Source organism: Indicator indicator, chromosome 12, assembly GCF_027791375.1.
Source record: "Indicator indicator isolate 239-I01 chromosome 12, UM_Iind_1.1, whole genome shotgun sequence".
Lineage (NCBI taxonomy): Eukaryota > Metazoa > Chordata > Aves > Piciformes > Indicatoridae > Indicator > Indicator indicator.
Window position 1 is genome coordinate 16,027,859 of NC_072021.1, and position 72,089 is coordinate 16,099,947.

Sequence of the window (72,089 nt, forward strand, 5' to 3'; positions counted from 1 at the left end):
CACATGATTTGCATGCAACAAAATAGCTCATTACTTCATGCAAAACAAGCTGAGTCTGTCTGTAACTCTGGTGGGTCCCCAACCAACCTGACCTTGGAGATGCAGCCACTGCAGCTTTTCCTTATCAAAGATACCTGGAGAGCTTTCGCCTCTCACACATTTCACTCTGTTGTAAACCCCCAAATAGCTGAAACAGAAGGGGCTCAGATCAACTAGGCTGAAGCAAAGCAGACTTGCCTTGGCCTCACTTTCTACCTGACCTCATCTGAGGTCATCTCCTCTCCCCATCATCTGCCCAATATCAGAAGGTTCTGCATGCAGGACACAAATGAGGCTGATTTGTTCTTCCCTTCAACAACACACGTTCTGGTATGAAAGAAGTGAGAACTTGTCCCTGAGGCGAGGTGCAAATAGAGCCTTGCAGCACAGGGTCCCAGCATCCAAGCCCCTGGTGTTCCCTGCTTCATAGCTATGTGTTGAAACCCCATTTATGCTGCATTACCTAAAGTACACAAAGCACTTCTACTTATAAAAGAGCTTAAAGAATACTCACTGCTCAAGCATAAAGTTCCCCGTTCCTTTCCCCAGAGAAATCATTAAGAATCTGGTAAATTTGTACCAGCCTCAGACTTACCCATGGATATCACTAATGTTAGAGGTTGGGACTGAGTCTGTTTGTTGCAAGCAAAGAAGTTGAGGGGAAGAAGCAGCATAAATAATTGGTAAGTGGATGTCTTTAAGGAAATAAATACATGATTAAAAGTAATTCCATGGTCGAGAAGAAAGCATTTCCAGGAACTTTAGAGGAGACAGTATGTACATGACAAACCAGAGAAAGAAGGGAGAAAAAATGAAAATGTAAAATACCTATCTATATGTGAATGCACTTTATTAACTCCTCCTATGCAGGAAGGGTGCTTCTGTCTCCCAGTGAATTTTGGGGTTCGTTGTAATAGTTCACAAAACCACATCTGTCACCTCAAGGTGTGATGGAGATGAATTACATTCCTTAAGGCGCTTGATACTATTGACTCCCACTGGCAGCCCTCTGCAACTGCCTGCAAAGCTGGCTCAGAATCAGTAGCCCTACGCTGTGGATGGAAATAATCCATGCCAACTATTACTAGAATGCAGGACTATTATTTCTAATGGATTTTGAGGTGCATCCAGAGTGAGGGAGACCTGACTAATTTCTTGTATTACTCCACTGGCAGAAAGAAGTGGGGAAAAGGGGTTAGGCTGAAACTGCCAAGTAGCAAAAGAAGATCATAAACATGCTGTGCCAAAGCTGGACCCAGTGGATCATGCACTATGGGACATGTGGGGAAACCATTTGTGTCCCTTTCCTCACCACTTCACAATGCCAAAAACCTCAGCTAATGGAAGTTATCATTCCACCTTTGACTTCAGTGGCATTGTGCCATTTTGCAGCAGCTGAGGATGTGACACAACAATTTTTATTCTCTATGTTGACAAAGTTATGCAAAAATTCAGTAAAATGGATTTGAAAATTAACTGACTTTGAACTATGTCCTACTTTGGGAATCTATTTTAAAATTCTATATAAAAAATTGAGGGCTACCATCCTGCCAGAATAATGTCATTGATGGCACTGGTATTTGCATGAGCCTATAAAACAGGCTTTTTTTAATCTTTTCTTGTCCTGACCTTGCATTTAAGGTATTACAAGGGTGGGTGATAAACAAGCAAATAAATTCTTATGACCAGCAGGCAAGGAATCATCACTGCCACATTGCTTCTGAGCTTGAGTATTATCTCAGGCAATCAAAACTTTAAAGGGGAAAAAGTCAGCTGCAGCAAAACCGCCGGCTGTGCACGCGGCATGTGTCCTTGCCTCCATATGGCTGCAGCATGCTGAGAGGGGAAATGCCTGCAGCCACTGACACCAGCCCACAAGGGGCCAATTCTCCCAGCACAGCACTGAATTAGCAGGAAAGAAATGTGTCCTGCATAGTTCAGTACTACTGCCTTCACAAATGGAAAATCCTCACCTGGAGAGATGGGTTAATCCTTAGGATTCCTGTGGGAGACCCCACCTTAGCACAACCAGGAGTGGATGACCTATGATTCCTATCCTTCCAAGGTCCCACAGTCAATCCTTCTTCTAAAGCTGAGATGCTCTTGCTGTAATGCTCTTGGAGATGCTCTGCCCTCACTGAGGCAGACACCATTATAAACAACATGCTGAACCCAAAAAACCACACTGAACCTTGCCATTATATCACATTCAGGAGCTGAGTGACAATGACTACTATATGCCATTACTTTAACCCACAAGTGAACACAGTCCTCCAAACACTCACGATTTTGAATCCTTCTGCTCAAAACAAAGCTAACAATAAATATAGCAAACATCCTGGGACAGTGACAGGCTGAAAATCAGGCACCAGACAAACAACACGAACTGTTCTTCTCCTGCTGTCCCAACAGTCTGGTCTGTTCCTGGAGCCACACAGCACCAGGAGAATTCTTGTGGTAGTGACAAAGTTACTGAAGGTCAGGAGAGATTTAGTGCAATAGGCAAGATAACATATAAAAGTCCAAGAAAAACAAACCCTGAGAGTCCAATCTTCCCACTACCTATGTGAAAAGCATTTCTGTTGCAAAGACTTCTGCACCATCCTCATACGACTGCAAAGCAATCCTAAGAAAATAGTACAATCCTATACACAAAATCATCACCATCATCAGTTGTGTTTTGACACATTGGGAACAGCAGTGGCCTTTTCCTAACCTAGGACAGGACTTTCTTTCTATACAGTGAAACTGAAGCCAATGAGTATGCGTATAAATGATTATGTGCACACACTTATAGACACACACAGGCTACCTACTTACACAGAAGGAAACCTCTAATACTTTATCTTACCAAACATTCCCAGTGCCTTTTATTACAACACTGCAAATATCCTAATGTTTTATGTCCTCAGATCCTAAAGGGAACTATTAAAGAGACGACGTGTGAGCCAGCAACCATTTGTGGATGAAGAATGCTAACGGCTGGCACTGCCGTGATGGGGTGGGGGAGGTGGGGGCAGTGGGTCCTGAACGACCTCCAGACAAACCAGAAGGTAGTTCAAAACGCTGCTGCAGGGATGTTAATCCCGTCTCTGCCTGCAGTTAAAGCTCTTTGTGCCATTTTGCAATACTGCAAATGTTCCCTCTCCTTTAAGCAGCAATTTTTTCACTTGATTTACTCATACTGCATTTAATGTTAGTGCAAATGCTCCTTCTCCAAAATCTCTCAGGCGCAGCCACAATACTTGCCAGATGTCTGAGGGAGCCACGGAATTAATACAGTGAATACACAGATAAAATCCTTTACTTTTAAAATAGTGTTTAATTTCTTCAGAACTTCACCACCCCAACTCCTCCTGCCCCCACCCCTCTCCCCCTGCCAAGAAACAGCTGTCAACTACATGATATCTCAGCTGGACAAAACCCATAAACCTGGGATAAAACTCTGGGCACATGAATTTTCTTTGCAAAACCACAATACCAAAGGGCAGCAAGATGCAGAACCTGGTGGTCCAAGGGGGCTACCCAATCCATGAGGTTTCATTTCAGAGTTACATACAACCATCTCCACTTCAGAGGCTGAATCCTCAGCCAGCAGATGCTTATTTAACTCATGGCAAGATCTTGGCAGGCAGTCTGACACTTTAAGAAAACTGCAGTTCATAGCACAGATCTACTTAATCACTCCAGCCAGGACAGAATGACCCAGTATCATCTTATCATCTTCTCATCTGATTTATTAAATGATGGCATCAAATAGGATAAAGTAACTGGCTGCTACAGTGTTGATGACATGATGTTCCTGCAGAACTCAAACACATGGTTTTGGGGAGAAGTAGAAGGGGAGCTAATGAAGCTGCAGGGGGTCATATATTCCTCAAGGACCCCATCCTGTCAAGTTAGCATCTAAAGAAACAGCACTTGGAACACATTTTTTCCCACAAGACAAAGTTTGGACTTGGAAACTTCCTCCAGGAAAGCCTGGAGACAAAAATAAATAAGTAAATGGGGAGATGCAGTCACTATTTCCAGTCATTCCTTCCTTTTAATTCTCCTTAGCTACTGTCCTCTCTCTACAGAGAGGCCATCAGTCCCATTGCCTCAGTACACCATTGCCCCACTGACAGTTAATAAACAGAGTTTTCACCTTACTGTAGTCCCTCCATGGTCACCTTCAGGCCTGCTCCTTCTTCACAGTCTTTGAGATCCTGCTGTCATAGGATGCACAGGTCCAATCCCCAAATACCCATTAAACCAGCAGATTCCAGCCAAGGATGGGCTGCAAGGAACTGGAAATGGGTCTGTAAATGCTTCAATGGGAAAAAAAAAAAAAAAAGAACAAAACAAGCAAACAAAAAAAGGCTTTTCACTTATCACCAAGTATTTGACAACATCTCTGAGGAACACTGGTGACTCATCAATTGTCAGACAAAGCTCAGGACTAATTTCTTGTCGTTTCTCTTTTAAGAAGTAAGTGAAGCTTTGCAGGCAGTACAGTTGATTTCACTGTTGCAAAACAAGCCTGTTTGTATGTTTTTCTCTAAAACCTCTATGGTCCAAATCACCTAACATCACCAGTACACTGACTTCAGGCTGCCCAGTCCCTGCTGCTTCCAAAGTAGGAAAAAGAAAATGGAAAATATCAGGATATATTTGCACCAGAGTTTTATGACCTTCTCAATCTTGCAGACAGCTTAACAACTAAAGTGTCTGAGCCACAAATATATCCCTGTGCTGGATCAAGGGTGGCCTTTCAGAAAAAGGCAGCAGTAAACCTCAAGATTGATCTGACATAACTTAGATCTAAGAAATAAACATGGGAACCTATGTTCTAGTTGTAGGGAAAGAGAGAGACATCTGCAGAAAGATGTTCATCTTGTCTATCTAATGATATTAGGGAAGAATGAATCAAGCTGGATGTTCATCCGCTCCTCTTCAATCTCTCTCAAGAGAATTTAGATGAGGCTCCTGTTTCAGCATCATTGAAGGTAGGTCTGACTAGCCCAAGACTAAGAGACCTGCCAGTAATTAAGGTGCTTGGAGAAGCTCCTTACCATTAAGACCCTCTTTAAAACCTAATTCCTCACAGTATATACTGCAGGGTGCCAATGCATGGATCCTTTCCTGTCCAAGAGCATGAGGAGCTCAAGCTTGGCCAGGCTGCCTCACCCCATCACACCAATCCACTGCCCACCAATGCCAGGGAAAAAAGTCCCATTAATTTCAACAGATGTTGGTTGCATCAGCCCTTTGGTCTGCAATAGCCACAAAGATCAGGAATGCACATCATTTTGCAGAGCATTCCCTCACGTGCTTAAAACCAAACCAAACTATCCCAACCCTTTGAAAAATTAATAGAATTACCCTTCTTGTTGGATTTTCCAGAAAGAATCAATGTGCTGTTTCTAAGTAGACTCATGAATGCGAGGAAAGGAAAAACAGAGGGGAAAAATGGCATTCATCCTAATCAAACTAACACCCTAAAACCAGGAATGACCTTTCTGTGTTCTTGTTGCTGAATCTTCAGTTTTGTCTTGTGGAAAACCATGTGACAAAGTCCCTGCACAAGATGCCAGCCATTTCCAGGCAAACTGTACAGACTGCAGTATCATTAATTTAATCTTCCACTACTTGATACTTCTCCTGACTGAAAAATCAATGCTAATAAGGAGCTTTGGGAAAAGACTCTGTTGATGCCTCATCCTGTATGGACTAATTTTAACCTGCTATCAAATGACTAAGTGGCTTTAAAGAACCCATAAACCCAACAAAGAGATTTTTAAATGTGTCTTTCCCAAACGGTGCTCTCTGCTGATGAAGACATCTAAATGCATGAGGATGGGTTTATGTGCTACCTCAGCCTCTCTGTCAGGAATGCTGGGGACAGAGGCCAAAGTCTTGTACTTCAGCTGCATCAGCCTCCACGCTTGCATGCAGGAGAGCACCAGACAATGAATCTGAGGAAGAGCAATTTCAAGTAGTCAGAGACACTAATAGGATCTGAATCAGCTGTAGCTGAAGGGAAAGAGCATGGTGCTATTTGCTCATTCAGATAAATTGCCTGCTAGAGAAATAACCAGAGCCTAAAGAACTTGTATGATCTTAAGCAATGGGTAAGATGGGATAAATTCAACTCCCTGAATAGCCTCTTGAGCATCCCCTTCAGCGCTGACCTGAGATGTCTGCCTTTACCTTCAAGGTCTTTGAAGCAGCAGCCCAGGAGATCGTTCCTCACCTCAGGGAGCCATGAAACTTAACTGTTTTGAGTCACAGCTTTCTCCCATATTTTGGTAAAATTCCCATTAAAATTTGCTACATAGCCACATTGCCCTACTTTAAATTATGCCATAATGCCTAACAACAGTGAGGTGAATTGGGATATTATCTTTTCTGAAAAACTTCCATTTATGACCTAGCCATTTCTTCCAGTTCACTTGGCTCTTCCATGTTGGAGCCCAGTGTGTAACCACTAATCATGGTCTTCTGGCCCCAAGAGTGGGAACTCTTCTATTTCTTTCTACAGCTCTGAGCATTATGAGGGTTTGAAAAGGTCCTGAGATACCTTGATTTGTACTTAAATATAAATAAATACACCAGTATTGTTGCCAGACTTTTACAAAGATGCTTTGCTTTCTGAAGCGCCACCTATCAACACTGAGAAGTGCCTATGAATTTTTCTAGCAAGTGCAGGGTCTCATTCACAGTGAATGGATTATTTACTGAATATTTACTAAACCTTCAAAGTCAGGATGAATTTTTTTTCCCTTCTATTCAGCAGTTTTGACCATGGAGGGAGATACAGGAAAAGATAGATTTAAGATTAAATATTCACTCAGTCTGAGAAGAAGCTGTCTCCCTCTTGCAAGAGAGCCCTTCAACTGCCAGTTTCACAAATCCCTCCTGAACACAATAATACATTTATAATGATGCCTGCTATTAATACAAATGAGAAGGGTAAAAAAAAATTCACCAGTCTGTGGAATACAGCAGAGTATCTACCCGGGCTAAACGTGACTGTCTTATCACTGTGATAACGCTGAGAAGGAAACCAAACTCCACTATGTCAAACCAGCTTAACACTGAGATCCATCCTGATAATATCACAACAGATAGTTTATCTGCAGGATCTCATCCATCACTAACTCCAAACAGGGAGTCTGTGATGAGGTTATCATTCCCTCCCACCCCCAGAACATTGATTTGTGCCTTGCTTTCATCCAAGTAACAGCATGCCTGACGGAGAGACCAGTCCAGGCACCACAAGGCTAATCCCAGTGGGACCAAGGTGTCTCAGAAAAGCTCTGTGCTCTAAAGAGCTGCAAGATACCTTTTTTTCTCTTGCTGTGAACCACAAGCACTTCCTACCCTCACCTCTTTAACAAGGTTGCTCTCAGATATCTGTTATGTAGTGCCATGACCTGTGGCTCACAGGAAAACCAGACATGGTCATGGGCCTTCTTGGTACCAGTGTCAGCACAAGCATGACGTTTGTCTATTGAGTTACCAGAAAAGCAACTTTTGCATGCATGCATCCAGATAATCCCACATTCCCAGGCACACTGGGCATGTCCAGCACACTGTGCATCTCCTCAAAGCTGACCTTCATGTCTGACCCTTCATCTCTATGCCAAACACAGCTAAGTCAACCCACAGGGCAACATCTGCCTCTGTGTGGCACGACTTACCTGCCTCAGACACAAGCTCTCCAGTACATTGTGCCCAGGTTCTCTGGAGTCCCATGTCCCCAGACATCTCTGTGGCTGGGTGATCCTCTTACCTGCTCCCTGAGGGGCAATACTTGTAGCTCTGACCTTGGGATTCTCCCTCAGTGCATAAAAAGGATGAGGAGGGGGCTGATCCACCACAGTGAACCCCTGCACCCGAGATGGCTCTCAGCCAGCAGCACAGCACAGCTCCTGTCAGAAGTGGCCAGATCTGCACAGCGTGCTTTGGGATTGCCATCAACACAGCTATCAGGGTAGAAAATTATTCCAAAATGTGGTGTCAAAGCCTTTGGTTGTACTTTTTTGCTTCTGCTACAGTAAGTTATGTGAAAGAGAATAATTATATATAGGAAAAACTGTTTCCAGTCATTTCCCCAAACTCTTACCATTCTTTATTTGGTCATTCTGCAGATCACTGCTCTCACCCATCCTTAGATCATCATGCAGCAGGAAAATTGGATGAAGCTGAATGATAACAAAACCTTGGCAAGACTCCAACCATGATTAGACATTTGGATGAGTAATGAGCAAGACCAGAGCAGTAAATATTTAAAGTTATTTTTGAGATGAAGCCTCAGGAAAGATGTAAAGTCTCATGATTTGAGGCATTAGCTAACCTCTAATTACAGAGGGAAGGAGATGAATGGAATTTTTTCTGAGATAACTTCTTGTTGCAGTTGTTTCTTAGAACACCCTTGGTCTGCCCTACTCTGGCCATTGTCACAATCTTTTGTTTGTTTGTTTATTATTTTTTCCCTCCCCAGGAGCTGCAATTAATAGTTTGTCCATTACAAATACCTGAGTTTTGTTTATCTAATACAGACATTATATGTATACACATATATACTAGCATTAGACAAATTAGATGATGGAAACTATTAAAGTGCTTTTCTAATGTGTGAGAAAAGAGCTTCCCACCACAGAAGACCAAAACTCAAATAATTCAACAGATAAACTGTATAAAGAAAATAAGCAAAGACCAGAGTTGTTATTGATAAACAATATGATCTATTCAATTCCATGAAAACTCTATTCATTATATGCAGCCTGCCTTAATTCTCTTTATGTCATGTTGGATCTATTCACTAGGTTTCCTGAGAAAGAGAGAAAGATTTTCACCATCCATTTTGTAACGGCCAAAGCAATAGCTCTCCAACCTTTGACTGGGCTCTTTAATATAAATCTCTCATGATACACACAGCCACATGCACCCAGGTCACTGTCCCTTCTGCTTTCAGTCTGCTGATCTGAGAATGTATGGAGTGGTTTGTTGAGGAAGGGACTGGGATGTGCAAGGAGAGACAAAAGATGTTTCTTACAGCTGGGAAGGCTGATGGTGGTTCTCGGATCCAAACCCCTCAAAATGAAAACATTTCACCTCCTGCCCAAACATGTTCTCTGGTGCTGCAGCAGGTCACCAAAGGAATTTAATGGTCAGCCTCAAACTTTTTTCCCCAACACCTGGTGTTTTTTTGGATGTCAGGCCCATTACTTCCCTGAAGAAGGTATAACATTAGAAATGTCACAGGAAAGTGGCACACAGGCCAGAGCCAAAATAGATGTGCTGTGGCAGCTGGCACTGGGTCCAGAAAAACATGGCAGTATGTTTTACCACCTACACACTTCAGGCTGTGCCAGATTTACCCCACAGCCACCAAGGGTGAGTCTGTTCTGTCTGCAAGGAGGAGGTACAGAAATTCCCCAGCCATTCAGGTCAGCCAGTGCTGAGCAGGTGAGCTACAGCAGAGATACCCAGTCAACATGCCTGTCTGGGCTCCTTTTGGGGCCCTGCTAAGCCATGGCTGAACTGCAGGAGAACAAGAGTAGATGGGCTTTTCTGGGATCTGCCCAGCCCACAGAGTCAGGTAAAGCATGGAAAGCACAAGCACTCCAAGCCAGACCAGCCTATACCACGACCAACAAAAGGATGCAAAGGCAGCACCAGCAAATACCAACAACACTGCCACAAAATGTAAGTTTCTCCAAAGCAGTGGAGAGCCCTTTCTCCTGGCCTGAATCCAGAGCCCATGCTTGAAACCTGTGGTTCAGCAAGCACTGGTGCTGTTTGCCTCCTGATGAATGGGCATTTCTGGCAACAGGCTATTGGTTAGAAGAGGACTGCTGACTGGTTGAATTACTCCTGAAGAACAGGAAGATTCTGCCACTGGATGCAATTCAGTTAAGCATCCCTATAAATTTATGCAATGCGAGTTTGCTTTCCCTATTTACAGCCCCTTCTGAGCCTGCACAAAAATCAGCATTTAAAGGGTGCCCCAAATCTCACATGGATGTCATTGACGTTCCCACAGACACTTGTTTTATCAAAGCCTCAGGCTGCACCTGAGGCAGCACTCAATGTGCCTGCTACCCACTGCCACTCTTCCAGCACATCCCCCAAAGCCAGCCCTCGCTCAGCTCAGGCAGCCCTCCTCTATCTCAGTGCCTTTCTGAGGAGGAAGCAGCACAGACTGACCAAATTCCAATCCCCTTACACAGCCCCTTCAGAGCTGCTCCCACCGCAGCTCGGCGCAGCCCTCAGCTGCTCACTCAGACCCAAAAATTTGGGGAGGATGCAGAGAGCCAAACTCTTCCTTGACAAGAGAAGCTGAGTGTGGGAATATTCCTAACCTCAAGGCAAATCAAACCTCTACACTGGATGTAGTCTCAAGTTGTGTCTGTTGTTATTGACATTATTTGGAAAAAAAAAAAAAAGAAAGAAAGAAAGACAAAACAACCAAAAACCCAGTTCTAGGAAAGAATGGAGCCAAAGTCCCAGCCAGGGTGGGGGGAAATGGAGGATGAAGAAATCACTGCAGTGCACAATATCAGCTCCTCCCTTACCTGCAATGGGAGTTTTATTGTAAACTTAGAGCCTTTACAGTAGTGATGCAGTAGGCCATTTAAAAGATATATAATATACACACGGACACACAGAGAGCACTCCTCTTGGCAATAGCTGCAAATGCTGTTCTAGGTTCAGACCACATAAATTTCCCATGGTCTGATCTCTGACTCCCCCAGACTCCATAAGAAATCTATCCCTGCTGCAGATGTGGTGGGCTTGATCTCCCATCAGATCTGTCTTTTAAGGGTTTCCAGATCCAAGCCTCAGATGAGCCATCTCTGCACTGGGGAGCTGCTTGGGGCTGCAGAGAGGAGGGCTGAGACCCAAAGAGTAAATACAAGTCCAAAGCGTGGGAAGAGGCTGCAAGTTTGCTGAGCACAAGACAGCTACTCAGCTGGATGATGGCAGCCAACACTGCCTCTGCAAACAGCATCACCCCCAAAGCCTCACTGATGAGACAGTGGTGCTAGAGATGTAGGAGTACAGATACTGAAGATGACAATGCCTTCAAAACAACTGATTGAAACTGCTTTGCTCTACCAGCTCTGCTTCCTGAGCAAGAGCTTCTCATGCTGTGAAGGACTAGACAGCATCTTCCATAACCAATTCCCTGCCCTGGAAAAAAATAATTAAAACATTTAATTAGCTCTTGATTAACAGCATATTTGAAAACTCTTTAGAGACTTGCAGATCAGCTGAGGCACAACTTCAGGGTCTGGGGTCGTTCATTTCTTAAACGAGGGCCCTCCCTCTTGGAGAGCAGGCACACAATTATGCCACGGTGTCAACTGCTCCTTATCTGCAAAGCCAGAGCATGAAGCAAGTTGTGTTAATGTGTCGAAATGAGGGGAAAAATAAAGAGAGCAATGGATCACTAAGTCTTTGAAGGGAAAACTAATACTGTAGTAATTTATAGAAGAAAGAGTTTGTGGGTGGGACAGTCGCTCTCAAAGAACAGCAGCATTCAGCCAGTAAATAGGGCTCCTTTGAGAAGAGCATCACTGCCATCTTCAGGACAGCTGGTTCCTCTTTCCTGACGTGCGGCAGCTTTCCCCAGAGCATTTTCTGATTTATGCAACACCAAAGAAAGCATGTTCTGCAAATCCAGCCAAAGATTTAGTTATATTAGTGACACTTTGAGGATGATAGTTTGGTCCAACGTCTCCTGGCTTCTGAATTCTGACACTTTAAACTGCCTCTGAAGGAACGTTTCATAATTTCCACAGCAAACTTCAGTTTAAGATGGAAAAGACCTGTTGGTCAGTCTGGCCCACCTCAGTGCAGCAACACTTCCTAACAGGCACCTCTTGCCCTTTATTCAGTTTAACTTAAAGGTCTCCAAGGAGCCACCCTCTTCCATTTCTCTTGCAATATGTTTAGGTTAGTGTCATAGATGGGTTAGGAAACGCCTCATGACAGCAGCCAACTTTCCTTCCCATGGCATTAAATAACTGTTCTTTTAGCCAGAACACAGTCATTCCACTGGCAAACAGAGAGCAGCTCTAGCCCGGGTTCCAAAGTGGCATTCCACTCTCAGGCACTACAAGACCCTTCAAAGATGCACAGCACTGAAAGCAAGTATGTCACCTTGAAAACACTAAGGATGTTAAAGATGATTGCTTAAAACTTAGAAAAACATGGAGTTCAGACTTCCACACTACTTAAGATCGCGTTCTTCAGCAAATGCATTTCCATACTGCTTTGAATTACACTGAAGCCAACCAGAGGTCACATAGCTGGTTATGGGGACATCAGCTTTACACTGCAACATCTCCCTCTAGCCTGCAATCAGAAGCATGTTTCCTATGCCTCTTCACATGATGGGTATGTTTCCAGCAACACAAAATGAGCTGGATATGTGCATACACTCCCTTCCCAAGCCTGGACACCAGCCCTTCATTTGGCCAATGTTTGAGTATCACTTTGACACAATGGGCACATGTAAAATCACACAGTGTGGGAAGATGGGGAGCCAGGATAAAAAAAGCAGCTTGATTACTTCTTGACTGCATCCAAGACAAAGACAGGCTACAGATCAGGTCAGATACTTGCTCTTGCCAGGCCAGATTTGACTTGGGGTTGACTTAGACTGCCATGCTCACAGAGGCCATCTCTTCTCTGCCTCCATCAGATCATGGCTACCAGCAAGAAACAAAGCCACAAAAGAGATCTAGATGTCACCTGCAACAGGAACTCTCCATGCTTCTGCAGATGGGGACATCAAAATATGCCCTACATGATGAAGTAGGGGAGAACGTGCAGAGCGACACTTCTCAAACTTTGAGATTGTGGCAGTTCAGGCTGGGTGCCTCCTGTTACTGCCACATAAGCTACACCTCTGGTGTTCCGAGTGTCCAACCCAATCAGGTGCACACAGGAAACGGCGTATTTCTACCCCAAAATCCTGTGCCCTATGAATCCATCTGCAGAGTCATTCTCCTCCTCTTTCGTCCCTCTCTGCTCCCATGGGAGATGCTTCCCTATCAGGTAACAGTGGGGGAGTATCTCAAGGCCTCTTAGGCCTGTCCAGGCCTAACGCCAGGAGGAGAAAGGAGAGGGGGACGTGGCAGTCTCAGACCTGGCCAGCCTGAGACTGGCCTAGCAGTGGGGGGTGGGGGGGGCGGGGGGGAAGAAAGAGCTCTGGGGGTTTGGGTAGACCCTCAGGTGGGAGAAGGGAAGAATTGGGAAGCCTTTGGGTGTTGTGTAAGGGACTCTGTATGCTTTGGGTTATTCTTGTCACTATGCTTTGTAGTTCTTGTAGTTTCACCAATTGCTTTTCCATTTAAACTTTCCATCACTCTCCAATCCGTTTGAGTGTCATTCTTTTGTCCCTCTGAGGGCAAGAGAGGATCTGTCTGGCCTCAAACCAGCACAGAGATCAAAAGAGGTTTGCCATCAATAAGAAGGAATCCTATGGCAGGAGCTAGGAGAAAGCACAGCTCTCCAATGTCTCACTTCGTCGTCATGGTCACCAGGTGTTTGTAACTCCTCACGTTCTACGTAAGACCTCCGACCTTTGCAGCAACATACTGGCTTCTGGACAAGGCTCACACAGACAACATAGGTCCCCAGGGCAGGAGCCTGCAGAGGGTAGCAAACTTCTGTAGCTCACAGCAGACTGCTACAAGGTAGAGGACAAATACATCTTCTGAATTTCTCCAAGTCCTGTGGCACAAACTGAGGTCCCTGGAACTATCCTAGGCCCTGTCCTCAATCATTTCTAATCATAGCAGCACATGGAAGGTAACAGACAGCACCAATACATTTCCATGTTTATATTAATGTTTTTCAAAAGCAAAATGAAGGGTTTTACATGAAGCTGTATTTATCAAACAGACATGACTGAGCAGGGCAGACAAGCAAATGCTGCAAGTAACTGTGGCCCTAGGAGCTCCAAGACCATTTGTGCACAAGCGCAAACTCAGTAAGCATGTTCATGACATAGCAAGTCCATATAACTTGCTACCAGCCTACCATGCACTCAAGCATCTGCTGGTGAAATAATTACACTTGGAAAGCTTTATTCTACCACTTGCCCAAGTCTTGTAACACCTTCACAGTGGCTGCCTTCACATCTGCCCCATGTAAGTCCAAAAACACTCACTTCACACTACTACAGCTGTGACAGAATGTATTAGTTTGGCTTAAATGAACAAGGTGGGAATTACAAAATATAGTTATTTTTATTTTCCCAAAAACCCCACCCCAAAACTATGTACAAAACTGATAAAATTATTTACAGGTTCTATACAGTCGTGAATTCTTCCAGGATGCTTAATGGCAATTTTGACACCATTTAGAGAGTTCGGAGGCTGGACAAGGCTATGACACAAATAGCTTCACCCACTTATAAACCAAAGGCCAACCAATAACCCTTAGGAAGATATAAGCAGGCTGGGTTTACTCACGAGAATCAGAGTAGAAATTTGGACATGGCCCCTAGCTCGCTCCCTCTGTTTACAGCCTCCAGAAACTGTCGATCTGTAATCCAATTCGAGGCTCAGGCTTTCCGCAATGGGTCCCAGGGAGAAGCCAAACAGCAGACAAGTCCCAGGCAGGCAGGGTCATGGCTTTGCTGGCAGGCTCCGGAGCAGGATCGGTCCCTGGGCTCTGGACCAGACACTCAAAGCAAGGCAGGTCACAAGGCTTGAAGCGAGGCGAGGCTCAGCAGATTTGAGCAAGGCTTGAGCACGGATTCAGCAAGCAACAGCAAAGCAGATTGGGGCGAGGCCTAATACGCTCCCCAGCCACTCGCATATATACAAAACGCCAGAGGTCGCTTGGTCCAATGGGGCACTGAAGCTAACGTGTAGCCGCCCAATGGAAAAGCCTTCTGCCAGGCTATGACCATGAAAGGCAGCGGCCAGGACCTCGTATCTGGGGAAGCTTTCGTGCTCTGACCCCAGATAGGCATCATGTTTACCAGACAGGCGAGGGCCTGGCCCCTTTGTTCCTTTTCCCGCATTGCCCTGTTAAATTGTGGCGGGAAGGAGGGGAGAGAAAAGGACATCTTAAGGTCCGTCTGGGTTTGTACTGGGCCATGTGTCATGGCCTTACCACCCCACAGAAAAGGACCAGAACGTTGCTAAGATTCAAGAGAGAGGATTAGATTATGCCTGGCTAAATTTGCTCATCAGGTACAGCCCTTCTTGTGTTTTTACCAACAGAAGCAGGAAGTCTTTTCAGGCACCTTTATGTCATCATGGTAATGAAATATAAAGATAAGACTGACCTGAAAGGATCATTAGCACAGAAGCAAGGAGAAACCAAAGCACTGTCCCAGATCCAGGACACTACGTTGGATGCAACCATCCAAAAGGCAACTCCTTATAAAATTCATATGCAAATTCAACTTTATACCAGGACTGCTTTAGCTCTTGCTTCACTGCTGCCAGATGGACAGCTGCTAATTTTGATCAGCCAGCAGAAATTACACCAGACTTGGGAAAAAGAGTGAAAAAACTTTACTGAGGCCACTAAAAAGGGGGGGGGGGGGGAAGAAGAAAAAAAAAAAAAGAGGAATCATCAAGGATGCCTCCTGCCTCAAGGAGGACTTGTTAGTACACGTGTCTGCAGGACATCAGTAAACATTGCTGCAACTTTCAGACAGACGCTTTTGAAATAACTACAACTAGCTATAAACTAACAATGACTGCATAAAGCTACTTCTTGTTAATTATTTACATTTATTTCACATGTGTATTTTCAAGGACAGAAAAATCAACACTATTGTTTAAGAAGCCCAAAAAAGGATGTACATCCTTCTAGTGAAGCAACAGCCTGAAGAGCCACCACAACCCCACTGCAGAAGACATGCTGGCATTGGCTTTATGAGCCAGGAGAGAACAGCCAGAGGACAGTGCATCCAGAATGAGATGTTTGCCTGGGAACGCTTCAAATCCGTTTTCAACAACCTATTTCAGGATTTCCCCCTCTAGATACACTCCAGCCATAATAAAACTCCCAGGAAATAGGCAGCATTCCTGGCAAAGCAAAATCCTGATGTGGTTTATAAGCAGAAAGACAGGAAAAGATACTTTAGGAGAAGCATTTGTATACTTTTATGTGAAATTTTAGGAACCAAATCAGGATCATGTAAGCAGACTGGTATTAAAGAACCACAGAAAACAATCCAGGGCTTGTGGGGTTGCAGACACCATGAACCCTGAGATCAGAGGGAAGCTATAAAGCCACCTTTTTGTTGATGGCAACACAAACCACTGTGGACCCATTTCCCCGAGTCACCTGTGCCCAGCATGTTGGGCCCCTAGGAAAGCATCACAGGGACGCAGCCTTCCAACCACAACAGCTACACCAGCTCCCAGCAGAGGGAGGACAAATTTGAGCAGAGCATTTATGTACACCATCAAATGTCACCCAGCCCAGTGGCACACCAAGACTGTAGGCTATCACGTGTGGTGCCATCCAAAGTGAGTTTTACTCCAAAAGTTATATACAATTTTAGTGGCAAATATTCAGTGCTGAGCTTGCCAGCTGCTCTTCTGTCCAATACCACAGACAGAAGAATTAAAATGAGGGAGAAGATGAGTGGTTTTGCAAAGGAACAAGCACCAAAGCTTAAGCAGTGAACACACAGGCAGTTCCCATTCAAAAATGCAAACAGCCAATGCCTCATGCACTGCAAGGCTTGTTTTCTTCTCTTGGAAAGCTCATGAGTAGTGAAGCTTTTAGAGTTGTGGGCCAGATAACTCGAAGGCATGCCAGCTCTCATCTCCTTTCCCAGCTGCGTACACAAGAGAAACTGCAGGACATAAATGCCAGAGCAAAAAAAGGAAAGCTCCAATTATTCTCAGACCACAAGAACGATGTTTAAAAGCAAAGATACTGGCAGGGCAGCAGAAAGGAAGATCTGTCCAAAACAGTCAACTGAAAAAATTCTGTGTTGTTTCAGTCAGTAGCCACTGAAGCAGACAAAGAAATCTGCTCTATGGCTAGTTCTTCTGTAATAACATGCAGGCTGGATTTGCCGTTTGAAGTTGGGCTGAGATGAAACTGGTTTTCTAATAGGGGTAATGAATTCACAAGGACATCTAACCCTTTCAGATGCATGCAGAGTAGCTGGGTTTGTAGATTTGTAACACAGTTCTGGGAAAGACTGGCTTGGTTTCTTTTTTTAATGAAAAACCCACACAATCACTACAAATCAAGTTTTGTCATTTCTCAGCTGGATTCAGCAGTGCTGTTGCCAAAAGGACTAGAGGGCAGTATCATCTCAAAGCAAAAATTTATTATTCCTGTAGCCACCATAGGACATGATTTGCTTTTCCTGCAGCATGGACGTCCACTGAGCAGAAAAGAAAGTGTATTATCCTACCTAAGGATATACAGCTACCAGTCACACACACTTGTACCTCCTTTGAGCTCTTCCTCAAGTGTCATGAGTCCCTGCCCATGGCAGCGGGGGTGGTCCTTGAGGTCCTTTCCAACCCTAACAATTCTATGATTCTATGATTTCAGATTTTGCAGACCTCTTTCCAAAGACAAACAACACCAAAAAAAAAAAAAAAAAAAAAAAGGACTAAAAAGGAGAATCTTTCCTGACGGTACAGGAGTGTCCACAAGAAATTCAACAGTCACACTGGTATGCTACATTTGGAGCTAGCACACCATGTAAAGTTTCAAAATAATATTTGTCAAATGAAGCTGAGGGTATTCTCACCTGCCTGCAGGTTTCAAGACTCCTCCCCTGAATGCTGATGACTCATTTTAGGCATAATCACAACAGCACCACACACAAGAGCTACACCAAATGTTTGCCCATGGATGCAAAATGTGCCATTTCCCAGACATGTTCTGTATTGGTTTAAGCTAACTGGCCCCACTAGGAGGAAAGAGGCTACTCTCTACCCCTCCAGTGACACAGAGCAAGCTGGATCATACATTCTATACCATACTAAAGTCATGCTCGCTGTATTACAGGAAAGGGGTTGCTCAGGGTTCATGGGACTTGTAGTATATTCTATAGTTTGTAAAGTTTCCTATCTATGGTTCAATGCCCAGACAGAGAGGAGTGGGGGAGGAAAGGAGAAAACTTCTCTGTTGCTACTGGATTGCCAGGACTCAGCCGCCAGCTGAGTTAAAACCAGGACATGTTCTTTCTAGTAATTTTCATTTCTTGTTTCCCCCTTCAATCCATCCCCTCCCAAATAAAGCTTGATTTTTTTAAACCACCCTATCAAAGCTTAACACATTTTAGGAAATTTTAGTCAAACAAAAAACATTTAGTAAACCAAGATTATTCAGATTTTATACACATTTCCAAATATATAGCTCCAGAGGAGTATACACTGGTACAGAGAGAGAAAGAAGTTAATCTCCCCACCGCTGGTATGGAAAAAGCCAAAGTGGCAGCCTCATCTGCAATGTCATTTCTGATGGCTGTACTGAGATACTGACCCAAGAAATTCAAGGTTCCTCAGCAACGCCCACCAGAATCTATACGGAATGGATAAAGCTCTTCCTCCCAAACTCTGTAGAAGTAGTGTTTCTGGGGACAGGTAAGCAGCACAGAGCACAGAACAAGAACCCTGAAACACGCTAGGCTTAAATCTGTGGATTAGACTGGTGGTTACTGGTAATGAAACAGCAGAGTTTTCACTATATAAAATTTATAAATTTATTTTTTTGTAAAAATCCAAAGAGCACGAAGACATCTCACTCAAAATACTGGTAAATCAAACCACACTTAGAAAAATGAAAGCTGATTTTATTATCTTATCCACAGCCAATCATTTGACATGAACATGCATACGTAATTTTGCTACGCACACACCACAGCTGAACGTTAGTTATTCAAGGTTAAACATACAACATACATCCTTACAAAAATGAGTCAAAATGCAAACGTAACTTTTAAACAAAACAGTTTTTACTCATTTAAAAAAACCTTTGTGTTGGGTACCATTTTGTACAAACACAGTTAATTTAAACAAATCTGCTTTTAGTTTCCTCATGGTTGCACATGAAAATAAGCTGCAATAGAAAATGAAGTCATCAAGGAATTTTTAAATAGCAGAAATAGGCAGTCTCGCCATGCAGAAGAAGCAATATTAAATATTAGTTTTTAAAAAAAAAAAAAGGAAAAAAAACAACCCACAAGTTTAAAAATATTTAGTTCAAGTCACAAATCTTTCCCCAGTACAGAGAAATCCAAATGCAACGCATAATTAGCTGCCACTTAGGATGGCTATTCTGAAAAGGAGAAATACTTTCCAGAACTGATAATTTTCATTGATTTGGCACAGAAAAGAAGTCTGAGCTTACTTAAGAACAAGAAAGTGATTTTAAAAAAAAGGGTAAACAGGAAGAGAGAAAATAAAAAGCAAGAATGGACAAGATAGTAGTTGCAATCACTAAAAAAAAAAAATAAATCTGTGCATCTCAGTCATTGCAGAATACTGTCTACAGCAGGTGCGGATTCCAGGTAATTGTTATTGCAACATGGATTTAATTTGCTTGGAGGTAGTCTCATCATTCAAATGCTTTGTTGTGTACCTAAGGACAGAAATAAAAACCAAGTTGAGAATGTTATTTCTTTGTTTATGGCTCAACCCAGCTGCATCAGAGTAAACCACTCACCCACTGATCATCATCCAAGTCCACAGTTACCAAGTACACAAATCAGCCACTCTGATCAGAAAATGCTATTACCAATCAGAACTGTAACCCAGCAGCCCCAGTTGGATGTTGATTTTTTGTGCTGATCAGCCATTTCATAGTAAACTCATGTTATCACTTGTGATAGGTAGTTTTCACCAAGACTAACTCCGAGGTCTCCGTCCATAAGAAACACCTTCAAATACAATACAGCTTCAGAAACTTATCTTCAAAAATTCCACTGACAGCCTTCTAAGATCCTTCAATGAGAATGGATTCAATAGCTTTCCAGTATAATTTTGATCAGTTCAGTAACTCTGCTGCCAAAACCACATGGTAAATACATGTGTTTATTCCTGCCCCTTCCCTCTTCAAAATTCTCTAGGACATTAGCATATTTTTAAAGTACTACCAAAAATGTAGTCATCTCTTCTTTTGAAAGAAAAAATACTGCACATCCACTCTGCTGGTTTCTTTGTATGATTAATTTCCCTGATCTTCATTCCCCAACTGTAATGTAAAAGCAAGCAAAATCTTATCCAGTAATTAAAATTTAACATGTTAAATTAGCACTTTCTCTGTTATCCACAGCTGCAGTGATATTTTAATTGTTCACTTGAAGAACATACAATGACCTTTTGTTTTGGAAATTAATATAGATTTTAGCACTTGCCATAAACAATAGGCCTAAGGTTTTCTAAAACCCTGAAAAGTTATTGCACTTGGTATTTTGTCCGTGTCAAAAAGCTGAGCATTGTGACAATATCTATATCCTACCAATTCCAAATGTGATTTAAAAGAGAATTAAATAACCTACCCAAATGAGCAATCAAACATACAAACCCAAGACTGTTAAAAGATGTATGCATGAAAAGGGTTGGTGCAGTGAAACATCAACATGGCAGCACAGACTGAATTTACACTTCTAACCACAAAACACCACAGTGAGAAACTGAACTATGCTTTCCCTGCCCTTTAATAGTGTCACCCACGATGGGGAAAATGGAGTAGCAGTAAACATCAGTGTTCATTTGCAGCTGCAATCACAAAAAAGTTCATCAGAAAATAAATTTTAATGTAGCATTTTGCCTCTGGAAGCTTGTTTTTTACTGATCACCATCTCAAGACTGATGATGTACAGGAAGTTCAGGGTATCAGTAACAAAATGATTTAGGCATGGAAATACTTAGATGAAGCCTCAAAGTCTTTAGCCAATAATCTGAAGGAGTAAGTGGTTTCACTTGCAGATTAATACCACATGATTTCACTTCTTACCACATCGTAACACAAGAAAAAAGAGGGCAAATGAAATGGAAGCTGTTTCACAACAGATAAGAACAGTACAACTGCCCACTCTCAGGCAGGATATACTAAAGCTTCGTGTGTGTGAAACAACACCCTGTTACAGTTAACTTACCAAAGTAATGCAACATTTTTTCAAGAACAAGAAGGAAGCCTTGTTCTTGGCATTTCTTGCCACTTCTCTGATGCTAGACACTCACATGACGAACACATTGCTGACTACAGATACAGCTTTATGACCCAAATCAGCAGGTTTTGGATTTCTATACAGAATTATTATTCTTTAGCTCTCCAATTAACCTCTTATATATTCTACAGCAAAAACATTGATACTCTTGCCTTAAGTACCTCCCTGTAAGTACTTTGTGAAGAAGGACAATTTCTAGTTAAACACAAAAGCCCCCATCTGCCTTACATGTCTAAAGCTATATGGAAAATACACAAATCACATGAAATATACGTTTGTATTCTAATAACAATAAATAAAATCATTAAGCCATGGTCAAACCACACACAGCTAAGGATGCAAACTAATTCTCTGTTTCTTTGGCAAGCTGGCACAAGTCAGCATCCATGCTGCAGCCTCTCATTTCAGTCAATAGATGTGATTGCACTACACATCTAGTAAGATTTTAGGATATGTTACACTTTGTCACCAGTTTTAGCTTCAGGTACAACATCTGCTCTGTCATGCTTACCTGTACAGACTCATTCTTCAACTACACAGAGATCAGTACGCAAAAACTTAGAATGAACAACTGCAAGCTTACAACTTGGCTTCAAAACACAGAGACTTGTTCATCCATCTCTGTCTCTAAACACATTGGAAAAGAAGCCTGCAATAACCACATTCACCTTTTACCTGTAACACTGCTTTGCATAAGGAAAAGTCCTGGACAATTTATGAAAATTCATGTTAAAGTATTTCAAATACAAGAACAAGAGTACCTGAGAGCATTTAGAAGGCCTTCTACACTGTTAGGAGGCTGGTCTTTAAGAACTTTGATGCATCCTTTCATCTAGGAGTTAAAAAAATATAGAGATTTTTTTCACAATAATATGAAAGTGGTTCATGATAAACCACAAAAGTGGTTTATATTCAGCTTGTCGAAGAAATAAGCATGTAAAAACTGTGGCACTGCAGAGATGATTTCTTGGTATTAGAAAGGAATTAAGCTTTCAGTATTATGTTTTCCCATGACAGAATGGCTTAGCTGCTTAAAAAAAATCAGCCTATCTTTACACAATCCAACTTTGATGTGAAGCTCTGCTTTCATAAACTTAAAAAATAGGAACTGTAAACAAAAAAATCTTTATCATAAATCTTTTAAGAATTGTTACATATTCAGTGAATTAATGACAATCTCTGTAGCTCTATCTATGGGAAAATACTGCATTTGAAGTAACCATGGACCAGCATACGCTAACAGCATATATTCCAGTTTTCCTATCCAACAACAGCAGAAAGCTAAAGAATGGTGGATGATGAACGTAGCTTTTTATACCAGACAGTGAGGAACAAGCTGGATGCTGTTGTTATTCTAGTCATTTACTGTGTCCAGTTCTGGGCCCCTCAGTTTAGGAAAGATGTTGAATTGCTGGAGCATGTCCAGAGAAGGGCAACGAGGCTGAGGCTGGGGAGAGGCCTTGAGCACAAGCCCTATGAGGAGAGGCTGAGGGAGCTGGGACTGTTTAGCCTGGAGAAGAGAAGGCTCAGGGGAGACCTCATTGCTGTCTACAACTACCTGAAGGGAGGTTGTAGCCAGGAGGGGGTTGGTCTCTTCTCCCAGGCAACCAGCACCAGAACAAGAGGACACAGTCTCAAGCTGCGCCAGGGGAGGTTTAGGCTGGAGGTGAGGAGAAAGTTCTTCACAGAGAGAGTGGTTGGCCATTGGAGTGTGCTGCCCAGGGAGGTGGTGGAGTCACCATCCCTGGAGGTGTTCAAGAGGGGATTGGACGTGGCACTTGGTGCCATGGTTTAGATAGGCATGAGGTGTAGGGTGACAGGTTGGACTCGATGATCCTTGAGGTCTCTTCCAACCTTCTTGATTCTATTCTATTCTGATTTGGATCTTTTCACACAACCACTATTTACAAGTATTTCAAGACTCTATCAGAATTCCATCAAAACAGATGGAATTTGTGACACAGCAATGTGTCATTTATGTGTCTGAAACCTTAGTTTGTATTTCCTACTACTTATCCAGTTACTACTGCTAGCAGTTATCACTACCCATTTAACATCAATCCAAAAGTGCAATCTGCTACTAGAACGTGAAGGACAGAAAGAAGCCTACACACAATTTAAGTAAGTTAAGAATTATTCAGAAACAATAAACTTACATCAATTTTTGAAGTTTTGGCAAAAGCGCCCACCGGATGCACGTGGTCATAGAGTATGATGACACCCACCATTACCCTCAGACAGAATGATACTGTTTCTTCATTTGTAAACCTGCTTCTATATTCACTGTAAAATAAAATTATTATCTATCAGACTTGAGATAAGAGTACATATTAGTAACACTCGAAACAAGATTAGGAAAAAATCCTACTAAAACTCCTCAGAGAGGAAAAAAAAAAAAAAAAGAAGAACCAAACAACACCAAAACCCACCAAGGCTGCAAACTTCTCAGAGTTTTCCTTTTTCCTTTCAACAATCTGCCCACAAGTCAAATGAAAGTTATCTGGAGATTTATGGAGATTCTCAAATCCAAATTACTGCCCTGCTGCTACACTGTTTCAATTTGATAGTTATTTTGTTTTGTGATCAATTTTTTAATTTTTTTTTTCTCTTGGGCAGTGGTGGTGACTTTGTTTTAGGGGAAAAAGAAAACCAATTGACCAACCACAAGAAAAATTCCAGCCACTAAAACAATGCATATTAACTACTCCTGCCCATCTGCCCCAAACCCTCTGATTCCAGAAAAAAAGGGGGAAAAAAACCAAGAAAAGGCAAGCTTAACAAATAACACAACTACCTTCTTGAATGGGACAGACCACTGCCTAGAAGGGTAAAGGATATAAATGTTTGGAGCTCTTAATGTGCTCCGAAACAAAAAGTACTACGGTCTTTGGACAGAAACTTATTCAAATATGACATACCTCATGCCTGAGTAATTCTACCAATGGGAAACTACTCAAAATCCAGAAGAAAGAGATAAAACTCCAAAATTTAATTTGACCTTTTGTTCATACTCCCAGCATCTCTCAAATTTACAGCAGACAACAGACTTCCTTCATGCCTAAAAATCCTCTCTCAATTCCCCAGACAGTGGCACTAATTTTTTTTAACAGCCATCAGCCAAGTCAGCTTGCAAGGAGGTAACATCCAAAGCATTACCCACAGCCCCTCTTTCAGGAGGCCCTAGGCAATCATGCTCAAATACTGAATTTTTCCTGAATTATACATGAGAAAACCATTTATAAAGATTGCCAAGAAGTTGTTTAGCTTTCATAGCCATTCTATTTTTAAATATTAATATATTCAGAAAAGTAGACCGCATGATTTGCATGGCTAGCAAAATGAGACATGCCACTTTCATGTCAAGGTAAGCAACTAAGGTGGTAAAAAGGAAACAGCCATAGCTCCTAATTACCCCAACTATATTTCTTTCACCTCATGCATCAGAAGTCTTGTCTTAATACAGACATGATTCATACACACTACAAAGAGCGTTTATACTCACGGGGTTTCCAGCATGACCCTGCACACACTAGCCATGGTGCTTAAGCAATCTGTAGTATTCTCTATAGGTAAATTTTTATTCTGCAGAAGAAGATAAACAGTTTTCATTTCAATGACTGAACTACTACACTACAAAACTTAAATCTCACAGAACAACTGTGTTTCACATTGGTTTTTAAAAAATGTTACAGTACAGATTAGCCAGAGATAAGTATTCCTTATGGGTTTTGCTTGCTTGCTTAAGGAAAACACCACTGACACTGAGGGTTTTTTGGGAAGTTTTAAAGGAATCATTTAACCTACTCATTAAAGACAAATTTCTATAGCCAAATACATGTATTTGCAGCAATACTAAGACTTAAAATTGTTGCAGACAATTTCTTCTTTGAGAAGAAGAAATGTAGAATAAGAGACGATTTTCTTCAAGGCATTTCAAGTGTACAGCAGAAGTTAGGAAACTATTAAAAGACAAACGTATCTTTGTATTAATCATGTAATGTACAAATGATCTTTTATTTACAAGTAGTGTGCACTCTTTGCACATGAAACAAAAATCACAGTTATCAGAAGACAAGCACAACATTTTTAGTGACTGGATTTTACCACTAATAATTATTTAGATAGTTTAAGGATAAATAAAGATGTGTCAAAATGCTGGAATGCTATTACAGTTCAGATTCCTCCCCTCCTCTGCAATAATGTAAGTACTGTTGACTTTACATAGCAAAACAGAAGTGTTTTGGGAAGAAGGAAGCTATATTTCAGTTCTGTTCCTTGTTTCAAGCATGAAGAACCAAGCTGCTTTCCTTTCAATTTTCCAAAGTTCCTGCTCTAAAGCACCACCAAAATGCAGAGTGGGTACTTACCTCTCCCACTCCCCTCCCTGTGGAAAGCTATCGCTACCACTGTTGCAATGCTGCCAATAGGACACATCCGCAAGGTGGCTCAGCAGAACTTACTCTAAGCTCTGTGAAGCTTAGAGTAAGATGCTTTGTTTCTTCAGGCTCTAAACTCCAAGTTTGATTTCTAGACGACAGATTAAGCCTGGTAGAAGAGTTTTGTGTTCCATAACAATGTCTAAATCTGCAGTGCTCTGAAGTACACTAAGCCATAAATTTATACTCTTACCTCTGACACAAACTTTGTTGTAGCATCACTTAAAGTTTTCAACATTGGCGTTGCTTCAGCGTAAAATAAAGACATTCTGTTTGCCAGCTCATTATTTACTTCATTTTCTCCCTCTGCCTATAAAACAAAAGGAAAAAAATAATGTAATTGTTCTGTAAATTGAAAGACAGGTGGTAGTATAAGACTACATTTAATCTCATCCAAGGGTTACCTACTGGGACATTGTTAATCCTCATACGGCTCAGAGTTCTTCTGTAGTAGCTGAAGTCGTTCTGTATAGCAGGATTTGTCATCTACATAGATAGTGAAGCAAAAGGGTTGTGACAAAGTCAAGAAAAATCTAAGGACAAATTTTCATAAAATGTAATACTGAGAACAAGGAATGTTCAGTCTTTGTAAGTAAAAAGGCCTGCAATGTTGGGAAATGGCACATAGAACATAAAGGTTTCTGGTTAAATCCTTGATTTTTAAGAACGAGAGCTAACAAGAACAAGAAAAGGAGTAGGCTCCTAAAGAAGAGTTTGAATTCAGTAAGTTGAAATAAAATGGCTTTACTAGTGTGACTCCAAGGATTGGACCAGCAAACTAATACGATTTTAGCTTCTTTGTACAGCAGCAAGACGACAGTTGAACTACAGGTGTGCACATACTAAAAGCAGCATTTTTATCCCAGAAGATAAGCCAAATTTGGAGAAACATGATAAATATGAACCGAAATATAGGAAGTGCCTAAAGCTAATATTTCATCTGCTTTCCAGTTTAACTGTTTTGTGAACAAGCTGAGCATAGTAGATATTTCGGTATCTATTGCATGTTCTGTTCTAGAACAGAACATAATCCAGACTGTGTCACTACACAGACTTGTTTTCTTTTTGCTAGGCTTCGTGCCTACAAAATGACAAGTTCTTACCTTGAGCTCATCAAACCGGAGTGTAAAGTGAAGGATTTCTGCAAACTGCTTAGCAAGAGCCTGCTCTCGCTCCAGGTGCTGTGTTGGTGAATACGGAGTGCTCGTCAAGGCTCCCAACAGACCTCGCAATCCTGCCTCTTAAAGAAGAGGAGAGTATTTGCAACATACAACTGCACCTGCTTCTTGTATCTTTACTGACTGATAACTCTGAATGCTAGATTTAAATACACAGCAACTGTGAAAAGACACAGTAATTAATAATAAAGGGGGCTTGATGAATTGCTTCTGTGCCACTGTTAACATATTTACTTACAAACTGCTGAGAAGACTAGGTCTAATGAGCATTGACAGCCATAAAAAAAACTTCTTGAAAAGTTTTATTCAAGCTTTGTCTGCACCATTTGTCTAAAACATATTTCAGTAACCTGTGTTAGCAGACCAGCCTTTAAGACAATGCAGAATTCAGAAGGTACATACCTAGTAACAGCAGCAGTCATGTTTTACTTGTTTTTAAGATTAACTTCCTGTTAATCTTCTTTTCATCTTTCTGATAAAAATACCTCACCTCTTTAACAAAGCAAAACTTGCTTGCATAAAGCTTCCATTGTGTGAGTTCAGTTTGAGCTAACACCTTGGTCTAAAAGTGGCATAACAGCAGATTAATTTGTGAAAAACCAAATCAAGTCTAAGTTTTAGCAGATTAGACACAACATCAGTCAAGCTGCTTTCATAAGGACTATGAAGCACCATCTTAATCATTGCACCTGCATGAGCCAAAGTCATGTATTTCCACAGACCTAATTATTTCTGGTGTTTGGTAGGGTATAATAATAAGAGTACTTTAAAAAGTGACTGCATCAGAATCAAAGAACTAATTCTCCATGAATTAGTCTACTAATTTTCAAAGCAATAAGCTAGTTAGAGCTTTCCAGAGTTCCTAAAAGGGTAGAGAGGATGACAAGTATACTCTCATTCTGCCTCTCCTCTCAGGTACTCACTGAAGCAAGTTTGCTTTTGTTTTCACATGCAAAAAAGGCAGTACACAAGTCTATGATACAGTGTACAGAAGGAATCTATGCCATCTGAGCTTTTATCTACTAACCAGGGCTTGAGTCAAATGTGGTCACATCTAAATATGCCAAAGGTACTGATTTACAAAGACAAAAACCCCCAAGCTAACACCATGCCACTTACCTAGTCTTTGAGAAAATTCATAGAATTTCTTTAGTTTGCCTACTAGTGGAACAACTGCACCCCATGCTTTCTCTTGCAGCTTCTCATCACTAGGATGCTGTATTGCCTTAAATTAGAAAAAAAAATGAAAGGGTATGCTTAGATTAAGAATAACTGATACACTACTAAAAAAAATATAATCTAGGCAGGGCAATTGTTTGAAGAGCTAGTAATTAAAAATCCTACCTACTGAGAAGTTTCCAATTGAGAGGTAAGCCTGTACTAACCCCTATCTGTTCCAAAAACATCTAAATAAATGTATTCATAGACTCAGGGAATGGCTTATTCTGAATAGAAAAGTAACTTGAAAAGAGTATGAAGAAATTGTTAAAATTAAAGCTACCCAAATCCACAACTTTATTTGGGTATGTACCTTCAAAGAAAAAAAAAATAGGAAAGAAAAAAGGCAAACCAATTTGCTGTGAAATTCAGGCTAAATGATACAGCAGAAATATTTATGCATAATCAACAACATAAAGCACCAAGACACGGCGTATACCAGACCTTGTCTTTATAGTAGTCTTCTCAGACAGAAAAATCTTTAAATTCAATCTCTGCAAGTTTTTCAGAGGGAAGCTAATCTACTTAGCCGTTGAAAATTACTAGAATTTTATTACTAGAAATAAAATTGCTGCACCTTTGTGATCAAGTTCTTGATTCCAGCATGTTTCCAGTCAGAATGATTCCAGTCAACCTTGGGCTGTGAGTTGCAGTACACTCCTCTCTGGTTCCTAAATTTCCTTTCTGTGATACCTGCTTCTCTCCAGAGTGTCTCTCTTTTACTATGGGAAATACAGGCTTCCTTGCTGAGACACACTTACTCGTCCAATCCTACAGCCTCTCCCTGAACATGCTCCTTTCTTGAACAAACAAGCTGTTTCCCCTCCTAAGGGTTTTGTGTGACACAGTCCTTCTTCAACCTATTTTATAAATTCAGAGAGAAAAACTCACAGTACTTTAATTAAATCTGAATGGCTATGAGTATCTCAAATTCATCTGGAGTGAGCTGAGAGTTGTCCTATTGAATACTGTTTCTTGGAGTATGTTACAATAAGTAACTCCTCACTGTAGCAGCCATGCAGCCTCCATTGCTGCATCTGAGGAAGAAGGAGAGGGGATTGAGAGAGAACTTACTCCAACCTTTCTTAAAGGTAAAATGGAGTGACATGCTGTATAGAAACTTTTTGTTCCAAACATCTACTTCAGTAAAGAGAAGTCAATTAAAAGGGACTGAAAATGAGATGCCTTTTGTGTTAGGATTACCACACATCTGACTTCTCCAATTAGCGTACAAAAAGATGTCGACATTACTCAGTATTGCATTGTAGTCACGCCATGCTCCTTCCAAACCTATCACTAACTCAAGAGCAGATTGTGTGAGAATATAAAGAAAAACCAATGGTAACAATTCCATAAAAAGCCTGGGAAGCATCATTTGCTATTACACATATGCATTAATATTACTGAAACAAGCAATAGCTGCTTTTCTGTTAAAAAAGAACATTCCAGAGCAGAAATTCAGGATAGCAATTTTAACAGACAACATGCTCTGCCAAAACAGCTCCTGCAAGCAAAGTTAAAACCCAGCAGTATTGGTTAGGATGAGACAAGGAACAACCACAGGTTGTGCATAATTACAACACTCTAGCTCACCTCTCGTATTTCATGGCCAGCTCCTCTATATGACTGCAAGTCTTCGAGTATTCCTTCTGCATCCTTTAAAACTACATTCACCTGATTATAGATTTCCTTTTCAGATTCTGTAGGTTGGGCATCTAAATAATTAGAACATATTAAATATATATAACACAACAATATGGAATTCAATAGGCACCCTCACCTACGGGACAAATTCTTCATGCAGCAACTCATTCTCTGAAGAGCTACTACAGTGTATGAGGAACTCCAAGTGAGTTACTTCTGTTTATTTTAGTGGTCTTTTAGCTTCATTTAGCACCCCAAAAATCTACCTGGAATCTATGCTTCTAACTTAAACTTGAGTTAGAAGAAGAAATCCTTACAAGTCATCTTTATGACAGCCAGAACAACCTCACCCCAGGTTACCAGTACAAGTTTAATGGATAAGCCCTGGGTAAGCACTCAAAAGTCACACTCACTGCAGATATTACAGGAGGTGTTCAAGTCTACTGTCATCTAGAAACACCGCAACAGTTTGTTTTCAATATTCCCTGCCTCCCTTTTTACTGGTTGGGAAAGGAGCTATATATTTTACTTCTAAATGTATTTAGTTCTCAAAACATATTCTTTATTGCACTAATTGCAAAATCAGAGCCAAGAATGAAAAGATATCATATAAATTTATGAGTCTCCCCACGCCCCTTATTTTTAAGAATGCTGTCTCCCACTTTCACTGTAAGCTAAACACTTATCAAAAATATTTTACCATCATTTCAAAAAGCTACACAAATTTAAAGAAACATGATTCAAGAGGAAGTATGTTTTGAGAAGAATCAAAAGGACTTAACCTTTAAAAATAATCACCTAGTACAAATACCTCAGACCTAATTTACCTGATATGAGACCAATCCTTTTAAAATTCTGATGGAAGCTATAAGGTTAATTCCTTTTAGACTAATTAAAAAAAAATAGTTACTGAAGTTGCTTCTGAAGCTTTTACAAAAACCAACACAAAACTACAGGGGCAAAATATGTTATGAAATAAACATCACAGTATTTTAATCCAGGATTTAAATGCCAAAAAGTCAGGGTATTACCAATAGATTATTTTTTATAGGGATAAAAAAAAGCTATTTATGGACAATATATCCTAATGATTTTGTGCAATTTAAAGTGTCTGGAAAATATATTTTTACGAGTATTTTTTGTATGGTCCATATGTATGTATATGTGTATAACAGTGAAGGAAGTTAGGTATATACTTACATTAGAAAGAAAAAAAATACATCACTGTACTCTAGTGTTAGACACTAGAATAAAAACATAATAAAACAAAGTCTGAATCAGGAGAAAATAAGTTTTACATGCATTGCCTGTCTGGATTTTGCTGTGCTTTTCGCATAATATTTCTTATGTTTATGATTTAATGCATAGACAGTGGGCATTATTAGCAAATACGCCTATATATAGACCTTGCAACAGTTTAACTGAGAATCATCAAGAATTAATATGAGTGAAAAAAGCTGGTCACTCCTTTAATAAAAAAAAAGCCTAAGAGCGTCACATTGGTTAAGGCATCAAGTAAAAGCAGCCAGTGCTTTTCAGATCATCACAAAGGTTACATTTATAATTTTGAAAGCTGCTGAAGACTGCTGTAAGAAATGAAGACAAAAAAATGAGGGAAAAGAGCAGACAGGTAAGCACCATTTGACTGGCAGCAATTCATGCACAAATATGAAATGCTATAGTAAAATACAGACTAAAACGTGAAGCTCTGTAGCATTCCAGATTGTGGTGTTAAATAATGCAATCAAGACTTGCCACTTGGATTATCTCACAGAGTACATCTCTTACCTATTTAATTTTTCATGTTATTTTCCTTTACCCTCTCTAGTAAAGAAAGATCATTTTTCATCAGGGGTGGCCAAAACAGAAGGGCCCATGAAAACTCTTCCTTCTCATTTTGAAACCCACTAACAAGCAGAACAGATGTAGTACTATGACCTTCCAAATTTTGAATTTAAAATCATGTTCTAGATACAAATTAAGTGGAATTCACTAAACAGCTGAGTACATGAGTCAACACTTTCAACACTGTCAGTGTACTTGACTTAGGATATAATCAGCCAACTACTGTATTTCATTTCCTCAAAATGTTCCAGGAAACCTAAACCAATGGTTTATACTTCTTGGGGTGGTGGGTTCACTTTCTGTTTTGCTTGTTTCTTTTGATTATAACCAACTCCTAAACATGTAAGTTTTAAAATCCAGTAGGCACTGAGTTGTTTCTTTTGGTAAGTATTTCACTTTGGTGCATCTAGTCCTCTCCAACGGAGGAAATTAGTAAACCTAGTTTGTCCCAGCTAAGTTTCTCTCCCATCTGTAATTATTCTGCCTTTAATAAAAGAGCTCAGATTTTAAAAGTAAACCTGAATACTTTTATATTCATTTCACAATACATTTAGAATGTTATTAGGATAGGTCTAAAAGGCACAATACAGAAAATCTTTAAACCCTGGTGGCTGGTTGGCTCTGAGCAATTGGTTTATTTGCTTTTCAGTGCTGGTTAGGCCACTGCATTCTGAACACCCATCAAAGGTGGAGAAAAAGCACTGCTGTCATCTGGTATAGATGGAGGTAGCACTCCCACATATCACTAGCTACCTGAGGACTCAAAGCTGTAAGACTCTTACTTCAGAGTCACTAGCTGTGTAACTTGTTTTCCTTAATGTGGAGTGCAGAAAGCAGAAAAGGGAGCTGTACTTCTGAAGGTAGTCTTGACAACTAACAAAAAGCAACCAGCAATGCCAGGCATCCAAACAGCAGCATGAAGGAGGAATACAGTTTCAGGGATGTCCCTGTTTCCCTTTCTGGGATATAAGTTCCTGCAACAACTTCATGACAAGTCTTTGTCTTTACCCAGCAATGTTTTCCATAGAAAGAACACATACTCTAAGCACAGAACAGCTCACAGCCAGAGGAGCTGACTCTTGGTTATTCAGGGTAACTTTCAAATTTTTAATCCAATAGTAAGCGAAGACTAAGGTCCCTCTAATAAAGGAGAAGTTAATCTTTAGATTACTTTTAAGCTGGAAGTGGGGAGATTCAGACCGGACGTGAGGAAGAAGTTCTTCACCATGAGAGTGGTGAGAGCCTGGAATGGGTTGTCCAGGGAGGTGGTTGAGGCCCCATCCCTGGAGATGTTTATGGCCAGGCTGGATGAGGCTCTGGCCAGCCTGATGTAGTGTGAGGTGTCCCTGCCCGTACCAGGGAGGTTGGAACTAGATGATCCTTGTGGTCCCTTCCAACCCTGACTGATTCTATGATTATCAGAACACTAGTGCACTAAATCCAATATACATATCAGTATGCTCACACAATAACATAAAGACAAGAGTAGACTTAGAAACAATATACAAACACTGTTATGTAAACTAAATATTATGGATGTATGACAACATATTGCATGCGGGGAACACATACATAGTGGCTATTAAAAAAAAAAAAATTTGGCTAGTCTACAGAACTAGTAGAGAGAGAAATTTGGGGTCAAAAGTTTATACTGCACAGAAAACACTATTTAAACTGAGATTTTTTTTCCCAAGGCAGAAAACAAATTATCTGAAACTGATTGGAACAAAACTCACAAGAAAGGGAGAGAAAAATCCCAGACTGATGGAGATGAAATAATTTATTCATCTTTATCACCATTACTACGGAGAACAGTATCTGTGGCTCCTCTGAAACCTAGCCAAATTCTTCAGAGGTAATGCAGACTACTTTCAGCACTAGCTTGAGATGACCATCTGCAACTCAATGCAGTTTGTATTTCAGCTACCTTTCAAATCAGTGTAACTGGAAACTGTTTGCACTGTGACAGTAACAAGATCAATGCAGACGTTCAGCTATTAGCTTCCCACATTGTAGGTGGCTGTTTTATATCTACAGTATTGTTCTTACAAAGCTGTGAATTTTCCTCTGCTTGCTCCTCCTACTGCAGAGACTTCAGTAGAATACTTAAGAGAGCTATTTGTTTCATTTTTCATTTGATAAGGTGAAAGACCAAAGAAAATATAAGCTCAACTTGTGTTTAGGAAAAGCCAACAGCCCATTATGTCAGTTATTTGAGTGGTTTTTGTGTGTATTCTGATTGTCAATCACTGGAATTTAACACCAAGATAAATAATGAGGGGGTGAACACACCAACAAAACTAAAAAAAAAAAACAAAAACAAAAACACCAACAAAAAACCAAACTAAAAAAAAAAAGTAGTTCTCAATTTGGAGTTTGTATCCCTATAAAGCTTTATGAACATGAGATTTTTATCTCTTTATGGCATTGTGCAAGACATATCTAACTAGTCCGCTCACTCCAAAGACACACATGGATTTAAGAACAAATGATTTCAAACTGTGTATTATTGGGTCAGGCATAACAGAGAATTGGCAAATTTGGTTTTAACACAGAGCTTACTTGCTCTTCCACATAAAGACACATTGTTAAGTATCACAAGATTAAGTGCCAAGTCTTGAAGAAAGATCTTGACTGTGTCACAGCCAAGATCCTGTCAAGGCATACTATCTGAAACAGAGTGGAAAGAAGCACGGATACACAGTATAGCAGCAGAAACAAACACAGGACAGGGTCCAAAATGAAGAAAGAACAGTCTAACAATTCAGCCGTAATATAAGTCACTTAATTTGACTGCGTATGTAAATATTTCATGTCAGCAACCTGCTTACTCTCATGCCAAATCCTGTTCATGCTCAAAACATGCACTTTAAAACAAAATTGGTAGCTAAAGAATCAGGATTGTTTGGGGGTGGGGGGGGGTGGGGGGGGGGTGTTGTTGTTTTTTCAAAAATAGCAGCCACTTTTATTGCAAGCTGGTTTAGAATTATGCCCCTTGTATCCAGCTACCCCGAATTTAGTCCAATTAAATGGTAGGAATTTGCAGATTAAGCTGGAGCTTCGAATTCCAGTATTCTCCCTTAAGAGTTCACCCAACTTCACTAGGTTTTACCTATTCTGATGACGAGAGATCTGAAGTAGTTTTAGAAACCAGTTTTGCTTTCTGACTTTTGAACAGAGTCCTTAATTATGTTCCCTACATGAGCAATTGGTACAGCTATCATCTTCCAATAACAATATATTTAGAAGAGATGATAAAATCAACAGTACAGGATAATGGTTTAGAGTAGTTATGTCACAAAAGCAAAAATACTTCACTTCCTTTCATATTAGAACTAATATAACCAACTGTTACTGTTTTATCAAACGCAATTTAAAAATAATTTGAAAGAAGATATAATGACTCTCAAATTATCCATATCACAATATTTCATTAGTTGTCTTACTTTATGCTTGATGACATATAGCTGGGTAAAGCAACAGCATATCCCAAAAGAAAGTAATTAAACATGCACAGCAGCAGCCAGCAACACTTACCTGGCGTTCTTAAGCTTTATTATATCATGCAACAAAAACTAAAAGCAGAAATACTGTGAGCCTTACAGACTCTTGGCATTGATCAGACAAGCTACACCATCTCATTTCAAAAGCAATCTTATGCTCTGAGCCTCCTTATAAGGGAGGATGAGGTTAACTGTCAAATTTCAATGCCAAATCAAATAAGGTTCACATATACACCTTTAACGTGATGATGCTGGAGAGCTATGAATAGCTGTTATGAGCTTATCTGTATATACAGCATTATTCAGTGGTATACTGGAAGTGAAGATAAGAGATTCAGATTTAATATTCAATCCTTCTTTAAAGATGCATGTATCTCATTGTGCTTTCAGTAAGTCTTCAAATAATTCTATTGTTTTTTAAAGTTTTAATTACAACCAGACAGTTGTGTGTGTTTTGTTGTTTACATTTTTGCCTGCTTGTTTTGGTTGGGGTTTTTGGCTGATCGGTAGGTTTTGTTTGTTTGGGTTTTTGTTTTGGTTTGGGTTTTTTCTTTTTAAACAAGAACTGTATCAGATTTCAACAGTAAAATATAACCTGAAAAGCCGTCTCCGAAATAAATATTTTCAATTTTAGAAATGGAGGATATTTTAAAACAGATTATTGCTTTCTACAGAACTCTGCTGAACAATTATCCATAGCTCAGGCACACAAAGCTGTTAGAAGGATGGCAAAGTGAGAACACACATTTAATACACGACAGATGCAGTCTACTGCAGGCAAAGAGTAATAGATAGATATATATATATATAAAATAATCTTCTCACTTTCAAAATCAAGGAAAAAATTTGGCCCCTGCTCAAGGTCTGTGCATGTCAAAACTTTTAGAAGGTTCCCCATGTTAAGGTACCTGCCAAGACAAGAATGAGAGAAAAGAAAATTTTCTAAGACGGAACAGCCAAAATATAGTTGATTGAAGTGGTGGGGGAAAGAAGATCAGAGTTCCATCAGGCATGAACCTGTCCTTCACACCGCCACCATGATGGGTGGGGGGAGACCCCCAACTCAAGGATGTGCAGCTGGTGATCCCAGAGATGCAATGCAGCTTTCCTGTAAGAAGTGACTACATCACCAACATCTTCACAGCCACCTCTTTGAGAAAGGGGCAGAACTCCAACCAAAGGCCTTGTCAGTGACCAATTCTGTACCGGTACACCCTAGCACCAGTGTCCTGAGCAGGAGTACCACATTGAGGACCGAGTACCATATTTGCAAGCATTATCCTGGTTGCCATGCTACAGATTTTTACCTAAAGGGGTAACAGAAGGAAAGAACTTTGATTTTGTCAGCCCTTATAATTTTGTCAGAGAGCCATTATAGAAAAATGCATCAAGATACAGCATGATTTCAGCGTGCAAAAAATGTGAACAGAGGTACATCACAGATCTGTCACACAAGGTGCCTAAAATATTTGTAAAGCTCAGACAATGTCACTTTAGACTTCTGGATATCAAAAAATGCACATTAACTGCACCATGAATGACCAAACCAGGATCAAGAATTACGTAGCATTCACTCTTCTGTAAGATAGGATTACAGTGACCAACTGCTCAGCAGAGATTACTATGGCATACTGACAGAATTTTTCATGTTATGATTATTTGATTTGCAGGCAGATGGATGGACATCACTGACCACAGAGACCCAAAAATGACTAAGCGCAAAGAAAGAAAACGTACACAGTAGCATGATGGTGGCTTGGTTACTACTGGAAAGGAAAAAAAAAAAAAAAGAGGAATGGAAAAAATACATGCAATTCTTTTTCAAATTGCATATTTGCAACTGAGTCCCCTAGCCTTCACTGCAGCAGGTATAAGCAGCCCTACTGTTACCATATTAAATGCACCAGCTGTGAAGGGCTGAGAGACTTACTTTCAAAATCCAAGAAAAAATGTGCTGCATTGTGGTCTATGTCCCTGGTTAGCACCTTAATGAGATTACCCATGCCAGCAAACCTAAAAATAAAAATTGCAAAATAATTTAGTTCCAATAACCATTTCCTATTTTAAGTACACGCCTGGAGCTCACTCGAGCAGGGCTCCTGTTGGGTATCACATACTAGATTCATCAGCTTCTGGTGGGAAGTAGAAAACATGTACTGTACAGTGCATTTCCATTCCCCTTCTTCTCAAGGATGAGTGTTGTTGAAAAAATAAAGAGTTATAGCTTCGACAAAAGTAAAGGTTTGAATTACTGGCTCTTTTTCATCTTGAATTCATTTAAAAGAATATGCTACTTTTGACAACTGCAGCAACCCACAGCCAAAGCCATTATTGCTTAGGACAAAAGCAACCTCAAATGCAACTGGTGTCATCACATGACTGATTTTTTTTCTACCTCTGTAATCCAAAACAAATTTTGGAAAGCCTCATAGCAGTAGTCATCTGTGGCCAATGAACAGTTTTTTTCCACTAAATTATGTAAAGTGATGGGTTAAACACAAATCAGACTTTTCCAAAAACAGGAGACAACCAATTTTCAACAGCTCTTCTCATGCTTGCTGTCACATCCCAGCTAAAAGAAACAAGAAGCGGAAAAAAGATTAAATAGTCATTGAATTACTTAAGGTCAGTTAAGTTACCAAAACAATTTCAAACGTTACCATAAGTTCCAAAAATTAATACCTTCACTAGAACAATGAAAACTGCATCTTACAACAAGGCAGCCTTTTCAGGGACCCTCCCCATGTTTTACAGAGGCTGAAAATACACTTAAGGATTTGTCACCCTGGGAAATAACAGTTCTCTGAAGTGCTGCAGAACAACAAACACCAGTGACTACCCAAAAGTCTGATTACGAATTATTGAAGAATAAGCCATCAGTCTGACATGTGGATTCAAGCATAAAATAAAATAAAAAAAAAAAAATAAATCTACCAGTGCATGCCTTGTGGTTTTTTTTCTGATTTTTACTTTTACTGAAGACTGATGTTTACCTGGCAGGAGGCAGCATGATAGTATGAATTATTAATTTATTAAAAAGCAAGAAAACTGAAGCAATTTGAAATCAAGTTGTCTTGCAAAACATTTTCAGAACCTGTGTTGACAGATTTCTTGAGTTCCTTAAGAAAAATGATACTAGTGTGTGAGAGAAAAGCAAACTAAGAACAGCACAGAATTTATTTTTTGGGATCTCTAGGATTCAGCAATGCCTCACACAAATCAACAACAGCTAGAGAAGGAAAGGGGAATTAATCCCAGATGGCTGAAAATTATTGCCTTTGCTCCAACAACTTCTACAGAATGGCCAAACAGAAGTCTAAATTTTTAGAAGAGCAACTTTGATCTGACTAATCACAGTAGATACTGCACACAACTTCACCATCAGGTGTGTGCTTGCTTTTTAACACATTCAATTTTCTCCTTGAAATTCAAGAAAACGCAAGTCCTGCTCCTAAGCATTTGAACTTAATTCTCTGGAAAATCAGATCAGTCTGTGAGAAACACCCATTATTTAAGGACGCTTAAATTTAGGGTGCCCAGTTTAGCCACTTATCTTAAAAACTAATCCATCAAAACCTGTTTTTTCAAATAAGCAGCTTTTCCAGAGCTTTCTATTACACTGCTTTGTGAACTCTTCAAATGCCACATGCGCACCAATGCTGTGTAAACAAGCAACATTAAATGGCAGACAAATTACTTTTCTGTGTCTTGCAAGCATGCTCTGTAACACAGGAATGAATAAACCACTTAGTCCAGTCCCCAACAACAAGGACATTCATAATCTGGCAAAAGCTGAAATACAGAGGCATTCTTAAACAAGCATTTTCAACAGGGGCAATAAAAAGTCAAACGCACAAGCTGCCTAATGGTGACTGAGTCTTTAGATTCATACTTAAAAACCAGACCTCAACCTCAGATAAGTGTATTACATATTTCAATTCCAACGTTAACAAGCAGCAAATACAAAGCAGTGAATGCTGTTAGTTGCCTACAGAGAACTCTATATTGAGCATTACTGCCATGCTTCAGCAGCACCACCACTTTCTCCACCAAAATATTTTCAATATGTCAAGTAAATGCCTCTAGTTTTTGTCTTTGTTTTGATATTAACCAGCCTCCTAAGAGTTGACAGGGTCATGCATGTGGTTTAAATATTGGGTAAGATTACTTCTGAGGTCTGAGTAGGGGCACACTTATAGGGCTGAAATATTTTGAAGGTAAGTTTACAGAAGAGCATATAGCTGCAGCAGAACCAGTTTAACTGAACATCCACCACACTTCCTAAAACGAGTTAAAGGGGTCAGGACCCCAGTTTTGTAATACAAATACCTCCATTCAGACCTTCATCCCTCAGAGAAGTTTGCAGTGAGAATGTATGTTTTCTTTTCTGGGAGCAAGTTTAACAAACAGCAGTATAATAAAAGGTTTGGCACTACAAGAGACCTGTAGATGTGAAACAAATTCAAACAGAAGACACAACTGACCTAAAAGGAGAGAAACTGAAGATGATGAGAATGGATTAATTCAACTATGACAGTAACAAGATGACAACATGTGATCTAGGAATGCATTTCCATTTGCATGAAAAACGAAGCTTCATGAACACTTGTTCACCATCAAGTTCCTAACAGGCTTCTTCCCTCGTGTATTCAGCATAATGAAAAGAGTCTTTAAAAGCTTCAGTCAAAGTTTTGCATGCAAGATACACAATCACATTTGTTTTCTTGGCAGCAAAATGTTCACCGTATATTGTTTATATGGAGTGAATGGAAATCTAGTAGAAGGTGGACAAACACAGTATTTCTGAAACTTGTCTCAAGATGAATTCTAACAGTTATTCAAAGGTCTCAGACATTCCTTGATACAGATTTGCTCTAACAACTGTGAAAATGACCACTGCTCCAAGTTACAATCCAAAAAGATTTTAGGAAGTTAGAATGAGAGCCTGAAAACTCCATTTAAACAAAAGGTGAGAAGAATAATTGATGTATCATTTCTCAGAGGATTTCTTCTCTTTCCTACACATTCAAGGTAATAAAGGCAAGATCTGACAGATAAGAACTTACTCTTTTGGTGGGGCTAAGCACTAGCTTCTCAGGTTCTGAAATAGCATTCTAGAAATGAGGCTGTGGTATTACAGGGTGGAACTTCCCAGACATAGGGAATTGGTTGCGGGTCAACATATCATGGCTCAGGTTAGATGGCTCTACATTTTTGTACATATTTGCATTCAAAAAGTATTGCTAAGCAGCAAAAATTGACCTTTTGCACTGGAGAGAAAAATGAAAACTGACCTTTCTGAAGGACTGCTATTTCAGCAGGATACCTGGATCAACCTAGAGTAAAGCAGCCTAACTCAGAGATGTCTCAGGCTCCTGAGAGATACAGAGTTACCAGAGATTGCTTCACTCAAGATGGCTCATCATTTGCATTTCTGCTGGGCTCAAAGCACACCAAGGAAGGTCCACTACTGGCTGAATATTAGCATTGATGACAATCTGCATGCAAGAAGAGAAAAACAGTCTACAAAAGCAGTCATTATAGGTTTCTTCAGGGACTCTTCTGCTATTTGATGCTGTAAAAGCATCTCTAGCACTGAAAATTCTGGTAGGTCTACAGAGACTTATCTTGGTAATTAACCACCCTAGTGGTCAGTACTGATTTGCCAAGCACTCTTCCAGTCTCCTTGAAAGCTCACAACTTCAGCTGAAGTAAGCAGAATTATTTACAGTGGTTCCAGTTAACTAGCCCTGACACTGAGCTATTTTTGTCTAGTCAAGGACATCTTTGAGCACTAACTGCATCCTTCTTGAGCACAATGCCTCATCATTCAGACTCAATTCAAGAAAGATTTGAGACTATACAAAGACCACAGCCAAGAGCAAGCTCTACTGCTAATAGAGGTTTATATCCTGCAGCTGGTCTTCATCTCAAATAATTGACTCAGAACATTGACTGTAGGTGAATTCTGTGAGTGCTAACACACCTTTTGCCCCACAACTGCAACAATATCCATGAAGTTGTAATCCTCACCAAAAAGAATTTTGCATATTGCAATCACCAACATCAAAATATTTACATGCCCAGCCTTAAATGCAGTTTAGTTCACTACCTATTTGTCCTTCCACAGCTTCAGATTGTCAGCCTCAGTCCAATTTTATTTGGTATTCTCATGCAGAATACTTCAAAACCTACAAATGTGGTTTTTTTTTTCCTCCAAGAGGTCTTACTGATTTTAAGATTTTATACTGCAGTGTCTAGAGATAACTCACTATGAAATCTGATAGTAAAAATAAAAGCACACTCTAGACCATTGAACTTTTCTCTTGCTATGAATCCAACATCATAAAATCAGAGCAAAAAAAAATGCACTAGCCTTTGTCCAAACTGACTGTCCCTGCGAAGCTGCCCAGATTCCCTCCTGGCATACTCCATACTTCAGCACACTACTCAAGCCACGTGGAGCAGGTTATGGGAAATCAGAGCAGGAGCCAAGAGCATGGTTTAAACTTGACCTACTTGCAAAGGAAGACATACGGAATGCCACATTTGATTACAATAACTTGGCCCATTACAGCGTTATGGGGTTGTATGATGCTGCGTGTAGTGCCATGATCAGACAAGCGGAAAGCAAAGGCATATTTTCAAAACAAGTCTTGCACGCATGCCCTTCATGCTGAAAACATCCTGACACGTTTCAATTTTTTTTTTCTGTAAGCTAAACCCAGGGGAATTTTAATAAAAATACATGATGCAACTAAATTCAGCAGAACACTGAAGAAATTTTCTCTCTCGCATCTGAAAGAGAAACTATATATTAACAAGGATTTTGCTGGCAATTGCTGAGCAGCTGTAAAACTTACTCTTGCTAAAGGTAAAATATTACAAAGGGGCATTTTTAATTGGGTTTTGTTCTATTGTAAGAATAGCATGCTTTCAAACTAGTTAAAATACCCAGTCAAATAAATAGCTCTAAAAATGTATTTGTGACCACTGACGAATGCCTGCTTCAAAAAAGCATCTGCTCACCTTTTGGAAAAGCATACAACTATCCCCAAGTCTACTTTTAAGGAAGCTTAAGGCTGAACAGGGAGACACAGAGGTATGAAAACTGTACTCCATGAAAACTTCATATCCATGCTCTGGAGCCTGGAGGAGGAAGTAAAGGATGACACTATATGGAAAGCATATCTAATGACAAAGCAAACATTTTCTTCCAGGCGCTGAGGTTTATGTTTTCAATTGGTCACATGTGTGACACAGACCTCCAATTCAGAGATATTTTGGTAAAACAGGAAGTGAAAAACACTTGCAGCATAACACCACAGCGTGTAACAGTGTTACTATATAAACAAAAACTTAGCTGAATGCCTCCCTACACTGTTTTCCTAAAACAATAATCCTGCCAGCCTGGCAATTGTTTCAAGGCTTGCTGCACATTTTCTGCCTGTAGTATCTAGCCACGAATCCAAGGCAGCCTTTAGCAACAGCAGGCATCACTGAGCAGGCAGCCTATTGGATCGCGTGTCATTTTCTCTCCCAATGAAGCAGTTTGGCTTCACAAGCAGTGAGAATGTATCTGCTCTCCATCTCAAGAACCAGAGTGCTGCAGACATGGAATGTGCTTGTAAATAACACTGTGGGAATCACTCTCTTCAGAAAGTAGCAGTGTTTTCCTTGGATCGAAACATGCTCTTTCTAGTCTAACACACACTTCTCTTCTGAATAATGCAGGAGAAGCATAGATGCCCTGTGACATGTAATTTCTGCTACTGACACTACTGGTGTTTAAAGTAACAAAGATCTGTCATTAAAGAAACCTCTAAAGAAAAAAATGCATTGTCCATCAAGAAGCAATTATTGAGGTAGTAGTACCCCAAAAAAGTATTTAGGACTAAAAATCTCCAAAATACACCAAACACATGGAAATCACCATCTTTAGTAAGCTTGCTACAGATGGAAATTATCATCTTTAGTAAGCTTGGTATTATCTGTTTAAAACAAGTTCTATTTTGTATAAGCTGGTCTCATTTTTAGGTCTTATCACAGCTACAGTATCATCAACATTAAAGGATTGGTTCTGATGCTGATACCTAACTGTTGAATCAAACACACATACGATGTGCCAAATGAGCTGTGCATAAGACACACATTTCATTCACTGTGGAATCTGTTGTTCCAGCACTGCTCATCAGGCCTTACAGACGCTTTCAGAGACTTCAAAGTCTAAACCTATGCAAAGATTTGTGTGCTGCTTTCTTCTCCTGACACCTAGTGGTTATTCTTCCACCAACCATTAATTGAAAATCAACCATCCCAAGAATAAAAGATAAGCAAGCTCCTCCCCCCCAAATTAAAAAAAAAAAAAAAAAACAAACAAAAAACACAAAACTATACACACCCCCAAAAAACCAAAGTAAACACAAACAAAACAAACAAACAAAACCCGCAACACCAAAACTTCACTGAATTCCTGGGACTTCAATCACTGGCATCTTATCGGAATAGTGGAAAAAATTATTTATACAGCCAGATAGAATTTTTTTGTACAGGAAAGCAGCATTTGGGCTACTTAAAAGCTACTTAAAACTGCCACTGATGTCAGTTCTTTTGGCTAAAGTGGCTTTGATACTATAAACTGTTTTAGTTGAAAGTGAAGTTACTTTTTTGAGATCACACATCATCAACAAAGTCTCCTTTCTGAACAAAACTGAATTCAAAACTTGTCGTATCAGGAAAATGGAAGCCTGCCAGGGAAAATAGTCTAGTGAAAAAAGGCTCACATTCCTCAAAACCAGAATTGTAAAGTAGGGCCAGGTCAGTGTTTATTCAGTCCATTTTTCCACTTAAAGGAAATCAAGGGAAAGGCACCAAAGAATCCACAGTTCCTTTAGAAGAGGCAGTCTTAAAGCCTTGTTAATTCAGGAATATTTTAGCAGCACAGCTGACACTGAATAACTTATTTGACATGAGCTACAATAAAATAACTAAGCAAGCCCACACAAGTCTGAAACAAAACCCAATTTGTCTGGAAGAATTACTCCCATTTTTAAAACAGAACTTGCATTCAAAACTGAAGAGACTATGATCTAAAAATTTGCTCTGATTTACTCCTTCAACGTAACTGCAAATTCTTCCAACAGTGAATCTGGGGCTAAAAAATAATTAGATGGTCTCTCCTCTTTCAAAATGACACAAGCTCAAAATGCTTTCTACTTTAACTCTGCACAAGGCTCGTTTAAATTCAACTACATTGCAACCATCAAGGGAAAAAAACAAACAAACAAACAAACAAAAAAACCACAACAAAAACAACACACAAAACCAACCCACAACCAAAAAAAAACACCAACCAAAAACTCCCACAAACATGAAAAAAACCACCTCAACAACAACAAAAGCAAGAAAAGAAACCAACCACACTTTTTTTTTTTTTTTTTAGTTTGGGGACTTTTACATTCAAATGCAATTTACACTTTGATTTCTCTTTCCAAGCTTGAAATCCTAGAAGCCTTCTGCAGTGCTGTAACTCCTCCAACAGAGGTCACTACCCTACAGTTTGATCTTCCAAAGAAAAGGAAGCCTTTAACAAGTGTGTTCCCACTATCTTAGAGCCTTATAGCTTTGAGACCTAGCACATTCCTTCCGACTCAAACATTGTGTTTAGTCCATGATGTTCTGTTCTTATCCAGGAACTACTGGCTGATCTTATACTCTGTCTTTTTTCAAAGTCAGCTGAGCACATTCTGGTTTTATCAGGCACATAAAAATGCAAAAAAGGCATTTAATGAGCGAGGTAGTAGATTTATAAAATGCTTTAGTTGTTTTACAGAAAAGCTTCCTAATTTCCAAAAGATGGTATGCCAAGCAATACTGCTACACTACTACATTACTAAGAAACTTTTGTATTTCGAGGATGTCAGCCTGTGATTTAACAGCTGTCAAGCTCTCATCTCCAAAAAAACCAAACACAACAATAATGTACTTTGTATGTATGGTTAAGTCCTTCTCCTGCCAGCTTTTCATCTCTGTGTAGATAAAATGAAAGGCAACCAAACCCCTCCACCCTGCCCCACAGACCTGCAAATTTTATTTAACAGCTAATACAAAAACCAACCCCCCAAATTTTCAATCTCTAATTTCACAGTAGCGTCGAGTTCAGTTGATCTGCCATCTTTCAGCTGGTATTTCACTTGTGAAAATCTTCTCTTCTTCAAGCCTAGCTTCATTTAGAAATGTGTCTTCTTTCAAATAGCTGAATCTCTACAATAATCACACTCCCATACCCATTTCAGTACCAAGCTGGGTAAAGTTACACTGAGGCTCTGACTGCTTTAGTAATGCTGCCATCTAATGTGCTAGGGCAAGGAGTACAGTCCTCTGCATCACTCTTTAACACTCAGATGACATGTTTTCTTTCAGTTTGGCTCCCTTCAGTGCCTTGACTTGCAAATATTACACTAAGGGTATTATGACAAATTATCTAGTCAACAAGTTGATGGATAGAAATATTCATTGACATATTCTATCTCAAGGGAATTTTTTTTTAATGTCAGTACTAAACACAAACCCCAAGTATATCGACCTGACATTGACTGTCCATCTGTAAATTCAGTTCACTGACACACTAGCTCTGAACTACCAAGGAGAACGGGAAGTCCTATGGCCTTCCCAATCATGTAGCTGGAAGGGTGGATTACCATATTTCAGGAAAACATTGATTGTTTTGTGTCTCTTTATCTGAGACACTGGTCTGATAAAGTATGTTTGTGGAATATAGACAGCTAATGAAACACATCAAGTTACTGATGGCACAACAGATGATGACTAGAAGAATGATACTTCTTCCCAGCCCATCTGTCTTCAGGAACAGTAACCAAACAGAGAGGTACTGAACAGGCCAGAAGGATAAAATCGGTCTCTACACAGTTGGCTGCTTCTTTAAAGTTTCAAGAGATTTTTTTGCAAGATCAAGGTTCTACAGCCATAATTTTTATTTCCAGTTACTTCTTAAGACAGTTTCAAGAGGTATAGTATCAACTACTTCCATAGTCTGGATAGTTCGTGTTAGAAAGCAAGTGTAGAAAGAAAAACAAAACAAAACAAAAAACTAAACAAAATGACACCACCACCACCACAAGAAAAAAAAAAAAAAAGAAACCAGATTCCCCTAGTGTGCTAAATCTGTCCAAATCTGTTCATCTATTATCTCATTTTCTACCCACCTTTAACATACTTCAAATTTTCCTTTAAAAATCAAACTAAAGGTGACTCAAGTTTAAGGTAAGACTAATTTCATTCATCCATTGGAAATGTGAAGAAACATTTGCTGTTCTCCACTGACACTAAACAACTTGCATTCATTAAGATCAGTAGCAAGTATGCAGAGTATATGTAGAGTTATGATTTCCTCCATCCGTCCACTCTGAAAGTTCAAAAGTTCACCTCAAGTCATCTCATGAGGAGTTTGCAACAGTTCTTGGAGAAAACCAGGTACATATGCAGAACAGAAAGTTATTAAAAATACTGAACATATTTAATAATCAGATCAGGCTCAGAAAAAACATTTGACATGAAAATACTGAATAGAAGAACCACCAATAACATGCATTCCCCTGTTCCCACTCTTCCCTAGGCATCTGCTCACACTTGAAGGGCCAAGTTTCATTGGATATTACACCTTTTTCAATTTTAACCTTATTCAGAAAGCTTCATCTAGTTAACTTTGCCCCATTCCTTGAAGCTTAACCAAATTTTTCAATAATCTCCAGCTCTTTACTGTTATTGAAAGTATTGCCTGGGTAGCGTTTCTGCCATTCCCAGGTTTTAGGTGCTGTCAAACATTTGGCAGCTACTTTATCTCAGTACAGCTGGAGAAGGTGAAAGCAGTCAGACATCTGAACTTTACAGTTGCTGAAGTGGCCAACATCATCTTGGTTTACGAACATTTTCCCTTCAATATCCCAAATCCTGTTGATTCCTGGTTTCTTCAAAGGAACCAGAAGCTTCTTGCCATGTGTTGTAGCTGTCTGCTGGACGGCCTTCCTCCTTCTGCAGGCAGTACCATTCCCAGCAATGCCCTCTGAACTTTGCTAGTTTTTCTGGATGACTCACCTCCCAGAGTAGAAGCAACACTGTTTTAGGAAAGGAGTAAGTGGAGGGTGTGAAAGGGTGAGCAAAACCAAGTACACAGAGGCAAAGGGAAGTAAGATGGCAATTCCTGGAGACTGTATTTGGCTAAAAGGGCCCACTGCCTGACTCAGCAGCTCTTACAACATATCTCTTGGAAATGCACACCATGCTGCAAAGAAAAGTTTACACTAGTTCTAACTGCAGCTTTGCCAATACATTTTATCCATGATTGTGGAAGTAAAAGGCTACCAAATGAAAATGGTACTACTACTGCTGCCACTGCATGCTTTTCCATTAGCTTATTGTGGATCTGGAAAATACTGCTGTACACTTGCCTAGTTCCTAGACTCATTCTATAACCCAAGAGAGACAAGAAGGAAGGACTGTTGGTCTGACCCAGCACTGTCATAAGCTCTCCTGAGAATGACAAAAATGTGATACAAAACTCAAAGCCAGTGATTCTGTGAAAAAGAATGTATCTTAGTACATCAATAATGCACTCAAATAAGGGGCAATTACTTCAATAACACAGTCTTAATACCATATATCCTTCATGCCTGAATGGAGCGTTCAAAGTTTTGCACATAGCACTTGGAAATGGTTTCTGCTGTTGTCAACAAAACTGATGACAAACCAGTCCAATCGGCTCCCCAGAATTCAAAGAGCTTACTGACAGTCAATCAGGGAGAATAAAAATAAACCCTACCTCATGTTTGGCAGCATTACCTTCACAATCTGACAGAACACAGTTAGCTATGCTGGCAGAGCACAATTAACATGATGTGTAACACACTCTATGGAATAGCTTACATAACAAGTAGTAGGTTATAGACTTCAAAGCTAAAATCTTCACATGAGCACATGCCTCCACTTCAGTCAAAGAAGGTGGTACAGAGTACTGGTTTCTGGCATAAAGCACATAGTTTAGAAAATATTTGAAATTACACAATAACTTTACTAAAGAGACTGGGAAAGAAAAAACACCAAAACATTATCTCTTCGTTCACAATCTTCCAGAATAAATATGGGCAAACTACTATAGTGTGTGTACAGTAAAAATGCCTTTATTGAGACAATGGGAATTCTTCACAATGCTGCAGGGAAGAGTTTTCAAAGTCATTACCAGGCTTTGTGGTGAGGTATTGTGCAAGTGAAAAAAATAAACACTTGAAACTTGATTTGGCATCTTTAACCAGAAAGACACAGATTAGGTTATAGCTCAGCCTAGCAAATGCTACAAATTTCAAGAGTTACAGAAGCAAATGAGGGGAAATGAGTTCCTGAAAACTGCTAATACTCAGCTCAGCCTCATTTTCTGTCCTTTAACATATAGTGGTCCTTGCTGCTTACATGTCAGGATAGTTTTCAAGTGGGTTAACTTTCAGTTCTTACCTACAGCCAGTGCTGCACTCTGTTCTTGGCCTCCAGTCTGTTTTAAAAGAAAAAAAGAGATTATGAAAATTCATTCTTTTGCATTAGAAGTCTTAAATGTAATGCTACACAACCTTGTAAAAGCAAACATGCATTTGTTCCAGATGTTGTACTGCTTTTCTCGATCTGCTTTATGAACAGTTCCAGATCTATATGCCACTGTGAGTCTGGAAAAATATTAACAGAATGCAGACCTCTGGTTTGTCCTTTAGATGTATAAATAAATAGGAAACAGGTACTTGACAACAATGTGTTTCTAGGGGAAAAATGGTGTGCTAGTGTTAGATAATCCATTAAGAATATATATGTCACAACAAATTTAATTACTAAAGAGTCAAAGCTGCAGTTAAATACCAGTGTGCCAACTTATTGCACTTGTATTTCACTTTGCTTTGAAAAGAGAGAGAATTACACAAAATTCTTAATAACACAAATCAGCTCTTGAAAATCATCATGGCTAGCATGCTGACCTACAGAGAAAGCATTTTCAAAAGTCACCAATGAAAACCATTCACTTAAGAAAGGAAACCAGCATTCTTGGACAGTTTTAGTCTGCCATACGCGCTACTAACCATGATCGTAAGGCTCATGAAATAATTGTGCTAATAGTTAGAAGAAAATATCGAGTACTACAGTATCTTGTTAAGCTTCATAGGAATTAACATTAGCTAGGGAAGGCTCTGAAAGTCTACAGTACTGTAAGCAAGAAGCAGAGTGGAGGCCCTAGTTGAGAATGACCCTTCACAGCCCAATGATGACCTGAACATAAGCAAAAAGACAACTATCAGACATTTCTAACTGTAGAAATTTATTTCTCCATCCTTTCCAATATATGAATCTCTCTCAGAGAGGCTCCCCTCCTTGACTAGGGCTTGAGTAGCATAGGCTTTTTCCTTTGCCAGCTGACTTTAGCTTCCCACACTTTCTCTGTATTAAGTATCAGTTAGTCCTTTAGGACAACAAAAGACATCACTGTATTCGCAAAAGGTGCCACAGCTTCCCTAAAACAGACCCACTCTCACTATGTGTATTCTAAACATGGGTGGGTTTGTGGGGTTTTTTCCTCCCTCCTCAAGACTGTGGACTGCTCAATTCATACTTTAAGACAAAGCAACAAAAATCAAACGCTGACAGGAAAGCACTGATGCCCTGCACATCAGGAGAAAACATAAGTGATGCTGTAAATAGAGAAACTAAAATCAAAGCCATACCAAACTCTACTTCAAAATGCTAATTTCCTGAAAAAATGTGAAACAAAGTATTTTGTCCTATTTGATTTTTAAGAATGCAAAAAATTCTACTTAAAAAGAGCGGGGGTTGTGGGGGAGAAGCGGGTCATCAAGAGCTCTGGTTAAGATGATTTTGGTTCAGAGTCCAACCTGAATTCAAGCTACAAAGAAAAAAAAAAGAAGTTCAAATTTGTTAGAACGACCAGACTATAGAAATTAATGTGAAAGTTAAAGGTAAAAAGACCACTACAGCAGCAACACCAGCAACTTCTAAAAAATGTTTTCCAACTGCAGTGTTTCATTACTAAGCAGAAATACCTAAATTTCCAACTGATAAAATTCTTACAGAAAAAACCTGCTTAACTCCTTACATCCATCTGGACAGAATACTACACTTAGAATCACAAGCACTTACCACCCGCAAGAAAAGCGTGCTGATGTTCAAGTAGTTTGTCCTGAAAGGCTTCAACGAATGACTAAAAATTAATTATATACGAAGTCTTTCAGGATTTTTGTGCCAATGAAGGCATGAGAAGAGGCCTCATACAGCCATTAGGCAAAAGGGAAGCAATCAGGGAAGCTGAGAATTATGGGTCAGTTGGACTACCATCAATAACAGGCAAAGAGATGCTACCACAGGAATCCATTAACTGGATTCTTTTCTGTACCAATGAGAGTGCCTTCATGCAAAACAGATCAGACAGAGCACATGTGATGCTATCAGCTTGGTTTATTACTGGCAGGCTGATAGATATTTGATTTTTGCACAGCATGGCTTTACATCAGAGTATTTTAAATTTAGAGGTTAGCACTATGCAATATAATAAAGCACTGCCTGAACAGATAAGAAATTGATTTGTGTATCTCTAGCAGTCAGTGCGGAATAATCGGAGAACATCAATTAAAAACGGCCAGATGTGAAATTAACAATGGGAAGGATTCTTTGCACAATTTTTGCACTTCCAGATGCAACTTAATTCAGCCACAAGCATATCTAAATGAACAATCACCTACTATCAGCTTGTCAGTGCATTACTTTGGTACTGAACTTTCTTCTGACTGATTCTCAAGGTTTGGATCTGCAGATTAACATACAAAGAATACCAACATGCACAAGATTAGACATGCATACTATATGAGTTTATATGTAGAGAAAATTAAATAATACAGAACCAAGCACTTTTGTGATTCTGAGGCAGCCAAATGTTTAATGTTACATTACAAAGAGAAGTGGCTCTGGGCAGGAATGGGTTATACAATGGGTTAACAGCTTGCATATTTTGTTTAGGCTTTTGGTGTTTTCTGTTTGTTGGGGTTTTTTTGTTATACCATTTTTATGGTGTCAAACAGCAGAAAGACTAATGCATCCCATCCTAGGAATCTCTGTTACACACACACCCTCTCTTGACTTGCAGCCTAACTTCACCGCAGCAGCAAACGGCCAAAGCATATGCTAACATCTCTGGCCAACTACAACAGGATTTCAAAGAACTGTCACAACAGCAAATGTGGAAAAACATCTACAGCCACAAGAGAGGGACAGTCAATCACCTAAACGGTAGCTACTTATTTTCAGAAGAAAACAGAAGCAAGTATCATTCCATCTGTCAGAGGAAAAGCCTGCAGTTGCTAAGCCAAATAGCACCCAAATATAAAAGACGCGCTAAGTAAATTTGGCATCATTGTGGATAACAGAACTTGAAAAAAATAAGTAACTGGCTAACCACTGAATAAGCTGTGTTTTGGGCATCCACCTCATATGGAACTGATGCTGCTTAACTCAGCAGTACATGAAAACAGATTTTAGAAGAGAAAAGCTAACCATTAACTTCCAGTATGAAACAAATGTTTTCTGTCCAACCCCAACGGAGCTAATTAGGAAGCCTCTACACACAAGCATAAACTTGTCAGCAGCTATCAGTCAAGATTTGCTACAAGAATGGTGACTTTGCAGGCTTTCCAACACTCAGGTTCCTCTGCCTATTAAGAACTGAAAACACTGAGCAGCAAGGGGGAAAAAAAAAAATCAACAGCTTTGCAAAAATAATCTAAATTACTTTTTGTACTCAACTGGTACTTCAACTCATTAAGGAACTTTGGAGAGCTTCATAAAGCTTTCAACATTAATTGAAGAAAGTTTGCAAAAGATTCATGTACTCCGTGTGAGGTATCAGCACTCAGGCTTCAGTAGGTGTCTTCAAAACACAATCTATAAACAGTGAAAATGTTTAAATTGCTTGTTTGAAGTTCAAGCTTGCACGTTTGCACTAGGATCTTCCTTGGTAAGCATCACCAAGTTGAACTCCTTGTGAGCAAGAGACAGACTATGGCACAGATGTTCCAAGTCCATGAAGCCTCACCATCCTTTGGATATTGCTGAATGGAAGAGGATGTACTTCAAGATTGCATTGTTCTGGCAATTTTTAGACACTCTTGCTCTCTTGCTTCAGTTACAGAGTTGAAACGAAGTTTGAGGAAATCACTCCAAAAAGTAGTTACTCATAGAAGCACACATAAAACAAACCCCAACCTCAGTCCAAAGCCACAACTAAAATATATCCCACATCTTGTGGGCACTACAATAAAGACACTAACAAATGTTTAGCAATAAAAATTGATTTTTACTTTAGTAACAATAACAGATGCTAAGCTATAACAAATAAATCATAGCTAAGATCAAGTTTCAAGCAAAGTTTCAGAGGATCTGAAGATTTATCTATGGTTTAATGCTAACTGGATGTGAACTGCAATGTTAACATCAATGACTCTGAAAGAAGATTCCTCTGTATCTGTATGGCAATTGAACATCAGATTTAGTCTATGTAAAGGTACTCTATCACTTCTGCCTGCTGTAAAACTGCCTTTTACTCCTGGCTGTAGAAAGCTTCTGCTCAAATCTTTGTTCTCCATCTTCACTTATCCTTCTGAAGCTAAATTGTATGTCTATGTATTACATTAACCCTTTCCATCTCATAGTATCCCATATAACTTGCTACACTCAAACCAATGTTTTAGGTTCATAGTTAAAACAGAAACAATGATCTGACATGCAAACTTCCCTGGCAGTTCTCAACCTGTGCTGTGCACCCATCAAAAGCACATGATGCTGCCTGTCCTTTATTCATAGACTGAAATGCATTTATGCTAATATAACTCACATTCTACACAGCTGTACTTGCATGCAACTCTTGCTACTGCTCATCCAAGCATCTAATGGCACTCTCAGGTCTGTGTAGGAACATAACTAATAACTAGCACTGTCTCAGTTTCTCCAAAGCTCGGTGTGAAGATGGCTGCAAAAGAAATGTAGGAAACAGCCATGAGGTTTACATTGAAGAAATATTTTGAGGAACTTTACATGCTGCACTATGGATTAACAAAGAGGATGAAGTTATAATTATACACTTTTTCTTTCTTTTTTTTAAGAGGAAAAACTACAGATAATTGAGGCCCTTCTATGGTGTGAGAAGATACACACACACATACAAGACTGATATTCGAGACGAAAATTGGTATTTCATCCACTTGCAGATAATTTTCCATAGCAAACCATTACTTTGGCACAGTGGAAATTGTAATGAACGATCATAATTGCGCCTTTCGCATCTTGACAAAGCTTTACACAGGAGGAAAAAAACAACGCCAAAAAGCTGCAAGTTCTAGACCAAGTACAAGGGATTTTTTTAACCAAGTCAGGAAGTTACATTTAAGTATTTTAAAATACAAATTCTTCACTTGTCAAAGCAAGGGAGAATAATAAATGTTGAGCAACCAGAAGACAAATAAGGACTTTCAAGAGGAAAAAAAGAGATTGAACATACCCTGTCCCAGGAAGTTTGCAGCAATACTCACCCACTTGCAGAATAAAAATAGTAAGACAAGAACAGGTTTCCCATTCAACATTATTAGTATTGTACAATCAGCTCTGAGCAACTCCAAGACCCATTGCACTATTCAGCAGAACTTAAACAGAGGAGTTCTTCTTTCTTACAATCTAGATTTTTATGGTCGTGATAAATCACTTTCCTCAGGAGGTCATATGAACAGAAGAACTTACATCATGAAAAGAAAACAACCACAAAAGACAGTAGCTTACCATCTAGACCATCTTTTTACTGGTTTTAAAGAGTTCTAACTACAATTCCTCAACAGTATCAAAAGCTGAGAGCTAAAGCCACCGTTCACGTTTCAATAGGCAAAACTATATGATTAATTCAGACCCAAGATGATCATGCTACAGCTACTGAGGTATCACAGACAGCATCTCTGCTGCTCTGAGAAAATAGATTTATTTCAAAGAAGACAGATTAGCTTTTAAAAAGCCTGAAAACCCTTCCTATGGAACTCAACAGCAGTAAATTTTATCACGTACTTCTCACAAACTTAAGGGCTGAGCCAGTTATAGGGGATACCTAAGCATTTCACTTTAACTTCTTCCTCCTGAGGTCCCAAGCACTGCCCCACTAAGCAAGTGCCAGCATGAGCAACTCCTTCATAATTGCAAATCATAAACAAAGCAGGAGGCCACATTATGCAAGTGGGACTCCACGACAGAGCCTTGGAACAAGCAGCAATTTCTGCCAAGAACAGGGGACTTCTGCTGCAGCCAGAGTAACTATAGTGCTGAGACTCTTGAAAAAGCATCCAGCTTGCCTAGGAGCACCTTGCACTCCACCTACACACCTACATAGAAAGATCTGTAGTAACTCTTTCAGCTAAAATTATAAAAAGGAGGAGGGGTGAAAAGAGAGACTCTTTTCAGATCAGCTAAACAGTAACTTCCCAGTAAAAGAAGTTCAAGATTACCCTAATACAAAGAAAAACATAGGTATTTAGATGCCAGTAAAAACAATGAGTAGGAACACTCAAAACAATTTTATCAATCACTAGTTGTCCAGAAAGGAAGAATCTCATCATGCTATTATAACCTCTGACATCAAATGTTTACTGGGTAGAATTTAAGATGGAAACATGCACAAAAGTTACAGAATACAGGGTAACAAACAGGAGACATATAACATCTGAATCTCTAAGCCCAGCTCCTATGGACCACTGTGTACATCCAACAGCTTTGGTCAACAGTCAGGAAAAAAACAACACCCAAAAACCAGGAGTCATACAACAAGGTCTTGTAATTTAATGACACTAAATCTGAACAGCTGCACACTATTTTTGCTCAGTAATTTCCAAAATGAATTCCATGACAAGCCAAAAGAAGGCAAGCCTTATCAGGAGAAGTTCAGATGGGATGTTAGGAAAAAGTTCTTCACCAAGAGGGGTGGTTGGTCATTGGAACAGGCATCCCAAGGAAGCAGTCACAGCACCAAGCCTTTAAAGAGTTCAAGGAGGATCTGGACAATGCTCTTAGTCATATGATATAGTTTTAGGTAGTCCTGTGAGAAGCTGGGAATTGGACTGGATGATCCTAAAGGGTCCCTTACAACTTGAGATATTATGCGATTCTAAAATATAATACTGCAGGTATGGTCAAGCAGTAAGCTCCATACTAACCAGATCTGAAGGACTGCATGTTAATAGTCCCTAAAGAGTAAAAAAATAAAAAACAAAACACAAACCAACCAACCAAAACCCAAAAACATACTACACAAAACCAAAACCCAACTAACACAACAAAAGCAGCATCTAGAAAACCTAGACATGTCCTTTAACAAGCATTTAAGTGTCCTAACTCAGGAAGTGAAATAAGCAACATCTGACATGAACCTAATAGAACAGACCACATAAAACATAACACAAGAGCCCAGTCACCTATCTCAACAAGCACAGCTTTTTGGGTCAAATGTCCTTCTGATGAGAAAAGTTTACATATTTTGCTGGTCTGTTTAAAAGCGTCTTTTCAAAAAGTCAAAACAACCGTTAAATTAATGTCTTTCATTTGAAGGCTCACTGGACAAACAGAATTAAACAGTTCATGCTGTCCTTAGCAATTATTTACAGGTGGAGAATAACAGCAGCTTTACCTTCATAAACAGAATCTGCAGAGCTATATTCTCAAACAAAACACAGGTTACTAAATGAGCATGAAACCAGATTCAAAACTCATTTCTTTTTAAACTTACTCTACTAACTGCTACAGTAAAACTACCACAAGTGAAAGGAGGATATTTAGGACAAGATCTATGCTGAATTCTTCATGCTGAAAGAGCTGGCAGATGAGCTGGCCAAGCCTCTGTCCATCATTTTCCACCAGTCCTGGCTCACTGGAGAGGTCCCAGAAGACTGGAAACTGGCCAATGTGACGCCCATCCACAAGAAGGGACGAACAGAAGAACCTGGGAACTACAGGCCTGTCAGCCTGACCTCAGTGCCAGGGAAAATCATGGAGCAGATTGTCTTGGGGGCAATCACTGCATACCTGAAGGATAGCCAAGGAATCAGGCCCAGCCAACATGGATTTAGGAAGGGCAGGTCCTGCCTCACCAACCTGATCTCCTTCTATGATCAGGTGACCAGCCTGGTGGACGTGGGAAAGGCTGTGGATGTAGTCTACCTGGACTTCAGCAAGGCCTTTGACACTGTCCCCCACAGCAAACTCTTGGCCAAACTGGCAGCTTGTGGCTTGGACAGCAGCACTCTGCGCTGGGTTAGGAACTGGCTGGAGGGCAGAGCCCAGAGAGTGGTGGTGAATGGTGCCACTGCCAGCTGGCAGCCTGTCACTAGTGGTGTCCCCCAGGGATCAGTGCTGGGCCCCATCCTGTTCAGTATCTTTATTGATGATCTGGATGAGGGGATTGAGTCCATCATCAGTAAATTTGCAGATGACACCAAGCTGGGAGCAGGTGTTGATCTGTTAGAAGGTAGAAGGGCTCTACAGAGGGACCTTGACAGGCTGGACAGATGGGCAGAGTCCAACAGGATGGCATTCAACAAGTCCAAGTGCCAGGTGCTCCACTTCAGCCACAACAACCCCATGCAGAGCTACAGGCTGGGGTCAGAGTGGCTGGAGAGCAGCCAGGTGGAAAAGGACCTGGGGGTACGGGTTGACAGCCACCTGAACACGAGCCAGCAGTGTGCCCAGGTGGCCAAGAGAGCCAATGGCATCCTGGCCTGCATCAGGCATAGTGTGGCCAGCAGGAGCAGGGAGGTCATTGTACCCCTGTACACAGCACTGGTTAGGCCACACCTTGAGTACTGTGTCCAGTTCTGGGCCCCTCAGTTTAGGAAAGATGTTGAATTGCTGGAGCATGTCCAGAGAAGGGCAACGAGGCTGGTGAGAGGCCTTGAGCACAAGCCCTATGAGGAGAGGCTGAGGGAGCTGGGACTGTTTAGCCTGGAGAAGAGAAGGCTCAGGGGAGACCTCATTGCTGTCTACAACTACCTGAAGGGAGGTTGTAGCCAGGAGGGGGTTGGTCTCTTCTCCCAGGCAACCAGCACCAGAACAAGAGGACACAGTCTCAAGCTGCACCAGGGGACGTTTAGGCTGGAGGTGAGGAGACAGTTCTTCACAGAGAGAGTGGTTGGCCATTGGAATGTGCTGCCCAGGGAGGTGGTGGAGTCACCATCCCTGGAGGTGTTCAAGAGGGGATTGGACGTGGCACTTAGTGCCATGGTTTAGATAGGCATGAGGTGTAGGGTGACAGGTTGGACTCGATGATCCTTGAGGTCTCTTCCAACCTTCTTGATTCTTGATTACAGTAAAAACCAAAACAATAGAAACCACAAAAAATCTGGCACTAATCATTTGCATATTACTACTATTCTCATTCAAGGTTTTAAGCAATTTTATTAAGATACCCCAATACACTTCATTAGCACAGGTAGATTATTTATGTTCATTGCCAAAATGTACTATTAGACTTTAAAAAACACAGGATTGCACAAAAGCTTTTAGTCCCTGCATCTATTTCCACCAGCGACATTAAACAACCCCCAAAATAAAAAACACCAAATAAATAGGAGACAGCTCAGTTTGGCCTAAAAAACTGTCAGCTCTTCCTAATTCCTTTCTTAAATACCAGCATTAATACAAGAAAAATGCATGCTGGTAGAACATGAGTAACATGATCAGAATTTTTAACATGATATTTTATAGTGAGCATCAAAAACCACACCAAGAACTTAACCTCCATACACTAGGAACGATTTCACCAGACCCACTTTCACAAGGATGACAAATCAATTCAAGATGCTCTGCTGAGTCGCAAGTAGAATTTATAGGCAAGCCTATAGCAATATATTTAGAGCAACACTACCAAAGGAGATTGTTTTTGAACTGTGGCACAAGTAGGAAGTAAAATGGTTTCAGTTGTCAGAAGGATGTTTATTTTTCTTCATGTGTTTACAGTATATAGTCTCGTTGTGACACATAATTCTTCTACTCCTGATAGTTCCTATATTACCCTACTTTTGGTATCTGGTAGGCTCTGTGGTAAAAGCTTTTCAAGCTGCTCAGAAGCATTTTTAACTTCACCATTACACAGGTTTCTCCAAACGAAAAAAAAAAAAAACCTTCTCAAAACACATGTTGAAAGCTGCATGTTTTTAACACCTATTTCCTTGTTTAACAGAGGAAACATTTAGCATTGAGCAAAATAAATCTGGACCTTGCTTTATACCTCTTGCAGCACACTGGACTTTATATAAACTTCACAGTCAAAGCTATACAGAAGTCTGTAACACATGCAATATGGCCTTACCCAACAGCACCTCTTCTGAAATAGGTCCTTCTTTTCTAACCTTTTGTAGGCACATGGGTAGGTGGACAACTAGAAAAACTTTTCTGCTATTCAGTTTAATATATATTAAGGGATTTGCACTAAAAGACTGAAATTGTTACCAAAGAGAATGTAAATATTTTCCCTGTAAGGAAGGATGTAAAGATATGTCAGTCAAACAAATACTACTCTTGTAGGAGCTATACAAGTCACAACAAGGAGTTCTTAAGAAGAAAAAGGATAGGCACGCATTTGCTTCCACTTTGCAAACAATATTGAAGGTATAGTCATATTTCTTAAAATTAGCACCAAATGTAAAACTTGTTAATCCATGAACACTGCAATATTAGTGCTGGAACAGGAACTTCACAACATGTTAATCAGTTTGCTCAAAATGTCTCACCACCATCATTACAGGGGAACAACTCTAAGCTGCATGAAAAGATTTCTGTATCTTCATGCTTGCAGACAGATTTAAGCTGCATGTGAGAGATAAAGCTATAAAACGATGAATAATTATCAGAGATTATGGGCAAAAGCAGGAGATAATTATCAAGATCTTTTTTGAATGACTGATGACTTGAAAAACTAATCCCATATAAGTAAGTTAGCATAACGAAAAATAAAGGCTAACACAAGAAAAACAGGACAAACACTAAAATGTTTGTTCTTCAGTGCCTGTGATAATGGACAGCTAAACCATCACAACCAAAAGAAACAGCACCTGGATAAAACAGACAATGTTTTGCACAATCATTTGGGCTACATCACACCAAGATGTAGCTGGCATCACATTTATATCTTGACACCAGTCATGCAATACCCAGACACATGCTTCCCCACAGGAAGCACTATCCACGTGTCACATTCTTTTTTCAGCACATTCTCAGAGTTGAGAGCCAGAGCTGAGACATGGGTCAGGTCTAAAATGTGGTAGAACTCAGCAGGCTCTCAGCTCATGACTTCCCAGTTGAAAGTTAATGCTGCAAACAGTGAAATCAAGTTTGTGCAACACTACCCCTGAGTTAAAAGGCACTTCTTGGTCTTCAAGGAAATGCTGAATTAAGACAAATATTTTATCACAGTTGTAGACAAAGAGCTACTTTCTAGAATTATTCAGTTTCAGTCAGCATGGCCATCTGTTAAACTTCTCTCACAAAGAGATGACGGGATGGTGGGGTAGGAAGGGAAGCTTCTAAGCTAATGAGCTTTTCAATTTTCTGTACAGGGCAAGCTATGTGCTCAAATTTAGTGGCAGACAGACATTATTTATTCACATCATATAAGATCAGAATAACCCAAAGGATTAATCTAAAAATTACTGTCAGATAATTACAATGTGGTTCAAAACTTGTGCTGGTAATGCACTGCTTTGGTACTTCAAATTGTGACATACTACACACCACAGGTTCTTTTTCCTGTAAATTGAGACACACATTTTCAAATGGGGTGTTTGGAAAGGGTCTCATACATATTTCAGGAGCTATTTTACAGTCAGGCAACAAAGCTTTTTAAATTATCACTCAAGAAATTTTTAACTGTGCTATACGAGTCATCTTCATACTAAAACCCCCCCACTAATGAGTGAAAACAGTGTTTAGCTATGTGATTTCTGACAGGTGCACATTATTGACCTTTAAAAGTCTTCAAAACCCTCCTATCATTATTCTAGGGTTGGAAGAGTAACAGAATAAAGTATTACAATACCAGCTGTGAATGCTGGCTATTAGTAACAGCAAACACAAATTCATAAAGTTACCCTCAATTGCTTATGAAATTCAGCACATTCACTGGCATGTGAAGATTAAGGGTCTGTAAGTATTTGGTTTATAAAAGCTTAATGTCTCCTTACTGGCTAGGATTTTTTTCCCATGTTCCTTCTTAGACTGAGCTGCGTGACTCCACTGACTCTCCTAAGACAAGTTAAGTTAGCTGTGCACTCAAATGGTAGCAGTCAACAGAAGGATAGGTTTCAAGCTTTATAAAGGGTATATAGTAAGTTATAAACAGAGGAAAATCAGATGCACATTTAGCTTACAACTTTGTGGATGTCTTCCCCCATACCAGGAACAGCTAATTCCTTTACAACAGTTAAGTATTTGAGAAGTTGTGGTACCTACTGTCAATGTATACATGATTTTGCTACTTCAAGACATATTCAGATATTCTGAGTTCTTATGTTTCTTTGTGACTGCCTTGTTCAACAACTTATGGGCTGGTCAACTGCTACTAAGCGGTCATAGCACTTCACTGATTATCCTTTTGACATTCTAAACCTACAGTGTACAGATGACTTTAAATGCCTGTGTATTATGATATTATCATATATTATTTTCAGTGAAAACCGTGCTTCAAAAAACACCCACAGGAAAATAACAAGCACCCAGACACTCAAATTAGCATGCTTGGCCATGCTCAGCTTCTGGCTTCTAGACTAGGTTTTGTTAAAGTTTCTTTAATTTATTTTTTTTCCTCCTCTCTCCAGGCTCTGAAGCAGCAGATCTGCAGTTTCAGTGTTTGCACTATCACACTTCAAACAGTCTTTATATAGTAAGAGGTACAGACACATTGCATTAGTTTCAATGGAAATAGCAAATAGACAATGCTTAACATCCCACTACAGAAGAAAGGCTAGCCTTTCGTCTCCTCCTGTGAGACTGGGAACTTACTTTCTTCGGATTCCAGTTTAAATACCCACATGTTATCCACTGCTACTGAAGCTTTCGTCTGGCAAGATAAAGTTAATTAGAAAAAAAAAATCCATTAACTACTTCTTGCTTTCAATAGATCCAAATAATTTGTGTTCCTTGGCCTAAAACATTATGGAAAACAAAGAAATATTCTACAAGCAAAGGCACCTAAGGAAACATTTACCGTGGTCTTGCGGTCTTAACGGAGAACTCCCTTCCTCAGATTATTGATGCAACAGCTCGTCTTCAAAACCTGACCAAACAGAAGAATCCCATTAAACATAAACAATACACAGTATCTCCATTACATAAACCAGTGACAGGGGTAAATCAAATTTAATCCTGCAGTGCCAAGGAGCCTACGTAACTCTTTAAGAATGCAAATAAACCATGCCAATTTCAAAAACACTTGTGACTTTATGGAAATGGAGAGGCATCCTTACAAATGCTTCTGTGGGTCAGTAAGGCAATTAGCTATCCGTGACCAGAAATAGAGCACTGCATCTCAGCATTACAGAGTTAAACTGCACATTGCTACAGCACACACACACACAAAAAAGAATAGAGCATTACACATCTCTGCATTATGGAGCCAAGTTACACATAGTTGCAACAGAAAAAAGTAGGTCTCGGTTCAAATTTTATTTACAGTGTCATATATATTGTGCACAAGGAAAATACTTCATTGCTACTGCTTTCATCAGATAAAGACAAATTTGGCCAGTGATAGTTTTTACCCTAGGATTACTTAAGATTTCCTGCTTTAAGTTCCTGGTTTAGAAAAGAAGTATGTGTATGGTCAGATAGCACAGCATTTCCTACAGAAATGTGGCACTGAGATCTAGCGCAGGCATTCAAAGAGTGTTTAAATTAATCTGGAGTAAGTTTATGTAGCAAACAGTCTATCTTTTTAGTACAGTACCTGGACAGTGAACTGGCCAAAACTGCCACCTTTCTGTTGTAGCGAAGGTTTATAAGGGTTTTGTAGGCTGCTTGTGTTTCAGGGATTTTGGCTCACTTAAACACTGGAGAATCGTCACTTAACCACTCTCCAGTAAAGTAACAGTTGCTCCTACTTTCGGTATTGTTCCAGGTACCAGAATCCACTCTGTCAATAGGCCACATCTCAAGTTTTCTTTTAAAGAATGATCTTCGCATTTTGTACTACCATTCCCACTCTGCTTGCAGAGTAAAATCAAGCACGTTCTACAATGCATCTGATTTTAGCACAAACTTGGTTTAGAAATATAAAATCCTTGTCATGTCCTTGCAGATCCAGCTGAAGAGGCATGCAGTATTCAATGTTAATTTGTATTTAATCAGTTATCACCAGCACCTCTTACATCAGATAATCCTGATTATCAAGTATTTAACAAAAAATTATGCTGCTTTGCAGTGAAATTTCTAATCACAGTGGTCGCAGTATTACTGATTTGTCCCAGGTCAGGAGGGTGGAAGGAAGGGGAAGAGCTAAGCAGCACCAATGTTGGGGAATGATTTTAGTCACAGTGAAAATTATCTTCAAGTGATACCACCTATTCCCTTCTCCCCTCTCCACAAAACCTTGTTTTCAACCTTGTAGAGCACAGCTAGAGGTAGAGAAGGTAAGGGCTCTGAGTTACTATGAGTTACACTGCACAAAGGCACTGGGAATGTCTATGGCCTGGTGATAGGAGCTGAAAGTCTTACTGGCTGAGTGACCATTTATGCAATTGCAACATGTGCCATTTCCTTCGACATGCTCAAAAAAAAAAATACTTCCTTCTAACCTGCTATGCTACTGTATGAAAAGCCTTCTATTAAGTGCCAGAGAACAGATTAATTTTTTTCTTAAAGCACGATCAATCATTTCATTAAATAGAAAAGTTATCTAACACTTCCATTGGACCAATGCAGATATCATTACACTGCTAAATTCAAATGTACCTGAAGTAGCATGCAAGACTCTTTTACTGAAAGCAATATCTAAACCTGCTGGAGACTTTCTGCCCCTTCAGTCCCATGCTGCTTCGCACTGCCCTCTCTCCTGGCTGCTCAGTATTTCCCATTCTGTAGTTCTTGCTGAAAACTCCTTCCTCAGACTGGCCTTCAGGTGAAAAACGGAAACAAGTGCCAGCAGCTACTGTTGTGTAGCAATTCTGGGTAAGAAAAGTTAATCTGTAAGAAGAGCAGTAGGTACAGTGGACTGGAGAGATCATGAAAACATCTACATACAGAGGAACTATGTCGTCTGCTAGTGCTCGACAAAGAATAAAGGCTGGTGAGACAGAAGGAACTGGAGAAGAAAAGAGGCTGCTGCCCTGGTGTGCTGACCAGGAGCATCTGGGCACCACTGTACCTCAAAAAAGGCAGGAAAGCTGCCAGCTTAGTTTTCAGTCAGGGTTTTCTCTAAAAATTAACTTCCTTTACTTCAATAAACCTTCGTGGAGTAAATTTACACTCTGACAGGCTAATGAGAATAGCAGATGAACAACAAGAGTAAGCTCACTCTCAGAAGATAATCTTTGCTTGCCCTCCTCACACTTCGTACAGCTTTGTAGGATGAGTTCAAAAGAAGGAGGCAGACAATAAACCTACTTGTTCCCAGTAACTTAGGGACACTTCACATTCATATAAGCAAACATCCCTTACTTCATTAGTTTTGTCACTTAAGGGGAAGGTGGAATTAAACTCTGAAGCACAGCACCTAATTAAATCTTGTTCCCTATACAACATTCATGCTCAAGGAAACTATTAACCATAAAGATGCAAAGAGCCTTCTGTGAATCAGAGGGTTCACTTTCCTCTTGCATACATGTTCCAACAGGCAGAATCCCAGCTACTGCTTCCCAAGCCTGCAAGTTCGGTGCTCATTTGGGCTACAAGAAAAAATACTTGAGCAATTTGTAGGTCAAGAAAATCACAGAATGGTTTGAGTTGGAAAGGACCTTAAAGATCATCTAGTTCCAACCTCCCTTCCACGGGCAGGGGCCTCTTCCACTTCCTCGAAACAGTGTGGCAAACAAGCTACTTGTTGCCAGATACAGCAATTTCTAGGTAGGAACTTACTATAAATAAGTTTTCAGCCTCTGCCACTCACAGCCCAGTAAACCCTTGGAGTCAGCTAGCAGGTAAAGGGATTACTCAGGGCTGACAAGCAGAGGGAAATGGAGGTCAAAGCATTTCCTGGAACTCTGCACAAACCCTGGACTGCTGATTCAATAACCTGCACTCCAGTTCTCTGCCTTGCTCCAGTCAGCCACTCACCTCCATGGTTATTAACATCTTGGGTGGCCTGAGATGCCATTTCATAACTTACACAGCATCTTCCCAAGCCCAGAGAAATGCAGATTCCACAGGTTAATATGGAGATTACTTCAACTTGAAAGCTTTGTCTAGAGTATGTTTAGGAAGAACTCCACCTAGTGCCTGTATACCCAACGCTGTTGTACAGATAAGAACTCACACTTCAGAAGGTTTGACTATTGTCAGATCATTTCTTACCTCCAAGTCCTCATTCACCCAACTTCTCAGAGCTCCAGAACATGCCCATGTTTACCATATATGTAGAAGAATGCAGCTCTTGTGTAAACAAAAAACTGAAACTGCTAAATACCTATTCCATTTAACAAGTAGCATATTCCTCCATTTCAAAGACAAGGGTGGAAGCATAGTTGTAATGATAGCAATCATATGAACACTCTGCTGTAAGATAGGCCATTTAACTACAGGCAGTAGTTTTTTCTGCAGCTTCCCTTTAAAATAGAGCTACTCAAGTTCTCAGAGGGACTCACAAAAAGAAGGGATGATGATATGATCTCCGTATTAGTTACGGAACAGGTTTTCACAGCAGGGTGAAAAGGGCAGGTACACACAGTTACACACAGACTGAAATAGGAGTAAACCTTACCTACTACCGCTGTGCCGACGTTCTCAATACAGTACACGACAGATGACAAATAAGTTGGTATCATGTAACTTATTAAGAAGTTGTTCAGAAATGTGTCATCCTTACAAAAACTCTCACAACTGTGGCAGCCCGATGTCAGGAACAAGTAACTAATACGTATGCTTTCACTTGCAAACTTTTAGCCATAGAGAGAGACACAACTTGGAAGATTTTTTCATTCTGAAGTACAGATGTCACATATCTTTTGACCTTAGATCTCAGTTAATATGTCTGATCCTTGAACACACATCATCTCAAGAGGTAATTGAATTATATTGTAGAAACCAGGAATTAACTCATGGAATGAACACTGGAGCAGTCCTGATTTTTCTACTCTCCAGAGGCAGGTCCCTACAAGAGAAGGTCCCTGTGTGACCAAAATCAGCAGACCAGTAAGACTGTTTTTAAAGAATCTACTTTAACTGTTAAAGTTATGTGCAGTCCCTCAGTAAATTAAGGCTTGTAGTGAGAGGACAGAAGTTGTATATCCCAAGAACAGTTTCAGATTTCCATCTGACAAAGATCTATTGGAAGCAAAAAGTAAAACCAAAGACTTTCCCACTTCATAAAAATTTCCCTCTCAACAGTTTTTTCTCTGCTTAGTCTTTCCTGGATCCATCCCTTAAATGCCTATTCATAAAGTATCCCAGCTTCAGCTGAGGAAGGCACCACCCTGGCTCACAAGTAGATCCTGAATTCAAAACTCCTGAAACAGAGGTCATAGTTAGGTTCCCCTTATGCTACCACGAGTAGATTATTATGCCAAGGAGTCTGCCATTTAAAACCTCTGAAGAAGTGGTAGGTGAAGGAGGAATGCTACGAAGCCCTAGATCTGAATAGTGGGTCAATATATCCTTTTCTCTCCCGTTTCCTAATCAGCTGGATTTAGACAAGCTTGTTATCTAGTCCACAGAGAAGCAGGCATTACTTACAGCTCTTAGAGAAAGTTAGGTACTGTAAACATGGCTATGTGATGTGTAAATAGTTTAAGCTCTTAGCTTAAACAGTCTGAATCATCTTTTTAGGATTCAATATTTACTTAAAGAAAAAAAAATACAAAAATACTGCAGACCTTATGTTTGAGACCTTAAGCAGGTCTCAGAAGGTTGTCTGCAGACTACAGAGTACAGTCAGCCTTTACATCTGCTTCTCACTGGAGAGACATTAAAAGCAACTGGACTCCTACGTCTGGCCAGAAAATCTGATAAATTTTATGCCATTCTTACAGTCCCATATCCTCCCATTTAGGTCTGAAATTGAGAAAGCACAAGATTTTTGTTCAAAGTGTGTGTTACAATCTCAGCCAAAACAGGAGCACAACAATTTTTCTGTATTACCTTGTGTTTGGAGTTACAAAGAAAGCATTTATGAACAAGTCTTACATTTTTCTCCCAAAGTGAAATAACAAACACCAACATTCAAACAGCCACATACATGTTCTAGAGACTGCAACAAGGGAGTTAGTTCACGTTTTTCAGATCAAACTCTACTGTGGAACAGCAGTTAAGCTGAAAACTAAATGTGTCAGTGTGAGCTGAAATTCCCCCCACACCAACAGATACAGTTTCAAACCATCCCACTAACAAACAAAACAAAGCCCACCCCAAACAACAACAACAAAACCTCAGCACCCTACTTCTGTTTGGAAGCTTGTCACGCTGCAAAGCTTTTTTATGACTATAATGCTAGAAAGAATTGTAGACTAACAGATTCTAAAGTATAGTTTTCATTAAGAAATGCAGCCACAAAACTGAAGCTAAACACAGATATGAAGCAAAGGAATTGCATTACATAAAACTCACATAACATAAAACTTACATTGTAGAGCCATGCCCAGCATAATTCTGGTAGACATGAAGTTGCTCTACGTAAGTAAAACTCCAACAACAAAACATGCATATATAGCAGCTTCCCTTCATCCACTTATTAAGTCTTTGAGGATACAAGCACATGCAAGAGGAATACCCTGAGTATAAGCACGGCACATACCTGCAGACACTGAGACAAAGTCCTAGGACCAGGAATTTAAAGAGTAATAGAATTACAGTGACAAATGGTACTAAGAAGTGTAACTAGACTTGAAATAAAGGTGCCTGGCTTCTACAATGTCCAAACTTAGATCAGAGACTCCATCTGTGAAGTGCTTTTAAACCAAGAGTTGCTCTACTGGTGGAGCACGCTTCAGGATGCTCCTTCATGAGAAGCCCACAGGTCCCTTACAACATCATGCAACCGAAGCACATACAGGCAGTGCCACATACAATGTTCATCTTAACAAAACAAGAGGCAGAGACTCCTGAGGTCTTCAGAAGCATGGTATGTGGAAAAGCTACACGAATTGTGTAACAGAAGCCCAGAAGCAAGCTCCAGCTTGACAAGAGGTGTAAACTGAAGCATGCGCACATGCACCATAGGTGCATGCCTTCTAGGAAGAAACTGGGCCTATCATGTGGTACTGTAGTACTCATCTGTTTGAAGATGATGATTCAGTGCCTACAGAGCTGTAGAAGGACTACAATTCAGTGCCTACAGGGTGTGTGTTTGATTTAGTACAGATGCAGAGATTAACTGAACTGTACACTGCATTTGTCTGGCTGATGACAGGAAAAGGCTACAAACACATACACAATTAAGAGTACTCAGAGAAGTTAGATTATCGACTAAAAAAGCCTGATTCAAGCTTTCTTGACCTCAGATTCACTCAGTGAAACTAAAGAAATCTTCTGTATCACCCCTCTTCTAAGTCATCTTAGAATAAGTGAAGCTAATTAACTTTCACAACAGAAAAGAGTTTAGTTCAAGGCTTATCATGCCTAGCATGGGCTAGAACAAACATTGCCTACTATGGAATTACTTGCATTGACTTTCATGAACTTATGCAATTTATGAGGGCCATCCTTGTGTGGTAAAGACACTGCCAAAGAATGGGATGATTTATAGGTGTTCTTGCAGCACAACTCCTATAGCAGGAACTTTCCAACACAGCAGACATTTGCCAGCAGTCTCTGAATATTGGAATATGACAAAAAAACAAGACAGGGAAGTGAGACTTACATAACAATAAATCTCATTAATAAAGATATGCTTGTCACTGTGGCTAAACTAGAAAATTACTCTAGCCTTACAGCATTGTCATGAATATCACAGAAAACATACTACAGCAACCAAGCCAACCTCATAAGCAACTCAAAGCCCCTTTGGCTGTTCAAGAGGCTTTCACTAGCTTTTTGTCTTTCAATAAAAATTAACCTGGCTTTCAAAGATTTAATAATAGCAAAAATATTAACTTATCCAATGTCTTTTCACCAAAATCTAAAAATGGATGTTGGTATTCTGGTCCACCACGTCCTGTATTTTTGTGGAAAGTCAGTTTTTTTTGTTAAAAATACAGGTATCAGGGAAAACAGCATTAAAAAACCCTAAAATGACTGTTTTCATTTGGATATATTTTCATTCAATGTACCATTACATGGAAACTAAAGGAATCCACTGGGAATTACTAACCTTGCTTCTATCTTATAAACATGTAGTATTAGGAGAGATTCAGCTATAGAGTCTTAGTCTAATCCTGCAGCACCTGGAGAAATTATGCATTTAATCCCCATTTTTAACTACAGTCTTCCTGTTTGCTTTCAGGTAATTAGCATCGCTGTACCCCAGTTTATCTGTAATGAGGCAAAGCATACAATACTAAGCATAGGAGAACTTAAGACAGGCCTATAATCTTTGAATTCTGCTACAGCAAGTGTTGGTAAGAACTGCAGTGGATCATTCTTGGGAAAACAACATTGAACTCACACTTTTTTTTTCATCTTAGAAGGTTATCCTAAGTATAGAGGAGGCTGTTTAGTGACCCTTAAGGCAGCTAGAGAGAATACACTGGAAGCACACGAGAAACACTTCTGAAATCTCTGTACTACTTCACACCACAAATAGAAGTTGCTGAAGCAATACACAACCAAAAAAAAACAAAAAAAAACCAAAAAACCCAACCCCAAAAAAACCAAACCAAGAACAGACACTGTGTTCCTATCTGGCAAAGCTATTAAACTTTCATGTGTCAAGCTGAAAAATAAGGAAATTAACGTCTTACTGCTGAAAACTTAAGCTTCTTAGGCCTTTCAGATAGTAAGAAGTTAACTAATCACTTCAGACAGTCCAGTCTAATCCTGAATGAAACAAGCAGTAACTTCAATATGTAGATTACAGCTCTGCCCATAAAATCTTCCATTAAAACTACTTTGAGTCTTAAAAAAAAACAAGCATGCAGGTGTTCCAAATTGCTGATAGTCACCCTTGCACAGAGATTACAAATAAATGTAAATTAAAAAGACCCATATGGTAAATACAACATTCTTAAGAAAAGAATCAAACAACAACACAAACAACAACAAAACAAACCACCAACAAAACAAAATTAAATTATAAAAAGTAAATCAGCGAACAACCCAAATTTCATTCAGGACAACCAACTGCAACACTTATTACAAAGGAGCATCACAAGACACCCTCTTAGTTGGACCATAAGTGATAAAACAAACAGACATTGAACTTACACTGATTTTTCATCTTAGAAGGTTATCCTAATGTAAGTGCACTTCAATAAAGTGTATACAAAAAAATGCTCCCATGGGGAAACCTTAGATTCAAAGATAAATTCATGGTCTTGATGCAGTTACTCAAACCATTGACAAAAGCAACAAATTCTGTTTTATCTCATACACCAAAAGTCTGAAGAAAAAACACCCCTGGAAAAGCACAATTGGCTTCTCGGTTTGTTAGTCACCCAGAGTGCTCTCCACAATCAAGAACATCAGGCTTATGAAACAGAGAGGGTAGGCAATAAAAGAGAAGTTATTGAGTAGACCATGAGAAAGTGGAAGAAGAGTTTTCTCAAGAAACTGGGTAGGGAAATGTGGTGGACTGACCGTGGCTGGATGCCAGGTGTCCACCACAGCCACGCTATCACTCTTCCTCCTCAACTGAACAGGGGAAAGAAAATGGAATGAAAGGCTCAAGGGTCAAGATAAGGGCAGGGAGACATGACTCGTCAAGGTAAACAGGTAAACCACAGGTCACCACTGTCACAGGTAAACCAGAACTGACTTGGTGCAATTAGCTTAATTTATTACCAATCAAATCAGAGTAAGATAATGAGAAATAAAACCAAATGTTAAGATACCTCCCACCCATTGTTCCCTTATTCATGGGCTGCTGAGTTCTCTCCCACCCCAGCAGCACAAAGGGACAGTTAGGGGTTGCTGTCAGTTCACCACCTATTGTCTCTGCTACTCCCTCTTTACCCTTCCCATAATACAAAGTGGAGTACACCCCCCACAGGGGACAGCCCTCCACAAACTCCTCCCACAGGCTGCAATTCTTCCATAACTGTTCCACCATGGGTCCTTTCCATGGAGTTTTTTTGTGAATCCAAAGCCACTACAAAGATAAGCCTTCTGATTTTCTTTAAACAAAACAGCTTCTCTGAACTATCTGGGGAGGCTAGTACAAATCTTGAGTTTGCTTTGAGAGAACAGGTTAGTAAAACAAGGTCTTTAAAGATGGCCACAGCATAGAGACAAGTCAGATCTGGAAGAGATTTCTGAAATAAGTGCAACATCAGTTTAAAACAAAACTGAACCTGAAGGAAAATGCCTTTTTAACTCCTTGGTAGGTCTTATGTCTAACGTGAAACGTGTATCAGCAAAATATTACAATATTCCACTAACTGCCAGCACTATGTATGCTACAGCATCCCAGGCTACTTTCACTAGCAGCAGTATATCACAAGAAAATAACATGCATAATCAGCATCTAAGGGAGAGTTAAGTTTCAGCTTTCCTCACAGCAAGTTAGAGACTGCCTTCTGATGACATTCAGATTAGGACAAACTGTTCATAGTTTTTAGCTATGTAAAAAGTGAAATTCATTTCAATTTTTCTGCTGGAGCAGGTTCAACTATATGCTCATGCTCCTTCTTTATTGACAGCTAAAGGAAGCTACTCCTCTGTGCCAGCATCCTGGCTGGGCCACCAGTAGTAGAAACCCACATCTCTTTTGTTTTCCATCCCCCTAATCCCCATCCAGAGGCTCTAAACCACAGTTGCTAACTGTAAGGGCTGTACAATCAAACCTCTCCCTTACAAATAGCGTGATCCCTCCACCCCATCTGCCCTGCCTGTCCCTCCTGAACAGCCTATAACCCTCCATCCCAGCCCTCTGGTGGAGGCATTCATTCCACCAAGTCTCACTAACAACAATGCCAATACAGGTCTGGGACTGACCAAGGTTTCCAGCCAAAGGCATTTATAACCACAGCACACCTCACAGCACTGCCTCATGGAAACGGCAACAGTTGAGCTGTCAGTGCTGGGGTGGGAACATGGGAGGATTTGGGAAGTGGTAGTAGAAGGTATTGGGGGTTGAGGCATAGAGGCAGTGAGGTGGCACAGGAGGAAATAGTAGTTTAGTTAGAGGAGGTGGGTGTTCCAAAATATATTCTTTATTAAACAGCATATTAACAAGACTTTTGGTCTTCTTGTTTTCATATGGCATGCTAAACAGGCTATTAATGTCAGGAAAAAATTAAGCCAAAAAGAAAAAAAAAGTTACAAATGTCATTCTACACAATTATAATACAGTAATTCCTGTTTGTAACTAAACACAACCTGAACTGTACTTGCTAGAAATTCCCACTTTCATGCAGCAAAAACCCATTAAGTTCAGTTTCAAGCACACCAGAATCAACAGCCCAGTTTTTTTACACTATTCTCATAAAGGAAAGAAAAGCAATACTGGCACAGAAAGGTAACCACACAATAAGTACAGTATTGTCTTTACACAGAGTTGTACTTTACACAGAGTTCCACACTAAACAAGGCTATCTAATACTGAATAACATTAAGGGCAGCTCTCTGCACTTAGCTGCTTATCAGTAAGTACATTCTTCCTGTCCTTCTCTCCCCA

General features: G+C 39.9%; 1 protein-coding gene across 3 annotated transcripts; it reads right to left on the reverse strand.

Moving 5' to 3' along the window:
- Positions 1 to 19,228: 19,228 nt before the first annotated feature.
- Positions 19,229 to 48,591, reverse strand: CYRIB (CYFIP related Rac1 interactor B). Of its 3 annotated transcripts, XM_054385327.1 has the most exons (11): positions 48,563 to 48,591; positions 35,864 to 35,946; positions 29,640 to 29,761; positions 27,948 to 28,053; positions 26,754 to 26,890; positions 26,059 to 26,136; positions 25,844 to 25,960; positions 24,717 to 24,796; positions 23,371 to 23,497; positions 21,976 to 22,046; positions 19,229 to 19,623 (listed from the first exon to the last, which is right to left on the reverse strand). In XM_054385327.1, exons 2-11 carry the CDS (start codon positions 35,934 to 35,936, stop codon positions 19,560 to 19,562), a joined length of 975 nt encoding a protein of 324 aa, XP_054241302.1. In that variant the 5' UTR covers positions 35,937 to 35,946; positions 48,563 to 48,591; the 3' UTR covers positions 19,229 to 19,559. The 3 variants fall into 3 exon arrangements, with proteins under 3 accessions (XP_054241302.1, XP_054241304.1, XP_054241303.1); XM_054385329.1 differs by lacking the exons at positions 35,864 to 35,946; positions 48,563 to 48,591 and adding an exon at positions 36,969 to 37,047 and having other exon boundaries at positions 25,844 to 25,956; positions 26,055 to 26,136; XM_054385328.1 differs by lacking the exons at positions 35,864 to 35,946; positions 48,563 to 48,591 and adding an exon at positions 36,969 to 37,041.
- Positions 48,592 to 72,089: the final 23,498 nt, after the last annotated feature.

Excerpts from the sequence above, each read along its gene's own strand:
- CYRIB (XM_054385327.1), bottom strand. The coding sequence starts at position 35,936 with ATGGGGAACCTTCTAAAAGTTTTGACATGCACAGACCTTGAGCAGGGG. Across the intron at positions 29,762-35,863 it reads TTTTTTCCTTGATTTTGAAA|ATGCCCAACCTACAGAATCT; the intron begins GTGAGAAGATTA and ends CTAATTATTTAG. Across the intron at positions 25,961-26,058 it reads TGAGGATTAACAATGTCCCA|GCAGAGGGAGAAAATGAAGT; the intron begins GTAGGTAACCCT and ends TTTGTTTTATAG.